At 45.1% G+C, this 69,973-nt stretch overlaps 5 protein-coding genes and 1 pseudogene across 14 annotated transcripts; 2 read left to right on the top strand and 4 right to left on the bottom strand.

Annotated features, from left to right (window-relative positions):
- Positions 1-9,968: 9,968 nt before the first annotated feature.
- Positions 9,969-11,250, bottom strand: LOC307082531 (small ribosomal subunit protein uS17-like; annotated as a pseudogene). Its single transcript has 5 exons — positions 11,218-11,250; positions 10,982-11,122; positions 10,720-10,794; positions 10,320-10,453; positions 9,969-10,087 (listed from the first exon to the last, which is right to left on the bottom strand). The product of its transcript is annotated as a small ribosomal subunit protein uS17-like (transcript).
- Positions 11,251-14,360: 3,110 nt separating this feature from the next.
- LOC307083033 (small ribosomal subunit protein uS17) lies at positions 14,361-16,190 on the bottom strand. The gene is made up of 5 exons (XM_079746826.1): positions 16,139-16,190; positions 15,508-15,648; positions 15,217-15,292; positions 14,809-14,938; positions 14,361-14,545 (listed from the first exon to the last, which is right to left on the bottom strand). The coding sequence occupies exons 1-5, from the start codon at positions 16,151-16,153 to the stop codon at positions 14,422-14,424; spliced, it is 486 nt and encodes a 161-aa protein (XP_079602952.1). The 5' UTR covers positions 16,154-16,190; the 3' UTR covers positions 14,361-14,421.
- A 426-nt stretch (positions 16,191-16,616) lies between these two features.
- On the top strand, positions 16,617-20,340 carry LOC307082667 (apoptosis regulator BAX-like). The gene is made up of 6 exons (XM_079746309.1): positions 16,617-16,652; positions 17,076-17,124; positions 17,214-17,369; positions 17,479-17,614; positions 18,341-18,445; positions 18,528-20,340. Exons 1-6 carry the CDS (start codon positions 16,622-16,624, stop codon positions 18,624-18,626), a joined length of 576 nt encoding a protein of 191 aa, XP_079602435.1. The 5' UTR covers positions 16,617-16,621; the 3' UTR covers positions 18,627-20,340.
- Positions 20,341-20,397: 57 nt separating this feature from the next.
- map3k14a (mitogen-activated protein kinase kinase kinase 14a) lies at positions 20,398-34,919 on the bottom strand. 3 transcript variants are annotated; one of them, XM_079746307.1, is made up of 16 exons: positions 34,888-34,919; positions 29,374-29,628; positions 29,192-29,273; positions 28,867-29,083; positions 28,096-28,509; positions 27,850-27,984; positions 27,196-27,325; positions 25,470-25,598; positions 23,742-23,846; positions 23,229-23,389; positions 22,960-23,110; positions 22,470-22,853; positions 22,118-22,227; positions 21,667-21,805; positions 21,440-21,540; positions 20,398-21,222 (listed from the first exon to the last, which is right to left on the bottom strand). In XM_079746307.1, exons 2-16 carry the CDS (start codon positions 29,618-29,620, stop codon positions 21,061-21,063), a joined length of 2,667 nt encoding a protein of 888 aa, XP_079602433.1. In that variant the 5' UTR covers positions 29,621-29,628; positions 34,888-34,919; the 3' UTR covers positions 20,398-21,060. The 3 variants fall into 3 exon arrangements, with proteins under 3 accessions (XP_079602433.1, XP_079602432.1, XP_079602434.1); XM_079746306.1 differs by lacking the exon at positions 34,888-34,919 and adding an exon at positions 30,901-31,025; XM_079746308.1 differs by lacking the exon at positions 34,888-34,919 and adding an exon at positions 29,735-29,744.
- Positions 34,920-36,303: 1,384 nt separating this feature from the next.
- gpatch8 (G patch domain containing 8) lies at positions 36,304-59,945 on the top strand. Of its 7 annotated transcripts, none has more exons than XM_079746393.1 (9): positions 36,329-36,399; positions 38,943-42,809; positions 45,708-45,780; positions 49,951-49,992; positions 52,501-52,568; positions 53,170-53,256; positions 53,750-53,893; positions 54,289-54,419; positions 54,544-59,945. In XM_079746393.1, the coding sequence occupies exons 5-9, from the start codon at positions 52,542-52,544 to the stop codon at positions 58,592-58,594; spliced, it is 4,440 nt and encodes a 1,479-aa protein (XP_079602519.1). In that variant the 5' UTR covers positions 36,329-36,399; positions 38,943-42,809; positions 45,708-45,780; positions 49,951-49,992; positions 52,501-52,541; the 3' UTR covers positions 58,595-59,945. The 7 variants fall into 7 exon arrangements, with proteins under 7 accessions (XP_079602516.1, XP_079602519.1, XP_079602521.1 ...); XM_079746395.1 differs by lacking the exon at positions 36,329-36,399 and having other exon boundaries at positions 38,954-39,020; positions 42,791-42,809; XM_079746391.1 differs by lacking the exons at positions 36,329-36,399; positions 49,951-49,992 and having other exon boundaries at positions 38,968-39,020; positions 39,859-39,894; positions 42,791-42,809.
- Positions 59,946-60,077: 132 nt separating this feature from the next.
- On the bottom strand, positions 60,078-64,321 carry gosr2 (golgi SNAP receptor complex member 2). The gene is made up of 6 exons (XM_079746397.1): positions 64,167-64,321; positions 63,622-63,686; positions 62,833-62,941; positions 61,954-62,086; positions 61,700-61,840; positions 60,078-61,085 (listed from the first exon to the last, which is right to left on the bottom strand). Exons 1-6 carry the CDS (start codon positions 64,193-64,195, stop codon positions 60,924-60,926), a joined length of 639 nt encoding a protein of 212 aa, XP_079602523.1. The 5' UTR covers positions 64,196-64,321; the 3' UTR covers positions 60,078-60,923.
- Between the last annotated feature and the right edge of the window lie 5,652 nt (positions 64,322-69,973).

The following is a 69,973-nucleotide window of genomic DNA, read 5'->3' as shown; positions in this document are numbered from 1 at the left end:
TCTAAAATGGACAGTCTATCCAACTTTCCCTCGAGACGCTATGCGTTGATCCACTCTCTTTTGGACGTCACATATAAGTTGATTATGATATTATATTAACTTTACCACTCTTAATATAGTCCCATGTTCATCTACATTGCCCAGTATTGTCAATGAAAGGATGTCCTTTGAGATTCATACTTTTTCTTGATCTTTATATCTTGCTTCACATCATAAAGCAAGGAGAAAGATAAAGCTGTACTGAATTTAATGAAGAGATACAGAGGATGGAGAGAGAGCGAGAGAGAGAGAAAAAAAGCGAGAGGGAGAGGGAAAGACTCTTACAAAACACTGTTTAGTGTATTATTTAGGATGTATCCCTGGACATTTTCCCTGCACACAGATCCCGTTGTTTGCCTGTGTGTTGATGTGTGATGGGGGAATGGAAGAAGCCGGGTGTAAACAGAGAGTGGGACGCAAGCCACCCAACTCTGACCTCCGATACAGCCGTGTTTCCTCTCCACAGCTCCCGGGTGGGACTCTCCCTCCAGCCCACCCACCTCCCACCCAGCCACAACCCTCACCCAAGGGGATGCTAAAAATCACAGATATCCACTGTCCCCCCCAACCACACACACACACACACACACACACACACATACACACACATACACAAATGTGGCTCTAATTTGTACATAGGCAGCTAGGCCTTCTCACTGACCGTGACTTTTCTCAGGGAAACTGCTGTGGCCGGGGTGGAAGGGTGTGGGTTGGGTGGAGGGGTAGGGTGGGGGGAAATCTAGTGATAACATTAAAGTGCATTTGCTCAACCGCTTCGTGGTTTGTTGCGATTGGGCCGTTGCCACAGGAGCTTGATAGTCATCGGCGCATATGTTGGTGGGTCGGGGCGAGCGAAAAAGAATAAATAAGCTTCGGAACACATCAAAAAATGAGTGGAGATGAGTTGATAATCCGAGAACACTCAGAGATCATGTTTGCGCATGAGTTAATAATGGGGGAATTAATAAGAGCATCCCAAAGAGGAGATGTTCTGGGAAGAGGTGTTCTCGTCTGACCTAGAGGATTCCTGCTAATTCCAGAAATACAAACAGCACCATGGGAAGAATAATATAAGGACTGAAATTAGGAATAGTTATTCTATGTGATAGCAAATTATATGATACATAAGCTTAAAGGACTAGTGTAGAGGAAACAGGATACAGTTTGATACATCTATTTAATATGTCATACCATTTCATAATATCATGTCATCATATCATATTAGCCCTGTCCTATCACATCATATCGTGGCACACTAAATGATGTTAAATTATATCATATCTACAATGCCATCATATCACCAACCACACAATGCTAATTTACGTTTCCTATATTGTAAGCTGCTGCCAAATACCGCAATATAAAATAATAAAAACCGCAACATAACTACATTACATTTATTATACTGATTATAAAAAAAATGGATTTCACCAATCTAAGGTCAGCACAGCTTCCCGGAATCAGCACAGCTAAAACGATTGAACTTCCGACTGTTTCTTTATTTGATCACATACAAAGTCATCCAACGTCAACAAATTTTGAGTACAGTTTATGTCACACAAGCTATATCAACACCAGCATGTGGCTTGAATTTGCCTGGCTAGCTTGTTTGCCTATAGAGTTAAACGCTAGTAATCTCTTCACCGAGTGCATTCACTAAATCCCTGATGGCATCAGGCGCACCAGTAGGGGACGTTTACTTTAGGCCAGACTTCAGTGTTGACTTTTATTTGTGTCTGTGTGTGCTTTTATGAGTCATATTTTCCGCTTGATAACTTCACGGGAAAACAAAGCAATGTGGCTGAAACTGAATAGTTCTGAGGACACTGTTGAGGAAACCGCTTTGATGACATGTAAAAGTAAACAAGATGACATGATATCCACACAGCTCTCTCTTGCAATGTTATACTGTGGCTATTTGTTGCCAGTTGTGTACATGGTCCTATGTTATACCTTTTGGATTGTTCTCCTTGCAGGACAACCTCCATTCAGAAGCTGGTTGCTCGCCTGTGTTTCTTGTCTCGGTTACATGAGATGATAGTTGAACAATAGCAGATAATGTCGAATTTCTAGCAACATGTTATTGTTTTTAACCTTTATTATAATTTTCACCTTTTACTTAAATACTGCATTCCAGTGAGGAGTTGTGGTAGAATTTACTGTATAATATGAACTAACCTACTTACTGTTCTGCTGTCTTTCCTTAAAAGTGTGCATTTATAAAGCAACATTCAAATAATGAATAGCCGTCTGCACTAAATTGGCTCCAAAATGCACGAAAGCAATGTTGTTTTCATTCCTGGCTATTAGTCGGTGGTCCTAGAATTACAATCTTTCTTCAGATATGTTGTTCTGAAGTTTGCGTTTGTTGGAGAAAAATGGAGCAGTCATTTTCCTCAGTGGTGACTGCTTGAGATTTTTGCTGTTATTGAGTTTGAAAGATGTTCTCACCATCTCATCCACTCTTCCTTTTCTCTCCAGTGTCATTTGCATTGTCTGAGAGTACTACTTGATGACTTGATCATGGAAGGGAATATCGCCATCTTCTAATAATAACTTAATAACTTAACCATAAGTCAACATCTATCTGCACAAAAACCTGCAGTGTTTTTCTGATTATGTTCCTCATTCTTGTTCCAATTTACTACGTAACACTCTGAACTACATATCTTTGCGTGAAATTGTATGTTGCAATTAAAGTTGAATTGAATTGAACGTGATACATATAGGCTACATCAAACAAAGAGCAGTGTTTGTATTGCATGGAGACGGCGTGTTCCCGAACAGAATGACACGGTGCGCTATCCCCATTTGATCCCTCCTGGTCTCCCTCCCGCCCGTACGGCTTGAGAAAGAAGATACTCTTGGCTTTTTGTCGTTAGCGATCGGATAGCGATCACCCATTCCTTGCCTTTATGCTCACAATCGGCAAGCACAACAGCGTTTCCCCTTTATTCAAGACTAACCTTAGCATGTAGCCACCCAACAGGTGATATACCTGGGTGACATGACATGACTTAAGGACACAGGGGTTCAAGGACCCGGTTCCTGGGAATCATCACGGCAGAAGAGCATAGGAGAATGTTTGCATAGGTCTTTTTTGTTGAACACAATTAGACAATGTAGCATTGAAAATATATATTTTTCTATTAGTCTCTATTAGTGGTAATTTTGCTTGGACTGTTAAGATGAATATACAAACCAGATACAATTTCCTGATTGCGATAAACAAAATCATTTTTGGGTGAATGATGTGAGAGAAGGCATTGAACGCTAGATAACCACTAACACATGTAGGAACAAAGGTGAACAAGCAATGGACTAATGTTTTTTCCATCTGGCTAATTGGGTGATTGAGTCATTCTGTAAAGTGCTTTATTGGTTGGTTGATTGATTGATTACTCTAATTGATTGTAAAAAAAAAAAGTTATGTGCAGGAAAAAACAACAAAAAAACAAACAAAAATAAAATGCTTGTACTCAGAGGTGAATTCACTCATTCACCTCTGAGTACAAGCATCAGCACTGCCGAACCATGCAGACAACAGTAATACAACTTCCCTGCCGCGCTTTGCATCAATTGAAATAAACTGAGCCACCCAGAAAGAACCAACAGACCTTCATGTCGATTATCACAAAACCCCAAACCCCAAAAGACCGCTTTCCACTTTTCTTGTTCCATCCATGTGCTGCAGGACAGTACCCACTTCTGACCCCACAGTGCGGGCCACATGAGATGGGGACGTGAGATATTGAGAGACGGTCCGCCCGTTGGTTCCCATGGTCTTGTGGCTCTCAAGGGACCCGGAGCCACGGTAAACCCCACCAATGCTCACTCTCTCTTTCTATCTCTCTCATCCACTCTCTCTCTCTCTCTCTCTCTCTCTCTCTCTCTCTCTCTCTCTCTCTCTCTCTCTCTCTCTCTCTCTCTCTCTCTCTCTCTCTCTCTCTCTCTCTCTCTCTCTCTCTCTCTCTCTCTCTCTCTCCCATCATTATCACCAGCAGGACAGCTACAATGGCCCAGATCACAGGAGATAACATTGTCAGGGGCCGTGGCAGCAGGTGAGAGCCTCACTAGGGGCCCCGATTAGGTATCCGGGTCTCAGGGTGTAGCGTTGCCTTCCGGGTCCCTCAGGGGCCCGGCCTCGCCATCTGCCGAGGGAGACTTCTTTCCCCTCCCCCAACCTCCCCTGGCCTTGGCTTGGTTCGATACTTGCTGGGCTGTTGCTGTAGGGCGTCGCTTCGGGTGTCTCCTGTTACGTTATGTTCAACGCGGAAGCGCATTGTGGCACTTTGAAAACGTCCCCTTTGCCATCGCTTTAAGTGTTGTACTTGGAAAGCGGAACGCAACACGAGGACTAGGGAAATCTAGAGTATATACGGGGAAATGCCTATCTTTGATGAAGTGATGTCGTGTGAGTGTGTCTGTGGTGGGGGGGGGGGGGGTTGAGTCTTGTTTGACTTACCCATGATGCACTGGAATCATAATTTGTTGAGCATGGTTAATCGCTCAATACGGGTAAGATGCGTGTCCTCTTTGACCACCACATGAGTCACCTGGCATCATGCATGAAGACCGCTGAAAACAAAAAGGATCTATGATCTCGAAGGGTTTAGGAGAGCCCGCCATTTTGGATCAGAGCTGAGCTATTTGGGAACCCCGGCGGGAAGCCCATCTGTCATCAAAGGCCCTGGCCTCGCGATGTTCCCAACGGCAGCCGTGACCGCGGGATGGTTCGCATTCAACCTGAGAGGACTGCCGCACGCCATGCAACCACCCTCCCCTCCGTCCTGACCGACCCCTCTCTGCCAAAGCGCCTCTGCAGGCTTTGATCCAGCGCCAGCGTCGGAGGATATGGGGAGCTGTCGGACAGCCCTGCACACGCCAGACCACTGGTGTGAACGTCGCTGGCCATCCCCCCAGAGGATCACGTTAAAGGAAAGAACGTTGGTGGGAACATTGCTGGAGAACTGATTAAGTAGACTATGGGGGAGGGGTTATTTGGTCGTTAAAGGTTCTCTGGTCATTTCATGAGGTCACTGGGAATGTTTAGGAAGGGATTGTACATTTTTGCTTATTTGCACTTAAATAGTCCTTGATCTGGGAATACTAGAGATAACAATCATTTAATCATTTACAGCTTTCAATTGTGTCTTCAATTAATGGATGTGTTAAAAAACATGTTTTGATTTGTTTTTTCATACTTTTACAGATTTAAGAGAAACATGATCCAATTCAATTTGATATGGCTTGAGTAATGTGGAAAGTAAAGAACTGCAGCCACATCTGCAGAATCACTTTGAATCAGTTAAGAAACTGCAAGGGGGATATTCCTGACACCAGACTCTGATAACCATCCCTAACACCCCAGTGCCATATATCTTGATATGCTGTCCGTCCCTCTACTCATCAACCTTACACAGTCCACATTGACGATAACAAAAACACAATATTTGAATACATCACTATTTATTTGACAATAAATACAGTATCGTGTGGACAATATCGTTTTTCCTTTTCATTTAATGGTATCCTGTTCCGTTGAATGGTTTAAATCATGCATGCTGGTAGACTCTTGGCATGTCTAAAGGCCTGATGGCTTGTCCATATGTGTGGAGAATGACCCTGGGCTGACCTATGGCTCTCTGGGTTAATGGTGGGGGACACTGTTATGCCAGGCGGCTACTTAATATTGCTGACTCTAATACTTTTTTATTTTTTATTTTTGCTCTTCTCCCATGTCACGTTCCAAATGTAGAATCAGAGAAGCCATAAATAAAAAGCTGAACCTCATCTTTTTCACTGTTTTAACTGCTTTAATCATTTAACAAAAAAAGCAAAGAAGTTATTATTGTTATTGCAAGTTGATAAGTTTTACTCAAATATGACAATTGGTTGCGGCCACTAGTATGACCCCTTTACACTTGGCCTTAATATGCATTTTGGGTCAATCGGCTATCTGATTTAAGTTAGATAAGCAAAAACACAAACACAATGCCAGGTATAAAAGGGATTTATGTATATATGTATATAGATGGTTTGAAATATTACAGCTAGAGTGGCAATCTCAAGGGTTTTCATGTAACGAAATGACTGTTAAGTGACCATCTATCGCAATTGAGGTCACGCAATGGTGATAGAGCCTACGGCCCACTGATGAGAGCCCTTGCATTTGCATTATTGTGAAAGTTACAAACTGGGTGTCTGCAAACACTGTTTGTATCTCTGTCCAAAATTACAACTTATGCCAAAAGGGTCAATAAAGAGAACCAAACAGACATCTTTGTGGTGCCACTTCGAGATCACAGCCATAGTGCTTTTAGCCATTTGGTATATTAATTTGGACACAACGGATTTACAATCAGAGATGGCATGTATCTGGTATCCACCACTAACCATGCTTGAGAATCAGGGATGGTTTATATCTGGTATCCACTACACAGACGGAATAATCCGCTTCCATCTGTTCAGCTCATCATTGCATGGCGGATGTCATCGCTGGGGGACTCCAAACAGGGTCCTAACGCTGGAGTGGTGGGGGTCACGCCTCCCCCCTGCTGGGCCACCATACGGCCTGTGTTTTGATAGCGACCATTAACCGGGTGCGGGGAGGGGCTAACCCTCTGAGCTAACAGCCCTGTCATTAGACACACAGAGCGAGCATGCTCACCAGCGTGCTCCATGACAGTGAGTAAACATGGTGGTGAGGGCTGTGGAATCCGAGGGGGACAGGGGACGGCACGCCGCCTACGACCAGAATAGGCGTTCAGCTCAGCTGCAACACAAACAGATAATAAAAAAGATGACAGATGAGTCCCTGCTGGCGACGAGGCATTACCGAAGCAACTGTCACATTCAGCCGACGACTTGTAAACTCAAACATGTGTGCTAACTAATCTGAGGGCTGATCACTAGTCTTATCGGAAAATAACTTGAGCTCCATTTGTAGTCTAATTACTCAATGAACGCTACTTGATTGACCGTGGCTCAGTTGAACAGAACTGGATTCCATTTGGAGGATCGTACGAACAAAACCCAATTATATGACTGCATGAATATTCTGGTCATTTCCAAACACTCGTCTCAGTCTAGTCTGGGCCAAAACAGCACTAGTGACCCACTGTTCTTTGTGGCACAGTGGAAACACACCCACCCCTTGCCTTGACCTTAGTGGGTCGGGGGGCGGGATAGGGGGGGTCTGGCAGGGGTCACAGGCTTTGTGCTGATGTTCCGTTGAGTCTTAATCATCGTAGCCCGTCTACTTTTATCCAAATGGAAAAAGTAGTACGCTTTTAAGCAGAAACATGAGACAGGAGACAGCGGCCCGCATCAGGTTAACTGTGAACCATATCACCGCCGTGGAGAATTGGAATGGGTGTTTGATGAAGGGCGGGGGGGACTAGCCCATGGAAGGTGACTGATGATATTCTAAAAACGATCCACACATTTGAATTAGCTTTGTACTGACTCTGTGACCAAAATTCGTTTCACACTTGCACTCTGAGTTTTTTTGAACTTTCTGAAATGGAGCAGCACAATATTGTGGCCAGTTTGTACTTTTTTTTCTTTTCTGGTTGGGTTTGTAATTAATTGTAATAAATGAAATAAATAGCCACATACAAAATACCTGATAGACTTATACACTGACTTATCCTAACTTATGCTAATTTATGCACATCACAAACACCATCTGTTGCCGCATGGCAATTATATTCCTTGAATGCTTTGGTCTAAAAGAAGAAACGAAAAATATATACCATGTGCACTGGGGACGGGAATCTTTGACCGGACAAGTGCCGATTTATGAAGCACACTCCCCGCCTCCCCCCGTCCTGTAGCCCTCCTGGGGAGTTTCAGCGCATGAGACAGACTGCATAAGCTTGACCCTCTCACCTCTGCATAGATATGTATAGGCCTGTGACCACCAAGGAAAACAAGCTCTGTCTCTTTAAAGCCAAACTACTTTTGTTGTGTTAGTAATCTAGCGTGAGCAATATGTGACTATATTGTTATTGCAGCTACAAGTTGAAGGGACTTTTTCTTTCATCTCTTTCTGCAATAACACACAAGATTGACATATTGTTATTGCTCCACAAAAAGGAGCAATTAGATGGTTGAGAATTGAACTCTTGAAGCACATCTTCTCCAAACGAACCCTGACACGTTTAGCACTGCCCTTAACTCCTGTTGGGTTCAGATACACTGGGGGCTTTGGAAGGAAATAAACAACAATAACGTTAGCATCATTATGTTAATATTCTATATGAGAATCCTGCAGACAGCGTCACAAGCTAACGAAGGGCCCTTTAATTCCCAGGCAATTATGATATTCATGTGTTGTGGGGGAAAAAAGGGCAAATGCAAATGAGAATGCAGATGCATTTACAGTAGAAGGGCATTTAAACATGGGCACCCTCATGCTGGTGAGGTGTTATGGTAATTATTTGTCTGAGGAAGTTGAGCGTCACTGGTCGATGGTTGTGAAATAATTAAGAAAGGAGAAAAACAAGTGACAAGCTATCAGTAGTAATTGAGGACGCAGTCTTAATTCGGAAACTTGAGTTGCCCTACAGCACCGATTGGTGTGTTTCATTCATATTTGTGTTAAGACAGTCTCAGCGATCAAATTGTGTTATTGTTTATATTAGGACTAGAAAAAAAGTTATGTACCGTATGCAATATCATATATATGCAAATGATTGCCATCTCATGCAATATGTGATGTAAATCAGCCAATGATTGTACGTAGAAATAACAGGTGTTGTTTATTAGGTGCTGCCCCTTAGCTTGTAAAGTGTGCGAGTGTAGTGGTGATTTTAAGTAGCACCACTGTCCCCATTTAGTGCCGTTTAACCCATAACAGGCACTTCCTCAATACGCAGATTGGGCGAAAGAAAGATGGAGTGTGTGCAAACGCACCATTTGCTCCCGAGCTAAATAAACGGGTATCTGTGCCAATAGATGATACCCCAACAGTGATTTGTCTCCATCTGTTGGCTGTATGAGGTAGTTAAGACACGTCATGCATACCCTGCACATTGTCTCTAAATGCAAGCTGCCTGCGTGAAGAACGCAGTCAAACCGTGGGTTGTACATAACGGGCATTTAGAAACACTTTCCATTCTTCGTTGCTACATCTGAATTCATGCAGACTTATTATGCCCAAGTTGCGTTGTCAAAATGTTGCCAGCGATGCAGCATTGACCTTTTGTCATCAAGGATACCACGTTTAAGGTAAATTAAGGACAGAATCATGAAAATGTAGATGTTAGAAAAGCGAAAAGTTGCATTTTGATACAATTTCCAAAATGAGTTCACAGCAGATTGACTCCTCAAACCCAATTCTAAATGTTCAGACATCTATAATAAAATCCAACATGTATGCGATCTCTTTACAATTCCCCAGCCAAAAACGAGGGGGGGGGGGGGGGGGGGGGGATCCCCAGATCTTACCCTAGCTTTGAGGGGTTCCAGTTCTTACTCATTTCAGCACAAGGTGGGGGATCTATGGCACTGAACAGATGTAGTTGCGAGACTACTTTGTCAAGTCTTTGGCGCCTCCCCTTAATGTCGTATTTATTCTTATTACAAGCAAATTTTATTGGGGTGAAGAAGTGGTCTAAATACTGGATACTGATACGCACAGTTGTAGTTTGCAATGCATTTATCTGGTAGCGAATTGATTACACAACACTTAACATCACTTCACTGAGCCACACACAAGTCAAGTCAATTCCTGACATAATTAAAAGTAAACCTACACAATGCAAGTCCTGTGGGTTCATTCAACGACAATCATCGTCAAAGCAATACTAGGTTTCAAACATAACCAATGCTTATATGACGCAAATAAAGACTTGCAAACAGAAAGCATGTTAGAAAATGGTTTATTCTCCACTGTAAGAATTCTAATGTCCACTTCCATGAACCTAGAACTGCTTCTTGGCTCCAACAGCCTTGGTCACCTTGAGGACGTTAAACCTCACAGTCTTGCTTAGGGGTCGGCACTCGATCGCCAACTATCACTATATCGCAAACTATGACATCCCTGAAAACAGAATCCCACTTAGTTAGCAAATGGAATTAGTAAAGTCTGTTAAACAGGAAATTGTATTTATCTTTTTACAAAATTGAGCTGCATCAGTTATGCCTTGCGACAAAGCCTTGTGAGCCATCGTGAGAAAGCGTCAGTTGCAAAAATTTGTAGTCTTCTTTAGAGAGCTGTAAATACATGGAACATTGTGAAATAGTAGCGTAGCCATCTTTAAATTAGTTTTTACCTCAAGGCGGGAGAGAGATTGACCGACATGTTCTTTTGCCTCTTCTCAAAGCGTTTGTACTTGCAAATGTAGCCTGATGCAAGTAGTCACAGCTGATGACGTGGTACTCTGCATCCTCATCTTGGTCACCACGCCTGCAGGTTACATCAACTTCTTTAAAAGGTCATGCTGAAAAAAGATTTGGTTCACTTCATTGCAGTACATTACTCGTAGAGATTATATCCCATTGCTCCAAAACTGGAAAAATAGAGAGTAGCCTAATATAGAGGAAACCCAGGACTACATCAGCAATGCCATAAGGCGTTATCGTCGAAACCAAAAAGATAAGGAAGACCATCATGAGAAAACATCATTTGTAGACCACCGCTGAGTTAAAAATATAGCTGAAGTGGTAACAAACCTGAGAGGATACGGCCACGGATCAAGACGTTTCCACTGAAGTGTAATTTATTGTCAATGCAAGACAATCATTCATCTTTAATAATAGTTTACATTTCAGACTGGTTCAGTTTGTCTCAATGGACTGCATAAGCAACGCCAAAAGGCAATGTGGTCAACCCAAGATAGGCTAGGAAGACCATCGTGAGAAAACATATGCAGAGTTTATCATAAAAAATAGCGGGATGATATTTGTTTTAGCATACGTACTATAGACACTTTACCTCTCTTGTGGTTTTGAAGCCAAGCCCGACATTTTTGTAGTAGCGGGGGACCTTTTCTTTAGCCTCCTTGTCACCTTCAGCAGCCAACACACGCTTTTTGTTCTGGAAGATGGTGGGCTGCTTCTGGTAAGCCTTCTCGGTCTAAATAGAAAGATGGAACGTCAAGGTCAGTTACCAGACTTCAGCATACAAAACGATTAATCTACATGGAGCTCGCTATGTTATGGTCATTTCACGTATAGGCTCAGCTCGTTACACTCGGGAGGCATTTACGCTCAAAATCGTTTTTACCTGGATACATTTTACATAAGAGTTCAATTATCTGTACAATAAAGTTCAAAATGTAGATGTTGATAGTCCTTATAAATTAGGCATGGCTTGGTTTTTGAAGAAAGTCACTATGCTAGCGACTATCTCAACACAGCCCTTGGGCCTCATTCATCCACCTTGCGTAGAAAAGGCTCTAAACTCTCTCTTACAAATTCAAAAGAGTTAAGAACAAACAAATCTGTATTTATCAAACGCGCCCAAGGAGTACTAAGCACATCAGTAAGTAATCTATCTTGATAAATCCCACCTGTTCTTAAGTACCATGCTCGTGCACGCTCAAACCATTTGCATTCAGACACGTCTCCAATTAACCATGCATTCTGAAACGACTCCAATTAACCATACATGGTCACAGACTTCCCCTTCCTTACCACAGAATTCCCTTTCCCTACCAAGGAAAGGGAAGTCTTTCCTTGCTGGAGCTTTGGCCCCCTGCGACCCGACCCCGGATATGCGGTTTGAAGATGAGAATGAGGTCACTCACAACGCATCCCTTTAACAACCATGTGAATGTGTTTTTCCCCTCACCGCTATAATGGCAAAGAGAGCAAGGTCAAATGAGAATGCAGATGCATTTACAGTAGAAGGGCATTTAAACATGGGCACCCTCATGCTGGTGAGGTGTTATGGTACATATTTTTCTGGGGACGTTGAGCGTCACTGGTCGATGGTTGTGAAATAATTAAGAAAACAGAAAAACAAGTAACAAGCTATCAGTAGTAATTGAAAACCCAGTCATAATTCGGAAATTTGAGTGGCCATTCAGCCCCCCGATTAGTGTGTTTTCACTCATTCATATTTTTGCTGGGACAGTCTCAGTCATCCAATTGTGTTTATTTTTTAATTTATATTAGGCCTAGAAAAGTAAATAAAGGGTTGTTATGTACCGTCTGCAATATTATTTATCTGTGAATATTGGCCAACTCATGCAATGTGTGTTTCAGCCAATGATTGTATTATTTAATTAGAAATAGCAGGTATGAGTGTTTATTAGATGCTGCTCTTTTGGTTGTTAAGTGTGCGAGTGTAGTGGTACTTTTAAGTTGCTCCACTGCCTCCATTTAGTTCCGTATAACTCATGACAGGCGCTTCCTCAATATGCAGATTAGGCAAAAGAAAAATGTGACTATCAAGACTCACTATTTGCCTCAGAGCTAAATAAACTGGTAGCTGTGCCAGTATTTGATATCCCAGGGATTTGTCTCTATCTGCTGGCTGCATGAGGTAGTTATGACACTTGGTAGGCTACATACCCCTACAAATTGTTGTCTCTGAATACAAGCTGCCTACGTGAGGTAGGCAGTCAAACCGAGGATTGCACTGTAGGCCTACAGTTGAAACTCGAAAATTTTGATTATCGTGCAAAAGTTAATATATTTCAGTAATTCAACTTAAGGTGAAACTAATATAGTAGACTCATTACATGGAACTGAGATATTTCGCCTTTATTTGTAATTTTTTTCTTTGATGATTAAGGTTTACGAAAACCCCAAATAAAAATCTCTGAAAATTAGAATATTACATAAAATCAATATAAAAAAATGTGTTTTAAATACAGAAATGTCGGCCCTCTGAAAAGTATAATCATGCATATGTACTCACATCTTGGTTTGGCCCCCTTCCGCATGAATAACTGCCTCAATGCGGCGTGGCATGGATACCATCAGCCTGTGGCACTGCTAAGGTTTTATGGAAGACCAGGATCCTAAAAAATGTCCTGGTAAATGGCTGCGTTGACTCTGGACTCAAAGCACAATGGACCAACACCATCAGATGACATATCTCCCCAAATCAACACATACTGTGGAAACTTTACGCTTGACTTCAAGCATTTTGGATTGTGTGCCTCTCCATTCTTCCTCCAGACTAGTCTGCGACCTTCGTTTCCAAAAAGATGCAAAATTGGCTCTCATCAGAATAGAGGACCTTGGTCCACCACTGAGCAACAGACCCTGTTCTTTTTTTCTTTACACCAGGTAAGACGCTTGATGTTATTTGTTGATCAGGAGGGGCTTGACAAAAGGAATACAATTGAAGCCCATGTCCAGGATGCGTCTTTGAGTGGTGGCTCTTGATACAGTAGGTACTCCAGCCTCAGTCCATTTCTTGTGAAGCTCCCCAACACTTCTGAATAGCCTTTTCCTGACAATACACTCCAGGCTGCAGTCATCACTGCTGCTTGTGCACCTATTTCTTCCACACCCCACTTTCAATGCTCGTTTTCTGCACAACTGTCAGTTGAGCAGTCTTCCATGGTTGTAAAACAAAGGCTTAAAATGTCTTACCTTGCATGTAACGAGCCTTTATAATATATAACTATGACCCAAGTTGAATTACTGATATGAATGAGCTTGCGAGATAACACCCGAATTCATGCAATTGAATGCCCAAATTGAGTTATCAAAATAACCAGCAAAATTAGAAACAAAATGTATTAAAATGGAGAAATGGTCTGAAAACTGGTCGACCTCTCCATTTATCCTTGTCACACCTAACAGTATGGCCACTCAACCAGTTATCCTTCAGAAATGCAAGTGTAGCATTTTTTATGCCCATTACCGGAGACGTACACCCGATAAATTAAAAATAGTACCCAGAGCAGATCATACCCTGGTTTAATTTTAGTTCAAAGCTTCTGGTGTATCAAGGTCAGTGAACAGATGTAGTTTCAGGACTTGTTAAATCTTTAGCACCTCCCCTTAATATCGTATTAATTCAACACAAGTAGACCATTTTAATGGTGTGGGGAAGTGCATTACTAAATATGCCACTACATATACCAATTGTAGTTTGAGGAAATAAATGTAACATTTTATAAGTGTACTATTGTTTTAGCATTAGTCAACTAACTAAGAATCCAAATACCATCAAAACTTGTAACTTCACTTAGTCCCTCACATGATGTTCACACAAGTTAAGTCAATGTCCATTCCCGACAGAATTGAAACTACACCTATACAATCCTAGTCCTGTGGATTCGTGCAACGACAACCAGTCAATTCAACATTACCAATGTTTATGCCGCAAATAAAGAATTGCAAACAGAAAGCATGTTAGTAGAACATTGTTTATTCTCGACTGTAACAAATCAAATTGCCACTTCCATGCACCTAGAACTTCTGGAACTGCTTCTTGGCTCCAGCAGCCTTGGTCACCTTGAGGACGTTGAACCTCACGGTCTTGCTGAGGGGTCGGCACTCGCCAACTATCACGATGTCTCCAACTGTGACATCCCTGAAAACAGAAGCCCATTTTGTCAGCAAATGCAGCAAGTGAAGTCTGTCAGGAAATGATATTAATCTTTTACAAAAGAGTTGCATCAGTTATGCCTTGCGGCGTTTTCGTCAAAGCCTTGTGAGCTACGAAGACCATCGTGAGAAAGCATCATTTGCAGCAATTTGTAATCTTTAGAATCAGCATAATGACTAACTCTTGGCACAAAATATATGGGCCATCTTTGAAATAGTAGGGGAGCAATCTTTGAAATTAGTTTTTACCTGAAAGCAGGAGAGAGATGGACCGACATGTTCTTGTGCCTCTTCTCAAAACGGTTGTACTTCCGAATGTAATGCAGGTAGTCACGTCTGATGACGATGGTCCTCTGCATCTTCATCTTGGTCACCACGCCTGCAGGTTACATTAACTCCTTTAAAAGGTCATAGTGAAACCTAATAGCAGAAAAATGTAGTTCACTTCATTGTAGTACATTACTCGTAGAGAGATCATATCCCATTGCTCCAAAACTGGAATTTTAAAGAGTATTGTAGAGGAAAACCAAGGACTACATCAGCAATGCCATAAGGCGTTATCGTCAAAACCAAAAAGGCTAGGAAGACCATCGTGAGAAAACATCATTTGTAGACCACCTCTGAGTTGTAAATAACATAGCTGAAGTGGTAACAAACCTGAGAGGATACGGCCACGGATGGAGACGTTTCCAGTGAAGGGGCATTTCTTGTCAATGTAAGTGCCGTCAATAGCCTATAGAAGACAAACATCAATCTTTAACAAAAGTTTACATTGGAGACTGGTTCAGTTTGTCTCAATGGACTGCATCAGCAACGCCAAAAGGCAATATCGTCAACACCAGATAGGCTAGGAAGACCATCGTGATAAAACATCATATGCAGTTAATCATAAAAAAAAAAAATTGCGGGATGATATTTGTCTTAGCATACGTACTATAGACACTTTACCTCTCTTGGGGTTTTGAAGCCAAGCCCGACATTTTTGTAGTAGCGGGGGACCTTTTCTTTAGCCTCCTTGGCACCTTCAGCAGCCAACACACGCTTTTTGTTCTGGAAGATGGTGGGCTGCTTCTGGTAAGCCTTCTCGGTCTAAATAGAAAGATGGAACGTCAAGGTTAGTTACCAGACTTCAGCATACAACACGATTAATCTATATCATATGGAGCACGCCATTTGCTCATTTCACGTACAGGCCCAGCTACATGACCAAAGAGGCATTAACTGTATAAATCCATTTGGCCTAGGTACATTTTACATTGAGTACAAATATCTGAACAAAAAAGGTTGAAAATGTAGATGTTGATAGTGATAATAAATTGGGAATGGTTTGATTTTTGAAGAAAATCACTATGCTAACTGCTAGCGGCTAACACAGCCCTGGAATCAGCCACCATCCCTACACGCGGAGACGGCAGTCAGAGTTCTAACTACAAATTGCACGGATACTACAATGTCAAACGTTATATAACATGATACACGTTCGACGAATAAAACAGAAAGATTATATGAAAACATTGTAAACACACCACATTACAAATGATTATTTTAAAAAAAGACCACGCCGTTTTCTTTAACTTACTTGTACGTCCGCCATCTTCGCAGGCCGATCAGGAAAGAGGACAAAACATGGGCGCTACGGAAGGAAGACTACAACGCACCGGAAATGACATATTAGAATAACGCGCATACAAAATGAAAGATCATAAACGCCAGATAAAAGCCATTCTTTCCACTTCTACGTTTTTGTTTGCAAAGCAATACATCGATATAATTTCAACTACTTTTTTAAAATACTTTTACTGTTGGTATTCTGCAAACAATTATATTTATTCGACCGCACCCGCACATGCAGACTTGATTTATTTGTTTGCTTGCATTTCCTAAAAAAAAAAAAATAATTCTAAAAATAAATAATTAGGAAAAGTATTAGTAAGTACAATTAAGTAACTTAAAGTTAGAGTAAAGACAAATCATAGTTGGTAGCCACCCTAATGTTGTCATCCTTGGTGTCGTCACATGACTCTATCCCAGGCGTCACCCAACTAGAGAGTCAGTTTACAAGATGGCATCGCCGAACGGAGGTGGTGATTCAGGTGGGAGATATATCGAGTTTGTACTTTGTGAAACATAGTGACACTTATAATGAAACTGTATTCGATGAACGGACACTTGTTTGTTCGATGTTGGCTCATGGTTTGGTCGTGAGTGTTGTCCACCACTCTATGCTATTGAACATAACCATCGTTAGCTAGTCTAGCTAAAAGAGCTAAACTAAATATGGTTAGCAATGTTTTTATTTGACAGCCTGCTGGAAGGAGTTGGTTATGAGGAAATTGGTTAAAATGTCAAAAACTTGACATTATTCGAGTAATTGAGCGGATATGAATTATTTTCTTGATGTCTGCAGTGTATTTCCTGGTTTTAAATTCGATGGGTATGTCTTAAACTCGCGCTGTTTTTGTCGGTATCACCATGTCCAAGCCGGTTCAAATCATATTCATGTATTGGTATTTCAGGGACACCTGGAGACGAGATAATCGAAGTTGGAAAGATTCTGTTAACGGAGTAAGTTCACTTGCCCTTTTTTAAAACACCCATCAAAACATGTCGACGTAACTTTTGACGTTATGACCCATCATTGACTCTTCTTTCAGTTTCATTTATCAGAGGGTGCTTCGAAATGGCGATGGACCGGCTGTATCAAGAGCTGAACTGGGCGGTAGAGAATTGACTAACCAGAACCATAAAAACCTTGCGCAGTGCCTTCAGCAGATTGGAGATGACCTGGATGGCAACGTCCAGCTACAAAAGTACTTCCCTTGAGTTCTGTTTCTTTCCTTAATACTTAAGGGTTTGCCCACATTTGTTTGGACCATTTCATGGTCGATGTCCTCAATTTGTTTTTACTCGGTTCCCCAGCATGATCAACAGTTCGGCGCTTGTTCCCTCAAAGGATGTTTTCCTGAATGTGGCCCGTGAGATATTCTCTGATGGGGTATTCAATTGGGGCAGAGTTGTGGCTCTCTTCTACTTCGCCTGTCGCCTGGTCATAAAAGTGAGTGTAACCAGGGGTGATTAATAGACTTTAATGTCTGTTTGATTTTGTGGACTTAACATTGTCTTTGCTTGTCTTAAAGTATCTTGGTAAAAATAATGCTAATGTAGTGAGCAAAAAGTCAATGGTTTACTTTAAAGCAGGGGTCTCAAACTCAACTTACCTGGGGTCTGCTGGAGGTAGAGTCTGGGTCAGGCTGGGCCACATCAAGTATTCCACGAAAAAAAGTAGCACAACTGACCCAATCTAAGTTAATGATTGGGCTATAATCAGATCACGTTGGCTATGTAATCGCTGACAACAGGGGACATTTCATAGTGGTTGGTGTAAACCAGGACATTTTAGCGTCCTTTGGCTTTTGTCGGGACTCAGGACACACAACTCAAAATTGGGACTGTCCCGGCAAAACCGGGACAGCTGGTCACCCTATCACAAGTGATAAAAAAGCGACTCAGCAAAAATGTGTGTTTGACAACAATGCGCGGGCCACACTAACACTAAACTTTGTCAAGTAGGGGGCCACAAAATATCATCCCGCGGGCCTCAATTGGCCCCCTGGCCGCGAGTTTGAGACCCCTGCTTTAAAGTAAAATTACAAAGTCCCCCACTTGTAACATTATTAACTTATAATTACATGTTATAATGAATCACGTAAGGACTTACCTACTCAATGGCTTGTGGTAATGTAATAATGCAGTTAACCTGCCTTTTGACCTGGTTGGCTAGGCACTGATGACCAGAGTTCCTGATATTATCAGGACTATTATCTCTTGGACCATGGACTACCTGTCTGAAAACGTGATGAACTGGATCAGAGAGCAAGGAGGCTGGGTAAGTTGTCTGTGTTCAAACTCAAACCCCAAAATAAGTTTCATCAATCATCGGGATACTAAATCTCTTATCACTATTACAGGAAGGAATTCGAGCCCATTTTGGAACCCCTACATGGCAAACTTTGGGGGTCTTCTTGGCCGGAGTCCTGGCCGCTGCACTCGTCATTCGCAAGCTGTGAGCAGTTGAAGGGGAGAGATGCAGAGAGAGCGGAGAAAGACTGAAACACCTGCAATCGGTCGGATCGGGTGTAAGGGACGAGGAAAGTGAGGAGGCCGCCAATGGAAACCGTAATCATCAGCAAATCGGTTTTGCACAAGATTCGTTCTATGTTCTTTTTTTCATTGGCCCTCAATTTGTGTGTCAACGGTTAGGAGGTCCATTGCGATTGGGTGTAGCTGTCTTCCCTGCACTTCCGATTTTTCAGGCAATTCTTGACGTCAAGAGTCCTAGTGAGAAATGCAGACAGAGCCCATTTTAAGTTATTTATTTAGTTGGTAAGATTTAATGCATACCTTTTTTTTCTTTTTTGAATGGGCAAAGTTAATTCATTTTGGGCTATAGCTGTTCCTTGAAACAACCAAAAGCTACAAGCTATGTTTAATTCATCCTGCTTGGTTATAGTGCAATGCCAAAAAAGTGGCATAGAAGTATGTTAATTTTTATTGTCTATATATATCAAGCAACATCCCAATGCTTTTGATGAATTACGCAGAGTTCGTTCTCACATTAAATGTGTCCATCATATAACATCAATCTTAAGCCACAAAGAGGAATAGAACATATACAAACCTTTGGGTTATAGGGTCACTTTCTTAAGTGCAATACTGCCTACTAGCAATTGCCAGATGGTACCAGAATTAATCTTGAAGGATGCATTCAGTTTTCAAGAGTAGTTGGAGAGCTGTTTGTAATGATAATCCAATACAATAGTCGGAGGCACTGTGAGGTTCTCATTTGACTGCGTACACAACAAAAACTATCTCTTTAGGTTTTTTCAATCTGACTTCAGGCGATAGGAATAACAGAGATACACTGACCTCTTAGACTGTAAAGCTTTTCAAAATTCGTGATGTTATATTTTTGTGATGTCTTTATTCTTTTGGCCCATTTAATATACATTCTAGTCTCATCGTGCTATCGCTGGGCTATAATATACTTGCATGTCTGTGTGTATTCACTAGACTTTTTGACCCACTGATAGTTGACATATTTATTTCAGAGGCAGTTTGTTTAGTTTTGTACCAAACCAACGTGATATACCAAGAGAATAAAATGGCAAAGAACCCAGAACTACAGAAGCAGTGAAACCCATTTCTACAAGAAAAAATATGCCTGTATTTGACAGATAAAAACAAACAAAAAAATATATATATCCATACCCACTATTTGCAATTGTGATTGGCCAGTGTTCGATGTACCACTTAGAGACCTTTGAAGAAGGGCTTTGACCCTGTGATGGCCTGGCAAAACCATACAGACCATTATACCATTATACCATATTTATTTTAAACCAAATTCACATGCAAGCCATATTTGGAAAGGATAGTTTGAAGAGTTGAGTATGACCCACACGTCAAGTCAGTGCCAATGTGTACTAGGTCTTGGCGATTGTTAATATCATCACTTCAATTTTCAGCCAATCTACCCCGATTTTTATTTCTTTGGACAGTCACAGATTCTTACCTCAAGTCATGCATTCGAACAAAAGTACTGTATTTTTAATGCCGCTTCTTCAGCCCCTCCCATGCAAATTATTTTATTTTCATTGTTTGTCAGTGCCTTGGTGTTTTTTTATATATGAAATCACTTTGATATCTTCAAAATGTTCTCCTTTTCTATTGCGTTTTTCATGTTCCCTCTGAAAACCTTATCGCAGTGACATTGTATGTTGTAATACAACAATAAAATCATTTTTTCAACTTGACAAGTATGCATTATCAGTTTGGTAGAAATGCTTTATTGTGCTGCATGACAAAATAATAGGTACTGGACAGACCATAGATTACTGGAGTATGAGGTAAAAATAGGAATTGGTAGTGAATTATCTAGCCACTCAAACATGTAAAAGGGCAACATATTTGGTATTTAACGTTAATATTTATAGAGAATAGGGATTCATTCATGGGAATGTCAATTTGCCGCTAGACACAATCAGACTTCACTATTTTATTTTGGTTGTGACTGCAAATTACTTATTTCAGCCAGACAATCAAATTCACAAAATGTATTATCCATTCATCCAGTCATTTAATGTTTTTTCTAAATTGGTGTACTGAGGAAGTGTCATGACTAAGAGAAGCAATAGTTAAAACAACCCTGTGGTTCTATACATTTCATCACGCAATTAAAAGTCATATTGGTTTTAGATGAAACCATTACAACACTGAAATGTTTGAGGAAGAAACAAAATACCACCAATCAAATTTTACATTATTCAAATTGAACATTCAAAAACCAGAACAATCAGCAGAAAGATGCCAATTCTTTCAATAATCCAATGAAATAAATACATCCGTAAATAAACATAATCGGATGTCTATGGCGAGTCCAAAGCAATCAAGTCAAATCGTAGCCAGTAATGGGGTGCCTTTATGTGGGGTGCGTGCTTGGCTCTATCTCGTCTCCAGCAACCCGTCTCTGATCCTCCACTTCCAGGCGGGGCTGAAGTCGGGGGCCGAGACGCAGCGCAGGTGAAGCCCGCACTGTAGAACCTCATCATCGTGGCCGACTGGCCCGCCGTCCTTCGTCTCCAAGGTGAAAACCCTCTCAGAGATCTAGTGGGGGGATGGGCAGACATGAACAAAGGAAGGAGCCATGACAGTCTAGTGTTTAGAGAGTACCCTACCAACTAACCTTTAGGCACACTTTAGAAAGACTCAAAACGCGTACTTAAAAAATGCCAATAGTAGTAAATAAAGACAAAGAAATACGTGGGCCGTGGTTATAAATGAACGGCTTTTTGAATGTATTAATTTCCGCGTTGGCCCTTACCTGGTCACTGATTCCAGTGGCGATGTGTCCCACCTTCACCCGCCGGGTTTCCCTGATTCGTATGCTCCGTCTGTTGAAGTCTTGAATGGACACGTCCACCCCTGAGTCACAGAACCACAAAACCAATGAGTCTGATGGTGTCCGTGTTAAAAGAACGACAACAAGGCCTACGTCACTCGTGATTCGATACGGGTGACCGTCCGACATTGAATTATATCTCAACTCACCTTCAAAACAGCAGGGAGGGGGAATCTGTATGTTACCCAGCCAGTCCATGCTGAAGACCTGTCCGTCTGCCTGGCTGTTGTATGAGAACACACCGGAGCTGAGTTCATCTCCTGGGGTAATGGACCAACGGCCAGAATCCTGCGATAAAAAAAAGAGGAAGATAACTTAGTGTAAGCATAAGGTTGCAAGTCTAAATGCACGGTATGATGGGGTGATACACATCATCCATTGTTGCATCAGTCTCCATAGTACAGCCAGTGTCATTTTATAGAGTTGATTGCAGGCCTTTTTTGTTAATGTATATATAATGTGTACATATCCTTGTAAAAGAGATCTCGAAGAGTTTCTAATCTCAAAATAACGCTAGCATTTGTTGGAGGTTTGGTCTAAAGGTTTACACGATTTCAGATCACGTAGCAAACATCTAATCTTCTGAGTTTTGAGGTTTACCCTTTTGTCCCATGACTCCCAGTTGGAATGGCAGTCACTGCTCAGACAGGACAGCAGCTGCTCCTGCATCTCGGCAGGGTGTAGCTGAGACAGACTGCTCAAATAGAAATCTAGCAGCAAAAACACAGCAAAAAAAAAGGCTGCTATTAGACATAAAATATAAAATCATGCACACACAAACAACCACAACCACACTCATTCCCAAACCCAAACCCCCCCCCCCCCCCCCCCCCCCCCCCTCCCAAACACACACACACGCACACACACACACACACACACACACACACACACACACACACAAACACACACTCATAACGTGTTGTGAAACAAGACATATCTTGAAGGGACTTACCTCGCTCTAGTTTGTGCAGTTCGTGGTCCGGGATGGGCGTTGGCATGACATGGCTGGCAGTCTTGTGGTTGGGTGAATCACGGAGGTGACATTGCAGACCCGACAGCAGCGACCTCTGCTGTGACGCCCTTCCGGCTACAGTTCTTGCTTCACCATCTGGATTATCATCATCACTGTCGCCAACGTTGTCAAGTTTCTTTTTGCTTCCAGGGCTGATCAGGTCACCAGTGCATTCCTCCACCTTCCCCTCTTCCTCCTCCTCTCCCCCCTTGTTAGGGTCATCACTGCTGGGGAAGGGATCCAGGGAGGAGCAGGAGACGGGCCTGGGAGTAATCTGCAGTGGTTCTGTGTAGGGGCCCCTGATTGAGCTTCTGAGGCCCCCCACTGTAAAAATATTTGACAGCCTATTAGCCAGCAGTGTCTAGTGACCCAAGGTTTGAATTTTTTACTGTAAACTACAAAATGTTTTATTTTTTATGAATCGACTTACACTCTTTGAGAGCTCTGGACGTTCTTTCCTTCAAGGCACCTGCTGACGCCCTCTTGACCGGGTCCTTCTGAAGCCCCGCCTTCATCACCTCTGCGGTAAGGTCGCTGCAGTCAGGCGGGATCTCCCGTATAGGAGGCGGCTCATTGGCTATCTGTACGCATCATCATTGTAATACGTGAAAGAAGAGGGTTTTTAGTAAATGAGTGCATGAAGTGGACAAGGATCCCCTGTAACCACGTTATGGGTGAGTTGAAGCGAAAGGGGTGTACCTTGAGGTAGAGGCGACAGTTGTAGTATCGGGTCCAGGGCTGGCACCCATTGAGCATGTGCAGTAGCATACAGGCGCTGCTCCACACATCGGCCTTGGCTCCTCGCGGCTCCACTTTGACGATCTCAGGGGCCATGTGGGTCTCTGTCCCCTTCATGTTATCTGCATGAACATGGCAACAAATAGGGTTTGAACCATTTGAAATGGAACTGTCACACACTTTTGTTTAATATAAGATTGTGCTGCTTCATAAGCAGTCTGCAACATCAAGTTTTCTGTAGAAAAAACGCAGACATTTTGGACCGTTTACATCCGAGATTTGCATTTTTACGTAAACAGAGTTCATGTTGCAGACCGCTATTTTCTAACCACACGTTTATGAAGCAGCAGTATTTGTATAAGGAAATAGCCATTAGGGACAGTTCCCCTATAGCTGACTTGGGTCACAACGGGACCAATGCATTAACTTCCTTTGCATTTTAAAAAAGGGTTAAAAAAAGTTAAACAGCATTACCTTTGAATCCACTGAGGCTAAATCCTTGACTGTCAAGTCTCTCTGCGTGGCCAAAGTCGCAGAGAAAGGTGTCCTTTCCGTCCTCGGACAGCAAGACATTATCGGCTGTGGGGAAACACGTACATATATACAAATTTCACATACTCCAGTTGTTTATCTTAATGGACATATTTATAGCCCTCACCAGACTGGAATTTACTGGATTAACTGTGAATTATGACACAGAGTATTATGTATTACTGGTTATAACTACGTGAATGACTAGATGGACCTTCCCTTAAACTTGTATCATCGGACATGTGACAAGGTCTATACACACAAATAGAAAATGGCCATATGGTTCTATCAATTTGCATAATACAGTAATGAAGCTAATTGAATACCTGCAAATGCATTTATAATCATATAGTTTTCCACATCTTATTTACACGAACAACATCCAATATTAAACAAATTTGGTTTCAACATGCTAAATCACAAAAAAGACATTAACTTATAAAGCTACATTTTTATTTTCAAGACTGAAGAGAATCTGTAATAACAGCAACTTCAAATGACCTGTCTGGCTGTTTTAACCCGATTATGACACCAGTCAAGACAGAGAACGAGGAGATTTGGCCGCCCTGTGTTTCGGCACACAGTCTACACACACCAGGTGGCGCCTGAGGCCCAACAACCAGAGCGGTTTGCCTTACTCTGTTTTAACCCTTTCCATCATCTAATCGGAACCTCTCTTATTGCTTGTCTCTGTCTTTCTTCCGGGTGTATTTATACAATCTGTTCTCTTTTTTTTCTCCTTCCCAGTCTCACAATCTTCTCACTTATTTTCACTCTTTTTCCTCACCAACCACTTCTTCTTCTTCTACTTCTTCATGCTGTGCCACTCCCCCACTTACCCCAACCTCAAACCGCTCAGGCTCTTACTCTCTCTCCCTCTCTCTCTCTCTTTCTTCCTCCTCTCCCTAATGGGGCGCACATGCGTGGCTTTCTAAAGAGCAAGCGGTGAGTCACACTGTGGGAAATTCCCAACAGCTCAAGATCTGCCGTGCGTTCTCCTCTCCCCTCGGCCTGCTTCGAAAACACAGGTGCTGCCGATCACACACACGCACCCTCATGCACAAACACACACACAGAAACACACAAATGAAAACACACACGCATACACACGCACACACCAGCTACACACTTTATATGTTCCAGGCCAAACAGCTGCGATGAATTGTCAAGAATGATTTGCTTATGGCCAATTGGTGACTCTCCTCCTACGTCGTCGTTGTTTTTTTCAAATGCACCAGTATCTCCACCGCATATGACTAACACCTAAATCTTTTTTTTGTTTAAAGTTTGTTATTGAGGGTTCTTTGGTTTTATTTCTTTAACTGAAATATGTAAATACAGCTCCATTGGGCCATGATACTGAGAACAATCACGATATTTATAAGTTAGCTTGTCTACAGAGATTATTTATGCTACAGGGTTCCTTTTTGCCCTCATAAATCATGAACAACTAATAAAAAAACGTTATTTAGACGTGCAATGTTTACTCCCATGTGGCTTACATGACTTACAGCTGTCTGTGTCAGCCAGATGCCGTTTTTGTATTTATTTATACATTTCTGTATACATGGTGAAAGAGCCATTGAGAATTTGGAATAATACACAAGAGTTCAACATCTTTTATTCACCGCCATAACCCAATAGAAACAATGGCTTTGGTCCATGGCCTACCTTTGATATCGAGATGGGCCACGCGTTTCTTCAACAAGTACTCTAGTGCTCCTAGGACTTGCCAGTGGTAGTGGAGACCCAAGTCCTGGGGTAGCCTCCCTCGCTCTGCGATCAGCTGGCCCAGGGACCCTGAAACACCAAAGGCGGTTAGAGGCACATCTCCTCGTTCCATACCATGGGAAGACATTAGCACGGTAGCACATTGATAGCGCTGCAGCTATCTATATAGAGCTGGAGTAAAAAAAGTGTAGCTATCTCTATATATAGCTGGAGTACAAAGGGGTGTAACGTGATTCATATGTGTGTGAACATTGAACGTGGCTAACGTTTTCAATAAAGTTATAACTTTACATAATTTTTTTTATCATTTCAATTACATAGTCGATAAAGAATGAAACCTATCAAGTCAAAGCTCAATCGTCTCTGTGTATTGAAATGTATTATCTGTAAATTAGTTTGGAGGGAAGGGCGAGTAAAATAGATACTCAATAAACATAAGTGATGACTGTAGTGAAGAGTCTTTAAATGGCATCTTGCCCAGGACGCCTACAAAAAGGATGCCGACATTGGATTCATCCCAGAGCAGCTGGGCGGTGCACACCCTAACCATTAGACTATCCCAAGTTTTCTATATACCAATGGTGGTCGTGGTATTTGAAAACTGCAACAAACATTTCTTTCAACTGTATTGCATTGTAGCCCCAACACATGCAGGGGGGGTCAACGGTAGATCTGTGGCCAGTTTCAGTCACGCAATTCTTGTTCCAGGAAATTAATACGATTTGTGACATTACCTCACAGTTCTTTTCTGGCCTCAATTCTTTGAAATTGAATTGGCCCAGCTTACCATGGGGCTTTGACATGAGTACACTTTGTGTACTCATGTCCCCGTATGGCCACATACTAACCAAAAGTCCGTACTAAGCAGGTATAGAGGTGAAGTAATGTTTAGGCCACAAGAAGACCTGCCTAGGCAACAACTTCCATGACACCAAAATCACATCAAAATCACATTACAAAATGGATCATAAAAATTAAGTCTGATCCCATGTCCTAAGCTGTTAGCCAACAGCAGATGCCACGGCCGTGGCATCAATATCAGTTTCCACCAAAACTGATATTTGATCAGGTGAACGCAAAATACACCTGTTGTACAGTACTGGTTCCATTTTACTCATCTTTAAACAAAAAACACATTGGTTAAATGGACTGAGACCTTTGTGGCATAGATTTTGAAGTTCCTTTCACAAAGATCCTATCAAGTTGTAAAAGGTCACTTAAAGTCTGAAAGATAATCTCAAGTCCAAAAACCGTAACAAGAATGAAGGTCATTCCACGTCACAGATCCCACAACAAGTAACCGATTGGTTGACGGGCTTTTTTGGGCTTGTTGCTGGAATTAGAATCAAAGTGAAACCTTTTGCTGCAACATTATTTATCACATCGTTTTGCGGTGGCACTGGCAGTAGCTAAAGGCGTCAGGTGGTCTGTCTACCGGAAGGTTGCTGGTTCAGTCCCCTGCTACTGTCTCTTAACACCTGTATTCTTGGTGGTTTGCGGTAGTTCACACTTCCGTCGCCATGACTTTTTGTATGGATTGGTGAACGTGTGCCACTAATTGGAAAGCGCTCACATCAGCCATGAATTCGAAAAGCGCTATTTAAATTCAGTCTATTTACCTTTGGTTGAAGCGTTAGCGAATGTCGGGGGTTTGCGGTTCACTCACCACATTTCTGTTCCATGAGCAGGATGACATAGGACCCCTCTCGGACCACACCAAAGAGCTCCACCACGCGGGGAGATGTGAGGGCACTCCACGTACCCACCTCCTCGCTGCTGAAACTCCTCAGGGGTATCTGGGAGACAGAGGAGAGGACGTAAACTCACTCATGACCCCCATAAAAGACACTGAAAACCCTGGTCCTGGAATAACGCTGGGCCGTATGGAAAGACCATATCGGTTTGACTTTCGTTGCAAGTGTGTTTTCCGATGTCCTTATGTTTATATGTGTACCGGGGGATGATTTGATGTGCACCCAGAGCTGCTGCACCGAAAGTAATCACAACAAATCCTGATTTTGTGGAAAAAACTTTCTTCTATCCTGTATCAATTGAGGGTTATTACACCTCAAAGTACTTTGCTAATTCAAGGTATCAGTCTCTCTTTTTCTGTGTTGTTTCAAACCCCATTATGTTTTATAATTGTGTGTTAAAATCCTCTATTTAAACTATAAAACAGGGTAACCAGATAAGTTGATCAATTATTCCTGGACTCACAATACAATACCATCCACAGATGTCAATTTTAAATTTTTTTTTTCAATTATTTTTATTTTATCAAAATACTGCTTTAACCCCAGAAAGAGTCTTCTTCCAATACCTTTTTGGCTGCAAATCTGTAGCCTGTGTTGATGTCTTGTGCTTTGAACACTTCGCCGTAGGAACCTTCCTTAATAAACTGCGTTAAATGGTACTCCTGGCCCTCTCGGTACTCCGAATCCACAGGCTTGATGTTCTGATGAAATGAAAAAACAAAAACAAAGTAAAGATTAAGAAATAATGCAGCCAAAGGCGAACAACAAATCAGCGCGCCAACGGAACAGGGAAACACAAAACACAAGCCCACCTCGTTGTAAAAGACGATGCCCTCGTTGACGACGGGCGAAGCAGGTGACGACGACCACTCCTCCTCCGCCTCGTCTTCCTCAACCCTCACCTCTTTCTCCACGTCTTTGAAGAAGGGCCCCGCGAAGCAGGGGTCCCCCTGGCTCACGCTGCCCCGCAGGCCGGCCATGGCCAGGGGGCAGTCCCACGCGCTGCTCAGGGACAAATCGCTCTCCTGGCCGTAGGATGGGAGGTTGGAGAGGGGGTCGCAGGCCTGGGAGCTCCATTCCAGGGACGCTCTCCTGTAGATCTGTGGGTGGCTGTACACGGGGGGGCCCTGTGTGTCCTGCACGTCGGTCCGGTCGCTGGCTGTGCAGCTGCTGCTGCTGCTGTGTATGCTGAGCCCGATGAGAGACTGAATTCCAAATGGTTCCGCCTGGGACAGGGAGATGTCATGTGATGGCTGTAGGGGCTGTTTGTCATTGTTCGCAGTTGGCTTTGGACTCTGAGTGGACTACTGGAGTCGACAACGTGCACAGGTCAGACAGACTAAAGAGACAAGCTAGTGGCTTCATCTGTAATGCACTATTCGTTAACTCCTTCTCAGGTGTGTTCATTTCTGCAACCAGAGGTGTGTATCAGGTATACCAGTAGTCCGAGTAGTCAAACATTGACATGGGTATAACAGGGAAAAGGAAATGCTCCTAAACTTTTCTATTAGGCCCACTGACATTTGAATGGTGATAGCAACGACATTTATTTACAGATATTTATTTTAGATAAATCTCCTTACCGGGAATTGGACCGGAGAAGTCCCGCTCTCCTGCTCAGGAACCCCAGAGGGTATGCGGTGTCGGTGCCTTTCTTTTTCCTTCCCCTCTTTCTTTTTCTCCTTGCGTTTCTGTCTCTTGCGCGTCTTCTTCCGGGAGGGGGGCAGTGTGAGGGACACGGCGTGTTCCTGTACAGAGGCGGTTGTCGGACACGCGACATGGTTCTGCTCTGTCGACACGCTAATGAAGGACGGGGGGGATAGTGTTGGTAAAAATGGCCGCCCAGCGTATTAAAAAAAGTACAAAATGTGTGTGATTGTGTGTGGGGACAGAAAAGACAGTACGTACTTGCTGGTGAAGCAGTTGGGAGTAGCGACAAAGCAGCGGTCGGAGCAGGAGGAGATAAACTGCTGAGAGCCCGGGCTTTCACCTGGAAAGAGAACAACCAATGACATCCACTCCAATTTCATTTCCATAACATGAAGCCTAACTGTCCATCTAAAAGTCCCACTGAACAAAACACAACTCACACTCGGCCTGGGCGACGAAGGTGGAGTTCTTCAGCGGGCCCTCGCCCACCTGCTCTGCCGTCCCTTGGGTTAGAACCTGCCTGAGGTACGGGTGAATGGCCACGTAGTCTTCCTTGTCCTCCTTCCTCTCCTCCTCCCTGGCTCCCTGGTCAGGCACCGAGCAGCCCACGTAGCCCCCCTTCAGCTCGGCTCGGGGTGACCCGGAGAACGGAGCCGTAGAGTTGAAGATCCTCTGCCTCACCGCCATCTCGTCGTCTGAAAAAAAGGAATCACAGTACGACAGGGATAGGGTTAAACACGCTGACGAGAAACACGATGAACCCAAAAGGTAAGACATCCCATACACAACGTATAACCACACCCGATCCTCTTTCTGCCCAATTAACCGATTTAACAGTTTGCCCACAGCTGTCCCGAACAGAAATCGTTCCTTCAGTTGAACTTGACCCGGAGCCTGACCACCCAAACCGCAGTCATGCATGGCGCACTTCTTTAGACACTAAAGAGAACGAGATCCTCGCTCGCCGTTAAGGTACGTTGCACCTGCTTAAAAAAAAAAAGAACAATGGACAGCTTTGTCCATTAAGCGCAACTGGCGGATTATTTCTAATTTGTATCACTTTCTTTAAAAAAAACTAAGCAACAGCAGATCTCTTTATCACATGGTATAGAGACATATTGAAACACATCGACATTTGATCTATGTAGATGTACCGATGCGAGAACGAGATTGCGGTTGGCCCTATGAAGCAGGAAATTCAACCCCAGACCTTGTTTTGACAGTTGAACTTGCAAACAAACACAAACTGTAGTAAGGGGTGTTCCATAATTATACAAAACATAAAAACCTATGCAAGACCACCAAAGCAAAGAATAAAACATGCATCCAGATCTGAAAAAAGTAATTAATAAAAATTCTTACATTTTAATGAGTACTATCAGATATCATCAAAATAACAACTGTTTTTTGTTAATAATAGACTGGCTGGCTGACCATAGTAGAAGGTTAACTGAGGTTAAGGTTGTGAGGATTCACATTCCAATGAGTTGCATCAGTGAGTCTGCACAGCACTTGACCCTAGATTGTATTGCCTTGACTCTAAGAAGAAATCAAGTTTCATTCATGTCCTGCATGGGAACCAGCATACCTGAGGTCTCAATATGGTTGCCAAGTCATTACAGTGATTGTTGCTTCTGTGTTGTGGATACTGAAGAACAACAAAACAATGTGTGTTTCTAAATGAAACCCCTGAAGTTACATGTTAAGTTACAGAATTTAGTCATTGATTGATTTTTAAGGTTTTGTTTACTCAACTCCTCAGTTGACAGAACACAAAAAAATACCAAATAACACACATTTGTTCTAAGACTTCAGGCACACCCAAACACTGGTCTAAATTATTTAATTAGATATGAAGTTAAAAAATACCAACAAAACTATTTATAGATTTACTCAAAATAATAAAGCATTCACAGATTGACATTTCGATAGAGAGTATAATAAAGAGTTAGCCTTTTAAAACGTACCGGCAGTGTCCATCGATAGCTCCTGATCTTCTTGCGAGTATCTTTTTAACCTAGCTTGTCATCTAAAACAACATAACACTTAGCTTACTCATTCATTTAAAAAAGGCTCTCCCTCTAGGCTTTGTGTGTTTGTGTGTGTGTGTGTGTGTGTGTGTGTGTCACTTTTCCCCCCCCGCTCTTTTCAGCTCTGCCTGATCCTGGCGACCAGCCAACGAGGGGGTGGAGCTACAGGCAGACTTATGGGAAATGCAGCTCCTCTTCCCCAAACCACCCCCCTCCCTGTAGCAAGAACAGATCTGTGATACACACTTTGCTTCTTACCTCTTTACAGCACTATTTTATTAATAGAGTCCGTTAGTATAGTTAGTCCGTTAGTCATAGATCTATAAATGATCTGTAACCAACCAAAAAAACTGTATATTCTGATAGATCTATAAAAAAGATAGATTTATCCTTGAACTACAACAATGTTATTTGTCGATTTTTATTACTTTGAGCCACTGATCTCCTGTGAACTTTGAGAATGAAATGATCAGCGCGTTTGCAACTCAAACACACCTGCCCAAAACACATGACCATGAAATGTCAGTGCGTGATCATAGGAATTCCAATCCAACATCAATGCAAAGGACAACACAGATAAAGAACAAATAAGAGATTAATATTCATTCATTAAATCTATCTCACTCTCTCTCACACACACACCCACCCACACACACACACACACACACACACACACACACACACACACACAAACTCGGTAACTTGCACTTGCCACTCGTAGCAGAAGAACCACACGAGGAGGTGCTGCTTGTGGGGGTGTTGTTAGAGCAGGGTGCAAACACTGCTGGGGTTTGGGGGTTGACTCCTGCATGCACTCATGCTATTGGTAATTCCCTCAAACTCTTAGACAAAGTGACCTCTATATATTCTTTATTGTGGAAATATACTGAATGTTTTGATAAATTCCATCTTTTTGGGTGATGCTCATCAAAGTGATGACCGGACACAGAGTTTCGGGAAAAACTCTGGTGCTAATGATATCCTCAAATTATACTTTTAATATGTATGTTTCCGGCCCATGCAGTCTCTCCATATCAAGCGTGAATTCATGTGCACCTTTTAAGGGAATAACACATAAACATGCTTATAATCAAACTATTATTATGATTATGACTATTATACTGGTTTGGGGCTGCTGAGCCTGTGATATGGGTAACAATTGGATGAAAGAAGAGGGAACTATTTCTATAAATCCATAATGGAATTTTGAACAATTAAAATAACAATAACTTGGGTGCCTCCCAAGTTGCAACATAGTTCTATCATCCAGTTGTGTGTATTTTATATTATTATGATATATCACTTCCTATTCTCATCCAAGAATTTGAGGAGGGTAACGACTAACCTTCACAATTAAACAAAGAGTTATGTATAAATGGGAAACTGAAAATCAGAATAGAGGTATAAAGATTTTCCTTTGAGCATGAGAAAATATTTGAGCAATTTCTAAACTACATGCAGTGGGAAATATTTACTTTATTAGGCCTATAGCTCTAACTGAAAAAGTCTCACTTCCCTTTTTGACTTCCTTTCATCAGCATAACAACTTACTCACACCAAAACATAGAAGTAGAAAAACACTAAAACTCCAACATATGACAGCCCGTTTCATGACACAGTTTATGAAACTGGGCCAACTTGAATGCGTAGTTTTTATCAGGAGTAATGTGGATTTGTTGACCAAATAAAAGTGGCCATTTGCTAGAAAATATGGTTCACTTTAAAGTAGCAAAGCTATCAATTATATTTCGTCACAGTTCACAAAGCTCTATCTGTAAGGGGTGATAAAACTAAGAATCCTAGCGAGATGTGTAGCTAGATATTCAATCAAAAATGGATGATTAAATGGAAACTAAAATATGTATTCAGAGAGTGGACCAAATAAATATTATAAATGCAAAGAACGGCATACATTTAATGTCATCATCATGCATGAGCATTTCCAATCCAATCCAATAACACGATTTACAGTGTAAATAAAGTAGACTTACATAATTTCTGTCATTTATTTTGGAAGACAGATATATATATATATATATATATATATATATATATATATATATATATATATATATATATATATATAACGCCTTAATACTGCCACTAAGAATATCTGACATCTGTCTTTACTTCAGCTGCTTATGAACTTGTATAACAACAAATGATGTTCACTACTGTTAACCAATTAAAAATTGATATGTAACAATTAGGCTACAGGGTTCAATGGTATCTCCTCTAGCACACACCTCTCCTCCATCTTGTCTCTATACTCCTTCCGGCTACATTTGAACCTTGGGCTTAACCCCAATTAAGGAAATGGCGGCATTGTTTACAGTGTGGCGAATTAAGGTTGCTGGTAAAACAAAAGCTACAATAAAACCTAGAACAGCAACAGCGAGTTTCAGATTATAAATGTATTATTTTTATGTTTTAGCATCAATGCTAAGCTATCAACCCCATGCCTGCGTTTAAAAACAATGTGCTTTGCTGAGCAATATGAAGAATGAATTATCATGGTAAGTAGGACACTTTATATAGTGTTGGTACAACATTTCAATAAAAAAACTCACAATTAACCTACCCAACCTTAAATTATTAATTTGGATTAGACCTAGAAGACAGAGACACCACTTAAAGATGACAGAATAATAATATAATGATATAATAATAATAATAATGCTATTATCACAATATTAGTGTTTCAACAATGATACTGCTTGACAACTGAACTACAGCTGGGTTCTTCTGCTATTTGGCTGCTTGTTTAGTTGCTTATACGAATATTACATCTTAACGTCACGAGAGAAATGTCCCTTTAATGTGGTAATAGTAGCATAATGTTATTATCTCAATAGTATTGCTTATCGTCTGTACAGTATAAAAGCAATTTCATTTATACAGTATCATCTCATAAATTATATTTTTACATTTTATGTACATATGTCTTGTTGAGTCTGTTCCCTGTTTCGTTATAAGCTTAAAACTCTAGATCAGCAATAGGCAGTACTCTTAAGACAAAGTGTATTGGGACGCTGGGGAGGTGGGGGCGGGGGTGGGTGTCTCATCAGTAAAGGACGATGGACAGATTGAGATGATGGAGATGAAGGGCATTCAATTTATATACTTTACAACTAAGTATGAGAGCGAGAGCGAGAGCGAGAGAGAGAGAGAGAGAGAGAGAGAGAGAGAGAGAGAGAGAGAGAGAGAGTAAATTCAAGCCATTTGGTGAAACAATTGAACTGCTTAACAACTAAGAACACAGCTGAACTACAGCTGGGTTCTTCTGCTATTTGGCTGCTTGTTTAGTTGCTTATACTAACATTACTTAATATCCTAACGTCACCAGAGAAATGTCTTTAACGTCCTATAAGAATTATGTCCATCCATTGCAGCTTAGTGACAGTCACATTATCATGACGGACACATTCATTGTCGCAACCATCAAGTTAATTTGCAACTTTGAATCTACGCTAGTGTTATCTATTATAATACAGCTATAACGACAAACCGCCACCAAGGCACACTGGCCAGATACAGCAGGCCGCGCATCTAAACGTCGGCTCTGTCTCTCGCATGTGTTTATAACTCATGCCGTGACGTTATGTCTCAACTTGAGAACGGAAGATCTAAACAATTCTTAGAAGTAAAAGATTCGAGGAATCATTGAGGAGAACAATACAACATCTTCCTGACTACACGACTGAAATTATTGTAGTTAAGAAAGACTAACTTCCTCCTCGCTGGAGTCTCCGCCATTCCAGAACGCTTCATTATTAATAACTGAAAAGGCCATTGTACTTTTGCAGCTGGACAGTAAAGTTAGGTACGGATGCAGTTCAGTTCGTCTGGCACAGCGGTACGGATGGGTGTATAGATAGTTACACTACACAGTAAAGTAAACGGCGTGCACAAAAACATACTTACCAGTTTGGTAGGCGTCGGCCGATGTTGAACAGGGCTACAGCAATGTGTACAGCTCTGGAGGAGCTGTGCGAAGGAAATGGTTACGTCATGTGATGGGCGTGGGTGTGATAAACTTGATCTCATAAGGCAGAAAATCAGATAATGGATACAGCATAAAGATAATGCAATGCAATTGCTATGGTGTTGTGAGAATTAAACGGGCCCTTTTTATTACGCTCATTTTATGCATGGACATATGATTTAAATGTGTCTTATATGCGACAGAATAGTTGTATCTTTTTTTTGATAATTTCAATAAATAACCACAAGATGGTAGTCTACTCTACTCAATGAAAGTTGTTATGTTTCCATAAGGCAGACATTGATGTTAAAGATGTTTCGCTTAGAAGTAAAGAATTTACCTAATTAATTTTAACCGGGTTTGACCTAAGCAAGAAGCTGACAATGCTTGTCAGCTTTTGACCAAAAAATAAAAACTATTGTAATGCCTATAAATCTTTTAGGCGTATTTATGGTAAGTCATGAATACTTAATCAATAAGGAAGATGCACTGTTACCGATTTTGGGCAACTGGCTGGAGAGATCATTGTAAAAAAAAAATAATAATAATAAAAAAAAAATCCTCTCTTAGATGGTGACCTTGATATTGACCAGGAGGCCCCCAGCTTTTGACAATAACTGGGGATGGGCAAGAATAGCATATGGTTCGTATTAATCTGTCATTTTTTTCCCTCCCTCACTTGGTCGGTATTGGGTAGAAATCCACATCTACATGTGTATTGCATTAGTTTATGAGAGTTTTTATTTATTGAACAAATTTACAAATGTGTCCAAATACATCAAATAAATGCATCATGATGCAGCCAACTGGGAATGATGCCCATGATACTATGAAGCTTTGCTGCGCCCAAAGTTGCTCAACTACTTTTTCGGTAGAGACATTGAGGTGGAAAATGTTATTCACTTTGGAGGTGCTGTTGGGATGAGGTAACATACAATGGGTTTGGCTCACAACACTGTATTGTTTTGTCCTGCAAAAAAACATTGTCCTATATGTTCACATAGAAAATAGTTGCATTTTACATGGGCATGTGGTGCATCACGCACTTAGTTTTATATAACAATAGTTTAATATCTATTAAAAGCACATCTTTTTTTTTTTGATTTCTATATTTATGGTATATGCAAGATGGCAACGTCATACAATGGACATATGGCAAACAAAATTCAATACCGCAAATTGGATTTCATATAAGTTATAAACAATTGTTTAATTGCAAAATGAGAAAAGGGTTTCATGCTATTACAGATGCATGCAGCACAGGCAACGGAAGGCTGGTTCATACAAGATGAATAATGGTTGACGCAACAACACGCATCACCAGCAGAAAGCGTTTCTCGTGGTCGCCGTCCATGTAGACAGCAAGACGAGAGGCGGAGGAGCTGGTGTGCTGCTGCGTTTAGAAAATGGCTGACAGATTTTCTAGGTTTAACGAAGAGCGTGATTTCCAGGTAATATATTTAAAGCCAGTTAGCAAATGGCAAGTGTGCGTTCATTGCATGTATTGACATATAAAGACGAGAAAATGCCGTTTAGTTGGGTTAATCGTAGTTAACACTGTTCAATTGCTCTCCGCACAGCACATAGCATTGAAGCTAGTTAGCCAGCTAGTATTGCTAGTGGTAGACGCTGCACTGAGTCTATTTTGAAGTTAGCCTTCTTTAGCTCTCCCGACTCTGCAGTAGCTTTTGTCTCATAGCACGGGGTTTAGCGTCAGATATGGCTCCTTGAAAGGTGTATTGTATTGCGATAATTCGGCGATAATCAAGTTCCCCATGTATCTGCTAGGACACCAGATGAGCACTGTCAATTTGATTGTTTGTGACCTTGGGAAGACTGGTTGTTTATGGATATTAGCTTGATGACGATAGCTAGCAAACAGCTAGCTTCTTGAATACACGATGACTAATGTTACAGTGAGACACCCTTTGCTATTTAGCCTGTCAACGATATTTAATGTTAAACTACGTTGGCACTGATGGGTCCCTGTTTAAGTAATCGGATGTGTCCAGTACTGCAACAAAACTCTATATAAACATTTTAATTTGGTTTTGGTTGTTGCAGCAATTGTCGCTGCCTTAACCTGGCTCTATATAGAAGGCTGTAGGTCAGTGTGCAATATAAATTGTTATTAAAAGACGACCGACTGTGACATACGATTTATGGAGGTATATTGAATCCAACATGTACACTGCATGGATGCAATGGGGTAGTTCATCATTTTCTATACTAAAGTAAATGTAAACAAGGGCTGCTGTAATTTCAACTACAACATACGTTCTATATTTGGAAAATATTTTATTCAGTGTTGCACCTTTTCAACTCCAGCAGTTTCTGTCGCTAGACTAATGTCGATGGGAGATAGAAACCTTATTCACTGGTCTACACCTTTTGATTGTTTATGTTGACGATTTTTTTGTTCTTGCTGGCTTGTCACCTGTTAGCCCGCACGCACGCACGCACACGAGCGCACACACACACTCGTATCTTTTGAAAGAAACATGTATTTGTTGATTTTCATTAGAGTAGTATAGCTAAGTGCCATGTTCACATTTACCACGTGATTTGGAAAACTTGTCAGCACAAGTCCCAAAATATTTTACCTTTTAATTCTCTTGATAAACTGATCTTTTTAGTGGGATAGTTTCCTTAACGTCGATAATTATACATTATAAAACAATATGTCACAATGTATTTATAACCTATTGCATAAAAGCAAGCATGTCTTGGAAAATCGTTCCATATGTTCCCTACAGTAGATAGATGCGCCATCTTAATAAGTCTAACCTAGGGGCCACGATGTTTTAATGATGTCAGGAACTTCTATTACAGCCGTAAGCTTGCTTATTTTATAGTTCCATTTGTTGTCCGGAGCTTTCAATGCTGGCTGTTTGAGGAAACAGAAATTTGGATCGCAAATTCTCGTTCACCATTAACCTACCATTTTTGCATATCAACAATGTGTGTTTGTGAGTGTATTTGTAACTAAAATAAGAAAGATGGAGAGTATGCTTGCAAGGATACTGAGAGGTCATTGTGGTTGGCAATGGGGTTGTGCTGATAAGCCTTTAAGTAGTCGGTACAGAACGTTATTGGGTTAGCAGAGAGGAAGCCATTGACTTATTTTTTATTCATAAATGAGTTCTCGACTCCCCAGCCCCACCCCGGTTTCACCAGATTGTGTCCTCCACTCATGCTGATGCAGAACCCCGGTAGTTCAGAGGGAATGCACCATAGGGGTTTGTTTTCCTTAAGCTTAGTTTTTATGTATGTAGGCCTGTGTTTATTACAGAAATGCATGTCGTCAACACAGCTCCCAAAACATAGGAAAGTTTAGTCTGCTGTCCATGGATTAGGCTTGAACAACTGCAACCACCAACTGCCACACTTCACAGAATGGGATGGCTATTACAAATAGCTTATTAGAAAAACATGGAAGCTTAAGAGGGAATGTTATAAAGGCTTAATATGGATGGGGGTTATTGCACTTCTTGGCGTTTCCCACATATTACTACCAATCAAGGGGAAGCAATAGGGTACTAGTAGGCTATATTGAATTTAACTATTTGGTTGGCTCATTTAAATAGCCCAAGCAACAACTGCTGACAGTGTTCTTTGTCTATTCTCTGCTACTCTTGAGAGAGCTTGTTCTTGTCCTAAGTTTTAGAAACACACAGACAAATTATTTGAATGGATTGCAGTATGGCTATTGCTCATTCTGTTATACCCAGGTCACGACTTGCATATTTAAACTGTTTATCTTCAAACTCTGCTGTGCTCTGAAATCCGAGCATAAACAGTTATACCATTACCACGGCATGAACTGAAATTGATAAACGCATCTTTCCAATTAACTTTTTAAATGCAGTTGTTGCTGAAATTCATCAAAATGATAACACTGAATCTGTTCTCCTGCAGCAGATTGTGTGGGTTGAATTCGGGTAAGTCGCCCACAAAGAGATTTTAATAATACCTAATCCTGTGTCCATTTTAGGGTGGAAATAGCTTTGACCAATATGAGGAGGGCCAGTTGGAGCTGGAGCAGGCGTCCCTGGACAAGCCCATCGAATCGGTAAGAGTGCATCCTTCACACCCGCACCATTGGACCAGCTGTGAGAGTGGAGTGGATGATAGGTCCAGGGAAATTTAAAAGAGCCGCACACACTACTCTCCATTCATCCTGTCTTACGTAGATGCAACCAGTGTCGTATCCAATACACTAACACCTAAATCGTGGAAAACCTACTTGTTCACATGTCCATTTACCACCTTATAGACCCCCACCCATACTACCATCCCCAGGTCTTTTGTCTGTTCCATTTCATGAAATTATCATTTATTCTGCTTATCGTTTTGAACTTCCAAGTCTTGTTTTTGTAGATGTGTATCAGTCTCCCATAAGTCATTGTTAGTCATCCCAGTAAGATATAGATCACTAAAAAAGTAAGGAGTGGTTAAAGCACTGTTATTAAAGATGAGCTGATTATTTTGAATCCATTTGAAAGTATTGGTAATTTAATGGATTTTGACTAAAATTATTCTGGGCTGTTTGAGGTTGTGAGCATCTGCTCATTCTGCACAGTTCCACCAAAGTTGGGGTTGTCACACGATTAAGAGCAAAACTCAAGATGAAATAATTTACTGTTTTTTCAGTCTAAAATTTGATTTGGGAAAGGGTGAGGCCAGTGCTTAATCCACTCCTTTGAGCTCAAGTGTGTGTGTGTGTGTGTGTGTGTGTGTGTGTGTGTGTGTGTGTGTGTGTGTGTGTGTGTGTGTGTGTGTGTGTGTGTGTGTATGCTGCTTGAATCGATGCGTGTGGAGTGTGTGGTGTTGTACTTATTGTTGGTGTACTTGTAGGACAGTTATCTTATTGTACACAACTTGGGGTGTTCGACATTTCTCTCCTGCAGCGAATTGGCCCCTATTAGCTAAGCAGCAATGACCCGGTTTGTATTTGCACGCTCTGCTTTCCTACTCATATCTTTAGGGTCCTCGTAACGCTTCTCCTTCTGTCTCTTCTCTCTTACTTTATCTTTCTCTCACTCCTGTCACATTCTTTATCTGCTCTCACTACTCTCTCACTCTGTATATTTGCCTCTGTCTCTCTATCTCTCTGTCCCTCTCTCTCTCTCTCTCTCTCTCTGTCGCTCCCTCCCTACTACACAGTGAATCGGTGTACAGTACCCTCTGTCATTCTGTGCTGGCATGGTGCTTGTGCAACTGGGACTGCATTTTTGCTGAAGAGGCACATAGATAATAGCGCAGGCAGCCCGGTTTACTTCTTTACCTTCTCTGTCTCTGTCTATCTCTCTCGCTCTCACTCTCCAGTCTCTCTCACTCTCGCGCTCCAGTCTCACTCTTGCGCTCCAGTCTCACTCTTGCGCTCCAGTCTCACTCTCGCTCTCCAGTCTCGCTCTCTCTCACTCTCGCTCTCCAGTCTCGCTCTCTCTTGTCTCGCTCTCTCTCACTCTCGCTCTCCAGTCTCGTCTCTCTCCAGTCTCGCTCTCTCTTGTCTCGCTCTCTCTCACTCTCGCTCTCCAGTCTCGTCTCTCTCCAGTCTCGTCTCTCTCCAGTCTCGCTCGCTATCCCTTTGTCTCAACTCCTCTTATCTCTATGAAGCATTCTGGTGAGCAGGCACTCTACGTGGTGCATTTCCCCTCTCCCCCACATTGTGGCTGGTTTCGTGACCTCATCTATATCATGACGTGTACCAATTATGTCCATTTTACATTGGAATTGGATTGAAACACTGGATCATGGGTTGGACCCTTGTCTGTGTTGTGTTGTCCCGATGTCTATAAGCATCAGCTGAAGATGGCTACGGAGGCCTCTAGGCAACAACCAGCCTTTAAATGTCCAATACAGAGCACCTACTCTGTAACGACTGAATCAGGGTGCAATTTGCATTTCCTTCTCCCATCTCATTTGTTTGCTTTAAGAAACCAAATTTGACCCAACCAAGATCCTAACTTCTTAGCTGGGAATTACTAGGGCAGACTTTCAGCCCAGATAGAGATCTCAAGGAAACATATTTTCACAGAGCACACCCCCACCCCCGCTGTGCGTGGAATGCAGATACAGTGTAGCCCAGTGGTAGCCTGCTCACCGTGCTTGTAGTCGCCAGTCAAGTCTGTTGCTCCTGCGCTATTGTTTATGGAGGGGTGCTGAGCGCTGAGCCGCAGCCACACCGCGGCTCCCGACACTGGGGTCCTAAAGGACCGTCACTCAGTCACTCTCACCAGCACTCGATGTTAAACCCTTCTCCAATGGTGCTCACACACACACGCCCCTTGCCAGGGCGAGGTGGAAGGGAATTCGCCCATGGCTAGTCAAATCAAGGAAACGACTCTTAATTCCTGGTAGCTGTATGGTCATGATGGGTGTTGTGAGCATAAAGCCACGAGGAACAAGAGTCAATTCAAGAAAACAGCTCTCAATGCAACAGCTGTTGGCTCCCAACAGTTGTTGACCGATCGGAACACGGGGAGCTGTCGCTGAGTGCGTCGGCCCAGCTTCTCAGAGCTCCTCCCATGCCTCTCAACTGTGTGTGATCTTGTAGGCAGCTAGAGGTCTGTGGTACTTTATTGGGGATATCTGTTTTCTCTCTCTGTCGTCTCTTCTCCCCTTTGGTCCTCTCTGCTCTTTTTACCCTCTAACAACTTCTTTATTTTAATTTTTATGCATTGCATGTGTTAATTGCGTAGCATTTAAGCACCGTTTTTTATTCCACTCACCACTCTTATCGAGACAACTCTCCTCTGCCTCTGAGATCCAATCCCATCCACCCCAACCTCCTCCAGCCACCTTGTCCCCACCTTCCTCCCCGCAATCTCTTTTCAACCTTCCAAACCCAGTTTCACAACGATATGCAACGGGGAGACACACACACACACACACACACACACACACACACACACACACACACACACACACACACACACACACACACACACACACACACACACACACACACACACACACACACACACACACACACACACACACACACACACACCTTTTCATAGCATAACCTTTAGTGATGTATTTTGCAATACATTTATGCATATTGTGTGTTTGATGACAAATGATTGAAACCACCAGTACCATTTTTCCAACTGAACTTTCCTCATTCAACCAATCAGTGTTATTTACTTCATGATCAGTTACCAGGTAAGTACCACAGTTTTCTGCCTTCCAGCTGTCGATACGTTTAATGGCATCACATATTAACTTGTTCAGACAACCACGTATCGTGCACATGGTGTGGCCCATGCTTTTTCTGTGAGGGTGTGGTGGTTTCGAACAGTTGTTTCTAATCAGTCACACATTTTAAACACAACAGTAATGCACAGAATTGCCCAAAAAAACAAAGCAAAGTCAGTCAGAAATGTAATCCAAATGATACATATAATGAAATGCAAACAAATACACATGCATGCATACAAACCAAAGCATCATATTGCTGACTTCTCGGAGCGATGATAAGGTTGCCTCCTCTGCATATCTGTCCCCTTCCCACCCCTTCCCCACACATCCCTTTACTGTAGCCCAAGCATTGCGCCAACGGTGGTTCAATGTACTCACCACCCCTCTCTTATCTCTACATCACTTGTGTTTGGGTAACACTTTTATTTCTTACCTGTATTAACTGTCAATTGGTGGATTTTTATTGACATGCCTCCCCGCTTTTATTTTCTGTTTTTGTATACAGTATTATGTTTGTTTAAAGGCAGAGACAGATTTGCATTTGAGAATTTAAAGAATCTAGCATTTACCAGTAATTGCAGTTGAAAGCGTTTGGCCAGTCTCTTACGTTTTCACGTGTGACTGTTCTTTTGACAGCCCAGTATTTTAAAGCCAGGTTCGTATGGAAATGCCTTCACTCCACTTGCACTGCTGTTGGACTCGCCGTTGTTGCTTTCATTTTTGTCTGTCTATTCTTTTAGTGCACCCGCCCTTCTTTTCAGCACACACAGCCCACGCTGCATCTCCGCCTACAGGCTTCACTAAGCCCACTTTGCTTTAATCGACTCATCAATAGTTTAACACTGGTGCTTTACCTGAGAGTAACCTCCCAACCACCATTAACCATATGTTGTGAAGCCTATTTGACAGCTATAGCGTTGGTAGGGCATTACATCCAATTGTGGGTCGTGCTTTTGCATCTATCATTTGCTCGTGTCAGATTTAATTACCTGACTCGGTTTGGAAAATGTAGTTTAGAAAATAATTCTGCAAACTTCTTTATTGCTCCAAGAGGCTTCTTTCCCCAAGGAAAGTGTTGACGTATCAGGCTTTGGTGCACTGGAACACTGCAGTGCAGGACAGAGGCATGGTCAGTGTCAAAAGCAGGGAGAGATAAAGGGAAGATGGGGGGGGGGGGGGGGGGGGGGGGGTGGAGCTCATTGCAGATTTTGCTGCAGTGAGCTCGGTAATATCGTGGTATGTAGAACAGCATCGAGGGTGACGTAGTCTAGAAACCCTGCGCTACAGCAGATCTATAGCCTCTATTGACTATTTACTGTGCCGTGTTCACGTGCATCGGCTGAAGGTCAAAAACACATTGCACTCTCTCAAAGCCTCTGCCCCTCTAGTTTGTATACAAGGGCCAGCTCTGAAACAGCTACCATGTCCCAAGTCTGCCTTCGTCTAAATGAGGCCCAGCAGAGATTCAGGTCTTATCTCATGTCAAAGCTTGCTTCAGTTCCCAGGCCTGGATGTTTTCAGCCCTACGAAATGAGTTGAACAAGGGAGGAAAAACAAACTTGGAGGGAGGCAGGAAATTATAAGATAAGGTCTTTCCCCATGAGGTGACCATCAGATAACTGCAGAGAGAAGAGTCATTCGCTTAACCAATTGTTTAGAAGAGATGGCATGTTGAACCTACTGGCGGAGATGCATCATGCACTGTGTGTGTTTGTGTGTGTGCGTTGTGTCGGTGAGCACCACCCATTTCACTTGCACTAACCCATTCTTGGCCATAGCTTATCTGCGCTATCTTAGAATCCCTCCCCGACCCCTCTTCCCATCTACTACTACCACGCCTCGGCCTGCTCTCTCCCGCTCCTCAGCCCCTTTCGGTCAACAGCTCTGTTGTCCTAACATCTCCTTGCCTGAGCCCACCTGAGATTAACACAGTGGAAGTTCTGTTTCCCCATCTCCCCTCATACGGTCCACTCTCAGTACGCTACTAAACCCGACGTCACCTTTTTGTTTAAAATGCTTTAACAAAAAGACGCATGCAGGTTTTGTGTGGTTTCTCAACCCCTTCACCTTTTTGTTTTGTTTGTGAAACTTGATGTCCACTCTGTGATTTCTTTATAATTATCATTTTTTTGGTGTTTTTGGTTGGTTTGTATGTTTTTTTTACTTTATCTTTTTTAGATTGCAGCACTCTGGTGAATGTTAGACAAGCTTGTGTTAGCTATAATCAACCCCACTGCTTATTAAGAAAACATGATTGATCTGTCTGTTTTTTTAATTTGTGCTTGAAGTTGTTCTGTAGTGTGTAGTGGTGGGACGGTGTTGCATTTCACCTTAAATGTTTAAATTTTATCGCTGTCCCCTACCAGTGAGATAAGTCTTAAGTCTTTATGCACAAACTACTATTTCAGAGAAGTCCTTTTTGGGTGTGCTCTTGCATCTCTTTCAATGAATTTGACAATGGGCTATCAATCACAGACCCACCTGCCCAAATGTGACATGGCTCATTTAGGCTTTAGGAAAGGATGCATTGGTATAATTCCCAATGAGAACCTGATGAGCCAACAGCATTACTGGGCCTGCCAAATGCCATCCGACATACAAATTCTGTAACCTGATTGTATGCTTCCAGCTTGCATGACTCCAATTACAATGGTTAAAATACATAATGCAAGAGGTGTCAAAGAACACACGCAACGGGATGCCCTGTAGTAGCTATAGTGCTACCTCCACACAATGTCCTCCTCTCTACCTGCACACATACATGCCCCTTTTTATGATACTTGGTCACTGTCTCAACCCGGGCCTTGTAATGGTAATCCAAGGCCCCGTCTCCGCTCCTCTTCCCGCTATCTCTCCTTCTCTTTCTCTCTCGCTCTTTTTTTGCTGTACAGCTGTGTTTGTTCCATGGTGTTCCTCCTGTTTTGTCATGGTTATAGAATCACAGCAAGCTTGGAGTCTCAGGCCCACGTTCCTTTCAATGCAAGATTTCCATACCGTGTTGTCGTGTGTTTCTTTGTGTACTAAGCTCTCGCTCTGTACCGGGTAATATATGTCTGCGTGTGCTACATATATTGCCCCTTTTCTCCTTCCTTCTTACGTAATCTTAGTTGATTTGACTTGTCCGTCTAAAGACTAACAATTAACACGCTAAAAGCCTGCCGTATGTTAGCCTTAACAAGAAGGGGGTTTTGACTGCATTCTGCACCGGGTGGGTATGTTTCCCTGCTCCTTATTGTCTACACACGGATGCTAGCGTGTACTGGCTAGGCTACACATAGCCCACAGTAGTTCATTGTAGTGGAGAAGCCCATACCTCCTCCAATTCCCCCCCCCCCACTCACAACCCCTGTGTGCTGAAAGTCACTGACGTTACACGCTGTAGGTGATGTGAATGATGACAATGGTGGTGGCTGTGCTGATAAAACGTTTTGTGAGATTTGTGTTTTTCGTTTCTTTTCTGTTTTTATTTTTGTGTGTACCTGTCACAACGGGAGAAAGCTTCTCTTATTTTTGGAATATTTTTGGTCTTTCTCTCCTCTGTTCTCTCTTCTAGGATAACATCGGACACCGGCTGCTTGAGAAACATGGCTGGAAGTCGGGGCAAGGCCTGGGAAAAACCATGCAGGGTAAGGATATTCTCCAGTCCACACACACACACACCTCTCTCTCTCTCCTCTCAGCTCTCTCCTCTGTTGTGTGCTCTGGCAATGCTAGGTCACAGCATCTCCAACTTGTCCTTTCCCTCTCCTCCATTCCTCTAAAGGCTTTCTCGTTTTGTTATTTTTCTTCTTTCATTGTTTTGTATCTGCTTCTTTATTTTCATTGTCTTTTTGTATCAACATCCTTTTAATCTGTCAAGCACCTCTCTTGTCTGTGACTGGGTTAAAACAAGATGTTCTTCCTCATTAAACAGTCCTGGGGTTCTCAAGTTCCTCAATCGCATCTCCCTTGTATTGCTGTTACCCACTATTTCTGGCTTATTGCAGTGGTACCGCAGTGGTACTGGAGAGGAAACGGGCTTATATGCGACTACTATTACTGTAATGGGATGCATTCTGCCGAAGGCAAGAGTCTGCAAAGTTGGAATCTTGGTTTTATTTATTTACCTGTTCTTTTTAAAATATAATCAAATTAAGTTATGTTTTGTCACTCGGCTGATGTTGAAATAATGCAGGATTAAGGATAAAATATGTACAGAATAGTGTTTTCCTGCAGACCATACGGATACAATAACCAGCTCCCTGGTAGACAATGCCGTCTAACTTGACATGAGGCAGTTTTCTATTACATTGGGATAGCATTGGTGTTCACTGTGCCATTAGTCATGGAACTGATCAACTCACGTGATCAGCTTAAATCCCCTGTGCTAATGGCATGTCATTGGTTTTCAGAATGGGGTGACGAGAAGAAGCAGAATATCTGGTTATATTGCACTTAACGAGGCCTGTAAAGAGACTTCCTGGTAGCGCTATATAGAGCCGTATACGTCCTGTTCCTTATATATGGGTTTGCATGAGCGATCAGACCTTTTTAGATTGCACTGTTTTAGCCATGGTTTTCCATGGCTAACACTGGAGGGATCTTGTATATTTCCATGGGTCTGTTTTTAACATTCAAGGGGTCAGTAGTTTCATTGGTCGTTGGTCTCCCTGACTCAACAGGATGTCATCTACAGAGGTTCTCCATCCACGGCCTTATACTCAAAGACACAGCATACACTTACACGTTATTGCATCACACCTCATTTTCACATTGGACATCCCATGTTGAACACAACCGTCACTCATCCCGCCACATCTTTATCGAATTCCAACAGAAGCACCCCCTCCATCTGCATCTGAACCCTCCCCCCCCCCTCCAGCTTGCATAGTAACACTCCGTCCAAACACATGTTAGATGTAGCCGCCGGACACACAGTGGACGCCGAGGCCTTATGTTCCACCCAGCAGGACTCGCATCCTGCTAGAGTTGGCCTCACGTTCAATAACTTCCCCAAATTCGGGAACGGTTCCCTTGTAAAATGCAACAGCCGCCCGTAAGGCGGCGACACAATAACATCGGTGTTGACGGATTTGCCTAGTGTACCAACCGCGATTTTCTGTTTGTGTTTGGTTCCCCGTGCATGCGCCACATCCTCATAGTTGTGTGTGTCCCTTACTGACCCTCATTCCATTCCGTTGACCTCTCCCCGCTCAATTGAACACTCGCACTATCTGCAGTGCTTTGCATAATGTCATGCATGCTGAACGAGGTGCACAATACAGAATAAGACACGATCGACACCATTGTTTTGATATTGCATACATCCATTGACATTGACGTCTGCGCATATGGGTATGCACACAGCAGTGATCCGAAGGATAGGATAGTACACTGCCACACCAGGCTGTGTTCTGTTGTTGATTCCTCATTCTGTTTGAGTCCTCCTTGGACATATATGGCTTTCAATCCCGCTCGTTCCCCCACTGATTTAAAGCACGTCGGCCAGGCAACCGAACACAAGAGGCGACCGCTTCATTCTGGGCAGGATGACAACATTATAGCAGGCGACAGCTTCACTGCTTTGCCTGTATGGTTTCTCAGGTGGCTTGTTTTCAACTGGCTTTGAAATGGCGGAACAGCGAGCTGGAGTCTTTTGAGGATCTGCGTGTAGGCGGGAGCATGTTGCCAGGGCTGCGTGCGTGCGTGTGTGTGCTTTCCTGCGACTTTGCCACTGGCGTGTCCGCGTTGTGGTGTTATATAAGCTGCCTTATGTGGGTAGGAGAGTCATTGTCTTTGTCCAGTTGTGTAAGAGTTTCAAGGGTGCAGTGTTTTGAGACCAATAACCCACCACGCTGCACAGCACCACTGCATGGCAGGCTCTCAGTTTTGGTTATGTACTAGGACAGGATGTCCTCTCTGCTGCCTTATCGCAACGACTATCATAATGATCTGCCTCTCATCCCTCTCCTTCCTCTCATAAGCAAAGGTTTTCCGATCTTTCTGAAGTCATGGCAATGTGTCCCCAATTTTAAGTTTCCAATGTATTGACTTTGTTCTTATCCTTCTTTTTTTTGTTCTTTTTGCCCCTTTTAGGTAAGGTTTGTTGGACTCCCTCTGTATGTCTGTGTGTGTATACGTGCGCGCGCGCGCGCGTGTGTGTACGTGTGTGTGGATGTGTTTCTCTCCCCTCCCCCCCCCCCCCCCCCCCCCCCCAACCCACTTTGCAATTAACCTCAATGTAATAACACTCCCTTTACAGTGAACTGTAGGCTAATGGCCTCTCTCAGCTTCCATTCTATTGCTTCATAAATCACTAAACTCTCGTGTCAATCTGCTCAGGTGTACACAGTGCTTGATTTTTGAACAAAGACCAAAACAAAAATCCACTTTGAAATCAAGGTAGCTTCAGGGTGCCATGATTTGACGATGTCCTGTAGAATCACCCGCTCCGGCTAGTCCATATGTTGTATTTTTCTCTGAGTGTCTGTGGCTGCTCTCTGGGATTCTGATTGGCTGTGACCACGGCTCAGACTTTGAATGGCTTGCAGAGTAGATCAGCCCCCCCTCCCCGCCCCCCTCCTTTGCCTGATGCCTGTATCTACTTCCAAACCTGTGTGCGTGTATTATGTGTTTTGATTGTAACATGGGCCTGAGGGGTGTGTGTGTGTGTGTGTGTGTGTGTGTGTGTGTGTGTGTGAGTGTGTGAGTGTGACTGACCGAGCCATACAGTCAACTTACAGGGTAAACCTCACACCACCCCCTCTGCACCCAAAACCGTCTCTGTCCCCATGGTTACACATGCCCATCCTCTCCCAGTTCTTTCGCCCGTCCCGCACAGCATGCTTTCCCCAGAGGTGCACTCCTGCCTGCCTCAAACTCCCCCCCCCCCCCCCCAACCCCTATCTGCTGCTTTGAGCAGTGTTGGAGCCAGTTAACGCACTGTAGCCTAATTTCACCAGATAGCCGAATACATCTCCTCTGACAGCCGCAAAAAGAAACACATTTAAATGGTAATTCCGTCCATCCTAGCGTGGTGTGGCATTGTAATGCCTAGAAAGTCCTAAGCACTGCTCAAAGCTCAGCTGCCCACCTTCCCCTCAGGTGCATACCACGCTCATGCACCAGTTCCCCCACATTGAGGACGTGAAAGGAGGTACGGTAGATTTGCCAAACTGGGGCTGGCCAGCGTCTGAGAGGCAAAATGTCCCACAGGGGGAGAGAATGGTTGTGTCTAGCGGCATCCATTGATGCGTTCCAAGCAATGGATGGCATGTTGACGTTAAAAAAAGCATGACTCTTTGTTCAACGCAGACGGCGGGGGATGATTTAAACAAACGGCACCTCGGCATGTCCATCTTTGGAGACTGTTGCGCTCCACGCTGGACATGTGCAGTCCCGTCAATTGGTTAAATGACTCCCCTTGCCAATGCACGGCGCCGAAACAGAGGAGCTGATTACCTCATGGTTTTCCCATCGAACCCAGTCACTGGCTCACAGTCATTGGGCTGAGTTGAACCGCACAGTGTTCAGGGGGAATTGGGCAAGATGAAGCCCAGATAGGACAATGGGGGCAGGGACGGCTGGTCTGGACAAAGTGGTGAGAGGAGAACCCTGTAGGAACCTAGGCCCAGAGAGGGAATGGGGGACAGGGAAAGGATGGAGGAGGAGGAGGAGGAGGAGGAGAGGGACATGTAGGCCTCCAACTCTCCTCCCCCTCTCTATATTCTAATCCCCTCATCTCCCTCAACCCCAACCCCACCTACTCTATGTGCCTCAATCTTCCTGCTTAACCAATTGGTGTTTCTTTTTTACAGCTATTTGATCCTGCCCATGTTGTGCTGATGGTAAACTTAGTGGTAAATGTTATTTTATCCCCCAATTGAATTTGTTTTGATTTTTTGATTCTTTTAAGTTTCTCCCATTTCTGTTTTTTGTTTTTGTTTTTTTCCCTGTCATCAGAGCACCAATGCTACATAGGCTTTCAATTATCTCTCTCTCTTTCTCTCTTTGTATTAGTGGTCATTCTGCTGCTTGTATGTAAAAACATATACATTACCCCTTTTAAGAGCATTGTCCTTTTCGTTTGTTCTCAGTTCTTCCTTTCTCTCCTACGTTGTGATTTACACCCCGTGATCCTCTTTAGATGCACTCTTTTTGTCTGGTCTCTTTCTTTTTCCACTGGAATGGGTAATGCCGAAAGTATTTGTCACTGTGGTTTTCTCCTTATTTGTGTTTTCTGTTCCGTTTTGTTGACTAAAGATGGTGATAGTTTGGGATGTTCGTAATGGTGCAGGGCTCATCCTGGTCCTGATGCCTGGCCTGTGACTCCTCCCACTCCCCTGTGCCACCTGTTAAAAGGGGCATCGTTGGAGCTCGCTACTGCAGTGGTCTGACTGCGGGATGGCCTACTAGCTCAAACATGAATTAATTACTCTCACACACGCACACACACACACACACACACACACACACACACACACACACACACACACACACACACACACACACACACACACACACACACATTTGTCACACACACCACAACGCTGCCAGGCGATCAGCAGTATCTACCAATAGTCATGTGGCTACCACCTAAACATATGCTCCTTTCTCAGTCTTTTCGGTGGAGTGAATGAGTCAATTTAGTATTGTTGCGCAGTCGGTTAACTTTTACAATTTGCTTAGAGTTAAAATGCTATCTCGCGGCCAGACACTGCGCTGGGAGTGGGAGCCAGACAGGCAGCTCTATAATATGATATGCCAGGAAAAAGAATATTATGCCATTGGGCTGTGAATGTAACACTGCAAGTACACTGCAAAATTGAGTTATGTATGAGGCAAGGAGGAGACATTTTTATTATGATGCAAGTCCCTGATACTTCCTGAACAATAATAGTTTTAATTAAAATAGACCCTTAAGTCTTAATATCAGTGGACTATGATATGATCAACATAAGACGTAACAGCACTGTCCATATTATGTATGATTAGTTCAATGATTGAAAGCTCAGTGCCGTAGCTCTGTGTAATATTGCACATGCCCAATGGTATAATTGGACCCTGGGTTTGACTTTTAATAGGATAAATGAACGTCTAAAGTCGGAGAAAAAGAAAAAACTGAAACCAAACGAACAATTGAAATCTGATAAATTGAATATCTGTCTAGCAGTAGCTGCAGCAGACTAGCCTAAACTATTTATGCAGCCTTAGTTTTAAGAGTCCCATGTCTGTCTGTCTTGTCCTTGTGCCTCTCTCCAGGTAAGTATCCCCATCCCTTGCACTGTCACCATGGCGATTCCTGGCCTGTGACGTCACTCTGCTGTAGTCCAGTGCTTGTGTCCCTTTTTTTACTCTTCTTCTTCTCTCGTTCTGCTTTGTTTGGCTGATTATGAGTGGATTAAGCAATTCTGTGTCAATCTCGAAAGTAGTTTGGATTTTTCTTTCAAATCCATTTATTTTGTGTTTTTTATTTTTTAATTTTTTTTTCCAACAGTTTAATTTCCTTCTGATCTAGCTCTTTTCACAGCTTACGTGACATAGCTCTAGATGAGAGGACGGAGGGTAGCCGGGGGTTTCCAACAACTGCCAGGCCCTGTTTTGCAGGACAGCAGGAAAAGGACTGTTGGTCCGTGTTAGAGAAGGCAGTAAATGGGGCTAAAAGAATAGTCGGGATGGCAGCGGGGGGGGAGGTTGTGTTTTCTTAGCTGTTGTCGCAGTGGTGTTTTAGCAAGCTGCAGCACAAGGCGGCATCAGCGCTCACCTACCCTCCCTCCTGCTCCACGTTCCTCTCTCCCTCAGGCTGTATTGCCCTTGATAGAATCTGCGTTCCGGTTTAACAGGACTGCAGCATGGAGGGGAGAGTACTTAAGCAGCCTATACAACGCCATATTGTAGAAGATTAAACAAATAGCTTGACGTACAAACTTTTCACTACTATGCGTACTCAATACTATTTGTCTGCGTTCCCACTTGTTAAGTCCCTCGCGGCCTGATATCGTACTAGAGTAGCTACCAATTTGACCCTATATTGATTGCAAAAAAAAGAAAAAAAACAAAAAACTGCTATGGAGATGAAATAGCACAGCAGAGGATTGCTTATCCCCGCTCACCTTGGGGGGGGGCTGCAGTAAGCTGTGAGAATGGCTGGTATTTGGTTCACTGTAGCTTTTCTGGTCTCTTTGCACTTCAAGGCAAAATCCTCTAACTCCCCCCCCCCCCCCCCCCGTCCTACCTCCCTCTCCCCCCCCCACCCACCCAGCCCCAATGCCCTATGCCCTAAAGCAGGCTGTCTCCGAAACCACTCCCGCTCTTCCCGGGATCACAAGCTTACCCTGTCCTCTCTCTGTTTGCCCCCTCCCCCGCAGGACGCACTGACCCGGTGCCCATCATCCTCAAACAAGATGTCATGGGGATGGGCCGCATGGAGATGGAGGTGGGTCATGGGGGTGGCCGTTATGGTTACGTTTATGTCTAGGGCAGAAGTAACCAGGAAATAAGACCTGTGTAAAGATGGCGGCAAATGAGCTATTAGGGCGGAATATGCCATCTTATTAAAATGATATCATGAAATTGGTATTAGGATTAGCAGTAAAATGGGGCTTTTTACACTTTAATTTGTTAAATCCGAACAGTTATTTAATATATTTCATCCCTGTCAACACCATAAGTAGCTGCAGTTCACAACATAAGGGGGTTAAGGGGATGGTAAGCTGTACTCCAGCAGTCCAACTATGTTATAGCAGAACAAAGAAAAAAGTGTATTTCTACACTTTCCAGTCTGAACGGTGTTGACTTGAAATCTTTATAAAATCCTTTAAGTTTGCTACTGCTGGCTGAGTTAATGTTGGCTTATAACGCCCATACAGATCCCAGCCTACAGCAGCACAATTAGTCAAAACAAACATGAAGCGAAAGAAAGCGAACGGTCCAGTTCACCCAGATTTGAGCTCGTCTGCCAACAGACTTTAGCTTTGGAATCGAAAGCATGATTTTTGCGACGAGGGTAATGTAATCGCTTCCCCCTCTCTCCTCAGCTTGACTATGCAGAGGATGCCACAGAGAAGCGGAGAGTCCTTGAGGTGGAGAAGGAGGACACAGAGGAGCTCCGACAGAAGTACAAGGTGAGACACCTCACTGTGCCCTTCATGCCTCGGCGCAGCTCAAGGTGACCCTCTTTCTCTGCCGGCTGTTATGCGGCTACGCGACCCAGCACAGTTATTCATTGTTGCCCTTGCCACTGCATGAGCAAAACTGCAGGCTGTCTGTGATTCCTTGATCCAATTCACAACAGAGACTGCACACCTAGTAAGGTCCGGGTGAACCCTGTTCAACCTCAAGCTGTGGCTTGTACATTTAAATAACTCACAAGAGACCATTATGAGAGGGAACATATGTCCTCTAACCCAAAAGTACAAGCAATAATTTGATCTTATTGCGTACAAACCCACGTTTGTACGTAATAAGGTCAAATGTACTAATCCTAGATGAGAAACGAGTCAGTTGACAGTTGAGGTAGACGTTATTGGCCCTATGTTCTACATTATGGAAACTATACGCTGTGGTTAATTTCGCTCTATGCCGGGCTGACGTTACTTGTTGTCTACCGACCCATAGGACCAGGTGGAGAAGGAGAAAGCCATAGCCAAAGCTCTGGAGGAACTGAGAGCCAACTTCTACTGTGAACTGTGCGACAAGCAGTACACCAAACACCAGGAGTTTGACAACCACATCAACTCCTACGACCATGCTCACAAGCAGGTAAGGGAGGTTTGACCCACCAGAAGGCAGGATAGTCTAGTCTAGTGGTTGGGGTGTCTGACTCCCAGACAAAAGGGTCTGGGTTCTGTCCCGAATATCCATAGCCCATCTGTAAGGATCCTTAAACAAGATACTTAACTTCAGCCCCCGACCTTACAATGACTTGTATCTGAAGTTTCTCGAAGGGCTTTGAATAAAAGCATCTGCTAAACCCCTTGACAATTAATAAATATAGCCTCTCCATTTTTCTAGACTGAAACTTGCATGGGATGGAGTCATAGATCAAAAAATGCAAATTGAATAACAAGATTGTTCTTGTTTGTCAAGCTAGATTATTGGATTGGCTTTCTGCCTTAGAGATTATGTGAACTCTTTGTTCATTTTTTTTAATACAGAGGCTTAAAGAGCTCAAACAGAGAGAGTTTGCACGGAATGTGTCCTCTCGCTCCCGGAAGGGAGGGAAGAAGCATGAGAAGATGCTGCGGAGGCTGCATGAGCTGGCCGAGCAGCGGAAACAACAGGACCGGTAAGAACCCGCGCCACCAGCTCCCCCTGCTGGACGACTACTCACAAGACTGTAGTTAATAGTTCTGCCTAGAAACAAAGGGTTGCACAAGTTGTAGTCACGCCCCCTGTGTTCTGTGTCCCAGCACACCGGGAAGCGGCCCCATGTTCAAGCCCACCACGGTAGAGGTGGACGGCGAGTCGATGGAGGACGGCGACAGCCCGGCCGCCGAGACCCCGTCGGCCCCGGCGGAGTGCCCGGCCGTCGAGGCGCCCCCCGCCCCGGCGGAGCCCAGCGCCCGGCAGGCCTCGCCCAAGCCCGGCGCCACGCCCGTCATCGGCTTCTCCCTGGGCAAGCGGAGTGCCTCCTCGCCCCCGTCGGCCGCCGCCTCCAAGGTCAGCGTGTCCTTCTCCTTCGCCAAGAAGGCGCCCGTGAAGCTGGTCACCACGGCGGTGGTGTTCTCGGACCACGGCGAGGAGGCCGCCGAGGACGAGGACGAGGACGCCGACAGCCAGGAGGGCGACAAGGCGGGGGCCGGCGAGGAGGCGGCGTCGACCAGCGGCACGGACAGCCCCAAGGGGGGGACAGGGGACGGCGGGGGGGAGGGCGGGGGCGCGAACGAGGGGCCGGAGGCGGCGGGGGGGACGGAGGAGGCGTCGCAGCCGCAGGACGACGGCGCCGCCCTGGCCGCCACGCTGAACAAGCTGAAGATGATGATGAGGAGGGAGGAGGGCTACGCCGGCCAGGAGCCCCAGTACTACCACTACACACCGCCGACCCACTGCCGCGTGAAGCCCCGCTTCCAGTTCCTGCTCTTCATGAGGGCCACGGACCAGTGTGAACTCAAGGCTGGGGACGAAGAGCAGCAGCAGCAGGAGGAGGAGGAGGAGAAGGCAGAGGGGCAGGGGCCCGAGGAGAAAAAGGTGACGGTGAAGGATAGTCCCGCCGGGCCGGTCACCGCAGAGTCCAACCCTGCAGGGTGCAAGCAGGAGAAGGAGCAGGACGTGGCGACCACCGCCACCAACCCAGAGCCGCCCCCTCCCTCACCCAGGGTGAAGGCGGAGGAGCTCGCAGCCGACAAGAGCGGCGCAGAGCCCAGCCGGCCCCCTCCCGTACCGGAGAAGGGCGCCAAGCAGGAGGCCGCCGACGCCCACTCGGGCCCGAAGATCCCCACCGGGCCCTTCTTCCCGGTGCTGAGCAAAGACGAGAGCACCACTCTGCAGTGGCCGTCGGAGCTGCTGGAGTTCACCAGGGCGCTGCCCTCCCTGTCCTACAGCTGCAACCCGCTTTATTTTGACTTCAAGCTTTCCCGGAACAAAGGAGCGCGTGGTGGGAAAGCTGCGAAGTCCGCAAAACCATGCGAGGAGGCGGCGGCGGTGAAGGGGGCCGAGGCGGCGCCCCCCACAGCCGACGGGGAGTCGACGGCCCGCCCGGGGCCCAGCGCGGACAAGGAGAAACCCGCGACGAAGGGGGACGGCGCGCAGGCGGAGGGCGACGAGCCGGCCAAGGCGGTCGACGGCAGCGCCGCCGCCGCCGGCAAGAAGAAGAAGAAAAAGAAGAAGCACAAGAAATCCGGCAAGCATTCCAAACACAAGGAGAAGGGCGCGGCGGAGGACGGCGCGGCGGAGGCCGACGCCGCCGGGCAGAAACCCAAGAAGAAGAAGAAACACAGACGAAAGAAGAGCCGAAACAAGGCGGAGGACAAGGAGCAGGACGTGCCGGCCAAGGACAAGGAGCCCAAGCCCAAACCCAAAGCGGAGGACAAGGCGGCCGCCTCCTCTGTCCACCCGCCGCCCTCCCCAGCAGCCCCCGCCGGCCCCTCCGGGGCGGAGCCCGGCAAGAGAAAGCGTCCCGCCAAGGAAGCCCCCGCGAAGCCGCCTGCGGCGGAGGAGGAGGGCGACGCCAAGGCCCCCGACGCCAAGGCCGGCGGCCCCGAGGAGCACAACGGCACCAAGAGGCAGAAGACGGACCCCGCCCCCCCCCCGAGCACCTCGTGTGCGGCGGCGGCCCAGAAGAGCACGGGCCCCGGGAGGCCCCCCAGCAGCGAGAGCGAGGACGAGGGCGGCGCCAAGCGCCCCCGCCACCACCGCTCCAGCCCCCGGGAGCAGCGGCCCCACCGCAGCCAGGACTCGGGCCGCTCCCGCAGCCGCTCCTCCCGGCGGGACGGGGAGCGACGGAGCGGGGGGGGCGGCGGGAGGCGGCGGCGCCCGCACGGCCAGGCGTCCCGTAGCCGCTCCTACAGCAGCAGCTCGGACCGCAGCTCGGTGGCCAGCAGCGGCTACAGCCACCGCAGCCGCAGCTACTCCGACAGCTACAGCGGCTACAGCACGGGCGGCCGGCGCCGCCGCAGGCGCTCCAAGCGCTCGTCGGACTCTGAGTACGAGCGCCGCGGCGGCGGCGGCCACCGGCGCTCCCGCCGGCGCCACTACTCCACCTCGTCCTCGGACGACTCGCGGTCGCGCTCCCGCAGCCACGGCGCCCGCCGGAAGAGGCGGGGCCGGCCGCGGGCCAAGCGCAGCAGCTCGCGCAGCTCCAGCAGCCGGAGCCGCAGCAGCAGCAGCAGCGCCCGCTCCTGGCGCCGCAGCTACAGCCGCAGCCGCAGCTCGGCCAGCCGCTCCTCGGGCTTCTCCGCCAAGGCCTCGCCAAGGCGGGGCGGGGCCCGGAGCCGCGCCCAGAGCGCCGAGCGCCGCCGCGACTTCAACCGCTCGCGCATCTACCGCTCGCAGTCGCCCCGCTCGGCGCGCGGGCCCGGCCGCAGCGGTCACGCGCCGTCGGCCTCGCAGGGCCCCCACCGCACGGGGCCGTCCCGGGACGCCGGGGACCAGAGGAACTCCCTCACGGCCCGGCAGCTCCTGGAGAAGGTGCAGTCCAAGAGGGGCGGCGACGACCCCGCGGGGAGCAAGGCCGGCGGGAAGATCAAGGACCCGCCGCAGGGCTACTTTGGTCCCAAGCTGCCCCCCTCGGCAGGGAGCAAAGCCATGCTGCCCCTGTTCGGGAAGCTCCAGTCGGGGAAGCGGCCCGCCGTCATCCCCCTCATCAGGCCCGGCGATGCCGACAAGCCGCCGGGGGGAAAGGCCCCGGATGCCGAGAGAGAGGTCATACTGGTGGAGCCCATCAGGGAGTTTCCCCCGCCGCCACCACCGCCCGCACCTCCCGTAAAGAAGGTGGAGGTCCCCGTGAGCTCTGCGGTGGCGCTGGAGGAGACGCCGCGCCCCTGTGCGGACCCCCAACTCCTCCTCGACGCCCAGCCCGTGTTTGAGCAGGAGGCGATCCCGCTGATGGCCCACTACCCGGGGGAGCCGGGCCAGGACATGCCCCAGGGCGCCATGCTTGAGCCGCTCATGGCCGACATGCCGCAGCAGCACCCCCCTATGCAGCACGGCTACCCCTCCTACCCTCCCCCCAGCCTGGAGGACGAGTGCATGGACCCCGAGGAGGACGGCCTGGCCCCCCTGGAGAGTCAGCCCATCACCTTCACCCCCGAGGAGATGGAGAAGTACGGCAAGCTGCAGCAGGCGGCGCAGCAGCACATCCAGCAGCAGCTGATGGCCAAGCAGGTCAAGACGTTCCCCTCGGCGGCCGCGGCGGCTGCCGCCGCCGCGGCCGCGGCGGCTGCGGCGGCAAGCCTGCAGCCGGCCCCGCAGCAGATGCAGCAGATCCACATCCAGCAGCCGGCCGTGTCGATGGCCTCGGCCACCTCCATCACCACGGTGCAGCACGCCATACTGCAGCACCACGCCGCCGCCATGGGGCTCCACCCCGCCCACGCACACCACGCCCACCACGCCCACCACGCCCACCCGGCCCACCCCCAGCTGGCCCAGGTGCACCACATCCCCCAGCACCACCTCACGCCCATCTCCCTGTCCCACCTGGGTCACTCTCTGGGTCACTCACTGCAGCACTCTCTGGGTCACACCCTGGGACACTCTCTGGGACACTCGATAGGGCACGGCCTGATCCCCGCCCACCACACGGCCTTCCTCTCCGGCCAGCCCATACACATCATCCCCGCCTCGGCGCTTCACCACACGCCCATGGCCCTGCACCACATGCCCCACGCCGCCCTCTACCCCACCCTCTTCGCCCCCCGGGCCTCGCAGGCTGCGGCAGCTGCCGCCCTCCAGCTCCACCCCCTACTCCACCCGATATTCTCAGGGCAGGACCTACAACACCCTCCTAACCACGGCTCGTGAGGAAAGAGGTGACGGTGGATTTTGGGTGGGGGAGTTGAATTGAAGGTGATGCGTCTGACGAGGGTGGGGGGGAAGGAGGGATTGAGCTGAGATACCGGGGTGGGGGACCCCCTCCGATGTGAGGGTGGCGGCACACCGGCGGCTGGTGCTGGGTACAGAACCCCCACCTGGATCGAGGTGCACTGCGCAGCCAGACAGCGGTTTACGCATCGTTAAAAAGGGTCAAAATGAACACTATCACATGCTTCTGGCTGCAAAGATCATTTCTATTCACGGTAATGGCAACACTTTACCCGTTATGTTTTTACACTGGGTGCTCTAAACGTGGACTCTAGGGTATATTTGGACAAGCTTGTTTATTAATGTTGAAACATACGTGAAAGAAACCACTGGAGTATTTTGTTTTTTTCCTCAAACCGTTTAAAAGAATGATTGTCGTTTTACAAAGCTGTTAACCATTTCCTACAGCCCAAAAAAAAGAGTGGCCCGCAGTGGCTGAGGAGATTCAGCAGAATCATGTTATAGGAAAAGATCGAGATCAGCACAAAGTGTAGGAAGACTGGGAAGACGCCGCTTCTGTAATGTACCCCGATGTCTCTAGCGAGCCGTGACTTAGCGTCTACTGGATATTGAGTTATGTTGCAGTAAGTCAACCTGGTTTGTATATTGGGCCACCCGAAGGGGCTGTCTAGTTAAATAATAATTGCTAAAAGTTAAGTTGTAAATAAAATCGGTGTGTAATGTGAAAAAAAGAAAATCCCACCAATATGACGCCCGTAATAACTTTTATGCAGTGGTGCCCATGTTGGTCTGAGTTGTCACATGAATGAGTAATTGTTTTAGTTTTTTTTCTGAATTAATTGAGGAAATAACTTTTCTAGGTAGTCCCCCTACCACCCTGGTTGCTGGGACAATAGGAGGCGATGGTGGTTGGGGAAGGGGCGGGGGGGACACCTGACTTGCACTGACATCTGTACGTCAAGATGCTCCTTTTTGCATCATGTAACAATGATTGTAGTATACTGCAATAATTGTATTTTTCTTGTTTTTAAGTTATTTTCCAAAAATGCTCTTTAAAAGATAAAAAGGCTCAATTTAGCTTTTTGTGTAATTTTGTAAATACAATTGCTGCATTTAAAACATTAACATTCTAGGGAGTAGGAGCTACTATTGGAAAGGCAGGGTTATGAACAACATTGAAGAATGGACACATGCATGTGTAATTTATTGAGGTATTTTCCAAACTCCTTGCTAAGGCCGGGGATGTCGAAGGATAATGATTTTTAAAAGAGTAGCGAGGTTTCGTTTTTTTAATCTTACGCTTGTGCAAATAAAATCTTTTTTGAGTTTCGTTGTTTGTATGTCTCTAGTTTGCCAACCGCAAAACTTCATACCAAAAAAAGATCAAAACTAAAGCGTAAACAAGCAATAGCACAAGTGTCACAGGTAATTCTCCCAATTGAAGGCATAAAGGGTTGATTTAAAACAAACCTCTAGGTGGCGCCAGAAAGCCAGGTTTCACGTGGGATGAAGTTAAGTGGCAAGTTTGTAGTCTAGTGGTAAGCTGTTTTTAGCAAATGTAGGTTTGTTGAATGGCAGTTGTGCATTTTTCTAAAATTATGTTTACAACAATCACAGGTACTTTAATTCTTTATTCAAATAACCGCTTAAACACTGAGACTCAGTGAGATTGGACCCAAATGTGAATCCTACGGTTACTAAGTGTATCAACATCAGCATTGTATGAAGTGACAAAAGGTCCCTGTAACCAGTATAGTTTGACTCTGGTCCATCGTAATCATCATTAAACATTTTGAAATATGGAGACCTATTTTATGTACGATCACTTTAAAAGCATTCCCCCCAAAGCCCTGTTTCTCCAGTTCCATCGTCGGTGGCACATGTATTAAAAAGACAACAGAATGGATGCTTGATAAGAGATTAAAAGATAAGACGGCAAGCAGAAAGAAATTTTCTACTTCTAAATCTGTTGGATTACAGGTTCAGGTTGAGTTAAATATTATGGCTAAATTACATGGAGGTCATTGACCAAGTTAAATCAACGTCCTCTTTCTGGGTGAAATTAAGTACTTGATGCAATACCTAAGCTGTCTTCCAATATCACCAAGTACTAAGAGTCCACATTGAAAACCGATACCACAATCATTGAAAAAAGAAAAACGTGGCGACTTTGTCCTTGTCCACAGAAAACACCAAACGGTGCTTCCATCTTTGTTCCTTCACATATCAGGAGGGCTGTGGTGCAAAACTGTCCCCAGAAATAACCTAAGCGTCTCAAACGCCTCCCCTTCGGAGTGTTGCTGTGTGCTCAGCCGAGGTATCGGATGACCAGGAAGATGATGACACAGGTGAGCAACATGCCTCCGATCATGATGAGCTTATCCTGCGTGGCCCTCCTCTCGATCAGCCTCATCACCGTGTTGGACAGCCCCAGCATGTTGGCCACGTCCAGCATCTTCTTATGGGTGCCCTGTGTGGCGCATTGGGACGGTTTGACAGTTAAAAGCCTGGACAGTACTAGTTAAACCAATGCATTATAATTACTGATTTTGTCAGAGGCTTTTGTCCAAAGCGAAAGCAGACCTGTGATTAATGAGCAGGTAGGTGCTCGGGTACATCTTGCTCAGAGATGCCCACAGGCCAGGCTGTGGGAGGTGAACGCCAAACCCAGTACCTGATAGCTGGGAGGCAACCACTAGAGTCTAGAAACTATTAACCTGCACACAAAGATATATTAACAGGCTGCTTCTAGAAAATACCCTCCCTTTCTCTCTGCCCAGCTTTGGCTACTTGATGTGGGGAAATGTAGTCTCTTTTTTTTCCCACGGCCTGCAGGCCAGACCACGTGACCAGCCAGGTCAAGCGGGCTGACCACCGAGGCACACCCTGATAAGAGAGGGGACTCAAACCCAGGAAGAGCTTGTCCTCCCTGCAGAATGCAGACTCACCCTGATGGGCACACTCAGAGAGCCCCTATTGTGATCACGATAGACACAATAACGTCAACCGTGAGTGTGTGTGTGTGTGAGAGAGATTGTGTACGTGCGTGTGATTGCACATCAAAAACACACAAGACATACACACCTTGAGTGTGCCTCTCTGATCTCGGAGGCCGTTGAGGATACTTGAGCCGCTGCCCAGAAGGTCATCCATGCCTTGATGGGCGTTGTGCAAGTTGGAGTTCATCTGTAGCGTCTCGTCCATAGGGATGGAGGTATCTGCGTCCTGCAACGACGACAACAGAAATGTTGTTCCACAACAATTCCTTCGGTCTGGGCCAGCAGCACGCTGGGTCCACCCACGTCCGTTAGTTTCGGGGTCATGTCATTCAGACTCACGTTAGTGGTGAAGGTGCGACTCATGAGCTCCTCCCTCTCTCGATCCTGGGCGTCCCTTTGGTAGCGGCGGTGCTGGAAATTCCGCAGGCCTGTCTGGAGGTGCTGGATGTCGTACTTGAGCTGGTCCGCGCGCCTGCGTTCAAAGCAGACAGCAGTTAGCTTTCTTCCCTTGAAAGTGTTATGGCAAGGATTTTGTGTTGCCAGTAATTCAGGTGGTCAATCCTTCATTGCCTTCCGTAAAAACTATTGGTTATTCAGGGTAGTGGGAATGATGGTATTGTCGCTAGCAGGTTGGGCTCTCAGCCGAAAGGTACTGGGTTCATCCCACGTGTCGTGGTACAAATCCTTGTGCAAAGTTGCCTCCCCTCCAATCTACTCATGACTGACCTTCATCTTAATTCAGTGTCTCGTAAATAGTAAATATTAACTTAAATAGTAAGTAAATAGTAAATGGTCAATAGTATACAAAATACGTAATGGTGAACAATAACCGGTTTGTGCATCAATTCTGAGGCCGGCTGTGACGAGAAGGCAGCTCGCTGATGCAGAGACGCTCTCAACTCTTCCCCCCCCCCCCCGTTTGACGTCATGGCTGTGCCTCGCCGTATGACCACAGCTCCTCGGGAGATCACAAGAGTTCTGCCCTGAGGCCTGTTTACCCAGCTCAGAAATGACGCGTTGCCCAATGCAGAAGGAATGCTCTTGCTGCTGGTGGTGACGGGGGGGACCTTTAGTGAGATGTTTTCATAGAGCGAGAGACACAACGCCAAAGGGCAGGAGAACGAGCTATCTCATGACCCCAACCCGGCACCCTTTCACTGTGGAGGTTCCTGATCACCCCTTGCCCGCACAAAAACACTTGTTGGACTTGGAACTTACAGTTTAGCGTTCTGGCGACGGTTTGGAGGTTCCTTACTGGCCAGGATCTCAAGCCGTTCTACGTGTGTGAAGATCCTGTCAACTCGTGCCTGTATGTCATTTTCCAATACTTGAAGAAAAAGAAAAAGGAGAGGAATAAAATAGCTGTTGGTTAAGCTGCTTATAATTAAGCAAGCTAGCATTGAACGCAGTGATAACACAAAAGAAGAAGCCCAGTAATTACGTTCAGTTCTCGTGATGACAACCTCTAATCAAGATTGCCCCAAAAAAGATTATATCCCCTACAACTTAATAACAACTCATGGCTTTTTAAATGGTCTACACCAGTGCCAGTTTGTCCAGACGGTTCGTTCCAATCAGTGTAACCATTGCCACATCCTTCCCTCCCTTAACATGCAAGTTGATGTCATTGTCATGGGGCAGCTGGCTGGCTGACTCCCACTATTATCTAGAAAATGACTCCTACAGCTTCTCACACAACACCCAGCCTTCCACCCAAGCCCCCCGCACCCTAAGTACTTCCTGTGTAGGCACCAGCTTGGCGCAGAGCAGATGTTTCCAGGATTCACTACACCAAAACATAAGACTAGGACTCAAAACATGAAACTAAGGTTAACGCTGCATCCATGTCATTCTAGGCTGCAGCTAGAGACAGAAAAGCAGTGAAATAAAATAAAACAGTCAAAATAGTAATGAAAGATTCCGAGTGAGATAACGGGGTCTTGATTATTACGAAGTTGAAATAACGTGTAGTCGTGTACATATTACGTCATATACGTGTCAACTCACGGTGTACCGACTCTCGATCCGCCTTCTCCAAACCACCCATATAAGACTGCACCTCATGAATCTCCCTTATGATGGACAGGGGATAAACAAAGGGAAAGCAGACTAGGTCAGTCTACCCTAAATCATCAGAACAGTCATTTGACAAACACATTGTAGAAGACGTACTACTAACTACGTCGCACATTTTTGCACGTAGTTGTACAATATGCCATATTTACAGTAATGCGTTTTATTTGTCGGAAGCTTATCATTTATGTTGATTTGCAGGTGCCTTGAATTTAACCTTAGCCATTGAATGCTTGTGAACGGTGTGTGTGGTGCTGAATTGTTTACCCGGTTGTCCTATTAAGCTACCTGCAGTTTAGTTAGTTGACGATATTAGCCTTTAGCGACCACTATTACACATGACGCTTAGCATGTATTACAAGTGATGGTTTCACTTGTTGGCTATAATTAGCTAAGAAGTATTTCCTTTGCATTAGTCGCCCTATAAAGTTAGTTAGCTCAAGTCAGTCTGTATCAACTCAGGAGCCAGACACACTCACTTGTTTGTCTGATGATAAAGCGTCTCCATTTTCGCGTCCTGAATTGGTCTTATTTTTAACCGTGTTGTAGTAGAGCGTTCACTTTTATCCTGACGTCTAGGAAGTAGCGTTAGCCGCTTAGCTAACAGCAGCGGCAGTGAAGTGGACTGCACACGTCATCAGCTGATAGTTGTGTACGGAAGTGGAGAGGCGGAAACGCGTCCACTCTGACACCAGCATAAAGTCAGACCACCACCTAGCGACCCAGCGACAAATCAAAAAAAGGGTGGAACAAAATACACACAATTTACACTTACTTGACCTTATCTTAAATATATTGAATGATGTAACAGACATCATTTATAATAGTTTGACTTCAGTCATATTGGCTTTAGAACTGTAACACTTGTTTGCTATTGATGCTAATCAGTGCTACTTAAATTCTCATTCAATTATCTTAAGCTCCCCCTCCCACACACACACACACACACACGCACACACACAAGGACTCACACACACACACACACACGTTTTGAACGAAACTTTGAGGAAAGGCAGAGAACAGCCCGTTGACAAGTAGACATGTGACAGGAAAGACCTCTCACAAAGGACGCCTCAAGGCTAGGTTTTGTCATCTCACTCAGACTTTGTATAATTGGACTATCTCCTTTTTCCACAGATCGGGTGTCAGAATAATCCAGTACGTCCATCTTTCAGCATCCCTAACTGCAGATCTCGTGCTGCAGACACCATCCCATAATGATCCAGATCTCTCCATGGGACAGATAGGAGATGACATCAGAGGTCGGTGTGCAGACGACAGGGAGGTAGGAGAAGGGATTGAGTTTTTTAAGTTGTCCGTCACAAGTCAACGCCGCTGTCGGGTGAGTGGTGTGTGAACGGGTCTTGCCGTGGATTCCCAGAAAAACCAGTAGGAAAGAATTAACGATAGCTTCTTGGTGAATCTCTTGAATTAGACACAATCGTGCCTCGCGGCGCTCTAATGCCTGGAACTCCATCCAAACCGCAAGACGATCAGCCTATCCCAGCCCTGTGTCAGCCCCGCCACCCTGCTTGCTGTCTACATCATGTTGACAGCAGGGCATCAATAACAACCAAGAGGCCGCAGTCAGTCAGTAAATGTAAAAAAATGGTAAGGTGTAGAGGGAGCTGTTAGGACGGCCTCTTTTATTAAAATTTTTGTATGTTTACCCCCATTAAGTGCGCTATCTCCATCCAACACAGCCCACGATGAGTTTGTGTGTGTGTGTGTATGTGTGTGTGTGTGTTTGTGTTTGTGTGTCTGTGCGTGTGTGTGCATGCGCGTCTGTGTGTGTGTGTGTGTGTGTGTGTGTGTGTGTGTGTGTGGCTACCAGGGGATGCTTGAGTTGATGGTTGTTTCTCCAGGCGAAACACTTCTCGGCAGAGTCCCCCCACCACCACCAACCCCACCCCCGACATGTCAGGGAGCTCCAGAACGGTTCATGCCACTTCTTGCACACTGCTCACTATTTTCGGTTGTCATAACACCTCCCCAGGGCAGTAGCCGGTGGTTGGTCTTTTTCTTCTCTTCACAGATTTAGCCTGTTTTCAGAGGAGGAGACGAAGAAGGAGGGACAGACTGACGGACGGGTGGACAGAGGGACAAAAAGAATGGGGCCCCACGACCAGCCGTTTGGCCATTCATGAGGGTGGGAGGGGGACCTTTACCTCCCTCCTACGGTCATTGGGTTCTCCCTCGCTCTGTCTCTGTCTCTCGCTCTCTCAAAGGGCATTATTTGCATGCAGATCATGCATTTAACAGTCAAAGCACAGAAGTTGTTAAAATATAGTGAAGATATCAGCTAAATGTACACTATAATACAAATTACTATGTGTATATACAGTGAAAAGTAAAACCAATAATGAGGTTTTGGTCGGGATAGGGTTCAGTTAATCAAACAACTTCCTCTCTCTCTCTCTCTCTCTCTCTCTCTCTGTCTCTCTCTCTCTCTCTCTCTCCCTCTCTCTCTTTGTCTTTCGCTCTGTCTAACCTGTCTGCTGTCCTTTATCTTTAGCCTCCGGAGTGAAAGCGGGAGAGGAGATGGTCTTAGCGGTGTTCCTCAACACCTGAGCACCACAGGCACATACTGGATTCCAGGACTCCAGGTGCGGAGTGCGATCACCAAGCAATAACCTAACCCTACGCTACAATACAATGTGGGTTATTGAGATGAAGCTGTTGGTGAGTTTGGAAGACGCAAAAAAAATGATGGTATGCCTGGACTGGTTTAGCCTTCTAAAGATCCCAGACCTGTTACTTGCTATCATGGCACTGGAATGACTGTTTTCTCAGAAAAGACAAAAGACAATAATGCAAATAAAAAAAGTGAAGTCTCATTAAAGTCTTGAATTAAGTCATTAAACCAATTATATTTGATTTACTTAATGGTGCTTACCCCAATTCTCTGTAGCATATAATTAACACTTTAATCACATCTTAAAAGCAACAGAATGTATGCGACAATTACGGGGGGGGCAAGCCAAGGTGCGCAGAAATGGCCCGGGGTCAACTATGTTTGGATACCAATCATTTTTTTGAAGGCCCCCTGATCTTCTCATCCCCTGTAGGGGAAATGATCCACTTATCTTTGAAGCCACGATGAGAGGCTGAACGAACACAAATGATGGCCTGTCAGACAGGACAGCAGTGAGTTCATAAGCCGCCAGTGTCCAGTGTGTGAGTGTGTGTGCGTGTGCACACTTGTGTTATGGGTGTTAACCTAATTAGATGGAAAAGTGATTCATTAAAGATATTGGCAACTTTCCCTCTCCTTCTCCTCCTCTCCCTCTCACACACACTCTCCCTTTGTCTCTCTCGCTGTCTCTCTGTCACTTCATGTTCCCCTCCTTTTCTCGAAACTTCAACCCTGTCCTGTGATCTCACACTACTCGTGTCGCGGATGTCTCAGAATCACTTGTGTGTAACCCTCACATGTGATTGGTCAACCCGCACACACACTACACACACATACACAAAATAACAAACAACTAACAATCAATACGGGCCCCCCTCCCCACACTCTCTCTCACCTCTCCCCCCTCTCGCCAACCACCTGTGAGTGATGACACCATCGAGTATCAGGGTGAGAGACGGCACCCACCCATCTACTCACCTAGATGACGTGCAGAGTCCTACCTCATACAGGGTGGGAATACAGACCATAATATGGCACTCTCCGAAGCACCTCACCGGGGTATTCCCTGAAAGGCCCATAGAGCCAATTAGACACACTGACAACTTCCTAAGCACCAGTTCTGCCTCAGGCCTCCACCGCACGGATAAAGATGGCATCACATTTGTCAGTTAGATTTGCCTTTTTTATTTAAAGGGAGCCCCCACCACCACCACCACCACATTCGCAGACACAAACACACACCTCACTGTCTGTCTTGCATGAATCTGCAGATTTGGGATTGAAAGGACAAGCCTTGCTCTTTATTTGTGTTTTTTCCCGGGCCTTGGACATTGTTGGTCTGGGAAAGTTTTGTTTTGCTTGTAATGGAGGTCAGTGTGTGTGAGAGTGTGTGTGTGCATGTGCGCGTCAGTGTACATCTGTGTAATGATGTGTGTGAGCCAGGGAGAGAGACTGAAAGCGTGCTTGTGAATGTGTGTTTGTGCGTCCTTCTGTGCAAATGGTCCATTGTTTGTGTTTTCCCTCAACATGTGTCCTCGTGATTGCGGATACACAAGAAGGAGTGGAAGGCGGCAGAGGAGTAGAAGAGTATTACCATACGGCACGCAGAGAAGGGGGAGTGAGGCAGACGCTTATCAAATCATATCCCAGTGGCAGCAACTGCCGGGCAGCAGGTGCTCTCTGGTGTAGCAGGAAAGTCCCTGGGAACAGAACAGCACACAAAGCCACCCAGAACATTCCCAGGACCAGGGAAGGGCTGCTATTAGGGCTGATGTACAAACACATGTCCATCGAATGTCCAACACGAAGCAAAGCTTCTGAGGCAAACCTCTTCAACCCTCACCAAGGTTGTCGAACTCCCGTCTAACACGCAACCGTTCTACTTTTCAAAGGATAAACTGTTCGATGCTCTACCTCAGGCAGGGCCATGTTAAATAAACATCATTATATTCTGCTGTCTGCGGACCAATGGATGGTGTAACCCCACCTGAAGCTCAAGTCAGTCTGCCCGGGTCTCAGAGGTCAACCCCCCCCCCCCCCGCCCCCCCCGGCACAGAGGAGGGGGATGGCAAGGTATGCACTCTGGCTTGCCATCGCTTTAGGCAGTGCATGTTCTTGTTGTGGGTTAAGCAATTGCATTAGTCATTTCACATTCCAAATTCCTACCCTATGCCGTATCCTGAAGCCTCTTTCTCTCTCACTCTCTCTCACTCTTTCTTTCTCTCTTTCTCTCTCTCTCTCTCTCTCTCTCTCTCTCATCCCTCTCTCCGTCTCATTCCTCTGACATTCCTCTGTCTCCCCATCTCTCTTTCTCTCCATCATGCTCTCTCTCTCTCGATGATGTGACGTCTTTGTTGCATCCCATCTCCGTCCGTCCTGTCTCTAGTGCGTCATTTAATCCGGGCGGCCATCTTAGGTGAAGGTGTGTTGGGGAAGTGGGGGTTTCACGAGTGCTGCTGATGCTATCACCTAGTGTCTCTTCACCCAGGAAGGAAGTCTCGTTGGGTTGAAGAACAGCCGTTTGACCCCCCTGAGGCAGGCCGACTCCAGTTACAAATAGAAACTACTGCCCTAAGTGTCCTTGGGCAAATCACCCTTGTACGCTTCAGTGAACGACAACTGGTCGTTTTACAAATGAGTCATGTATAAACCTGAACACCTTATTCTGCTTAATACATTGCAAAGCGGTTGAAGGATAGGGTAGTGATCGTAGGGTGTTTGAGTCCCAGGCTAAAGGGCTGCGGTTTGAAACCACACTGTTCCGCATCATTCTTAAATGTAGGCCTCCCAGAGTGTGAGGTCACACCGACCTGCTCCTTCATGACATGTATTGGAAGTCAGTGTCAGTCGCTTTGGATGAAAGTGGGTGAAGAATGCATCCCCCCAAACAATTTCAATAATCAGTTGGTTAAGAAAATATTCCAATTCTACACCAATTCCAGGTGAGCCACTTCATCTTCATCTTTGTCAGCCCAACCACACACACACACACACACACACACACACACACACACACACACACACACACACACACACACACACACACACACACACACACACACACTCACACACACACCCCACAGTAAACTATAGGTGAACCTCACCAGCACAGACAGGGGAGATAGAGTTACGTGAGCGTCACCCTACATTATCTTTGTCCTTCACGCTGTGGCGTTGGATCACAGAGTGATGGAAGGAAGCTTGAGAAGACCCATCAGGCCTAACACACATACACACACACACACACATTCACACACACCCGCACAGGTACATCGACTGCACACAAACATTATCACTGGAAGTGAGCACAGGTGTGCGCATGGCATGTATGCACACACACACACACACACATACATTTGCAAAGTGCTTTGTGTGTTTCGACTCATCTTTTGTCAGGTGCCGGATCAAACACACATCTGTGGTGTCACACCCACACGCATATAAACATACGCATACAAGTATCCACCATTTTCAACACACACAATCACCCACACACTACCACCTCCCTAAACACACTGACACAGACACACACACACACTCACACCCAAATAAACACACACAAACAGACATACAAACACACAGACAGACATACACACACAAACAGACACACACAAACAAACAAACACACACAGCAGCACATGACACAGAGCT

Source organism: Pollachius pollachius, assembly GCF_949987615.1.
Source record: "Pollachius pollachius genome assembly, chromosome: 11".
Taxonomy (NCBI): domain Eukaryota; kingdom Metazoa; phylum Chordata; class Actinopteri; order Gadiformes; family Gadidae; genus Pollachius; species Pollachius pollachius.
The sequence above is the reverse complement of the archived record's forward strand: the minus strand, read 5'-3'. Positions and strand labels throughout refer to the sequence as shown.

Bases quoted from the DNA above. Each gene is read 5' to 3' on its own strand.
- LOC307083033 (XM_079746826.1), bottom strand. The intron at 14,939-15,216 runs GTTTGTTACCAC...TGTAACCTGCAG, and splicing joins CCGTGGCCGTATCCTCTCAG to GCGTGGTGACCAAGATGAAG. The intron at 14,546-14,808 runs GTAAAAACTAAT...TTCTGTTTTCAG, and splicing joins CATCTCTCTCCTGCTTTCAG to GGATGTCACAGTTGGAGACA.
- gosr2 (XM_079746397.1), bottom strand. From the start codon at position 64,195: ATGGAGACGCTTTATCATCAGACAAACAA. The intron at 62,942-63,621 runs GTGAGTTGACAC...TTTTTCTTCAAG, and splicing joins GGATCGAGAGTCGGTACACC to TATTGGAAAATGACATACAG. The intron at 61,086-61,699 runs GTGTGTATGTCT...TGCGCCACACAG, and splicing joins ATCAGAGAGGCACACTCAAG to GGCACCCATAAGAAGATGCT.
- LOC307082667 (XM_079746309.1), top strand. From the start codon at position 16,622: ATGGCATCGCCGAACGGAGGTGGTGATTCAG. The intron at 16,653-17,075 runs GTGGGAGATATA...TTGGTATTTCAG, and splicing joins GAACGGAGGTGGTGATTCAG to GGACACCTGGAGACGAGATA. The intron at 17,615-18,340 runs GTGAGTGTAACC...CTGGTTGGCTAG, and splicing joins CCTGTCGCCTGGTCATAAAA to GCACTGATGACCAGAGTTCC.
- map3k14a (XM_079746306.1), bottom strand. The intron at 29,274-29,373 runs GTGAGTTGTGTT...TTCTCTTTCCAG, and splicing joins CTTCGTCGCCCAGGCCGAGT to GTGAAAGCCCGGGCTCTCAG. The intron at 22,228-22,469 runs GTAAGTCCCTTC...TTTTGCTGCTAG, and splicing joins ACTGCACAAACTAGAGCGAG to ATTTCTATTTGAGCAGTCTG.
- gpatch8 (XM_079746390.1), top strand. From the start codon at position 36,355: ATGGCTGACAGATTTTCTAGGTTTAACGAAGAGCGTGATTTCCAG. The intron at 52,569-53,169 runs GTGGGTCATGGG...CTCTCTCCTCAG, and splicing joins TGGGCCGCATGGAGATGGAG to CTTGACTATGCAGAGGATGC. The intron at 54,420-54,543 runs GTAAGAACCCGC...TCTGTGTCCCAG, and splicing joins CAGCGGAAACAACAGGACCG to CACACCGGGAAGCGGCCCCA.